This window comes from Labrus bergylta, chromosome 20 (assembly GCF_963930695.1).
Source record: "Labrus bergylta chromosome 20, fLabBer1.1, whole genome shotgun sequence".
In the NCBI taxonomy this organism is placed as follows: Eukaryota; Metazoa; Chordata; class Actinopteri; order Labriformes; family Labridae; genus Labrus; species Labrus bergylta.
Genome location: NC_089214.1, coordinates 18,907,976 through 18,968,923, shown reverse-complemented (window position 1 = coordinate 18,968,923; position 60,948 = coordinate 18,907,976). Strand labels below are relative to the sequence as shown.

Sequence of the window (60,948 nt, the reverse complement as noted above, 5' to 3'; positions counted from 1 at the left end):
ACACACACAGAACATTTCATGGGATAATAAGTTGGCATATTGCTCTTTGCTATTATAACATGGTCTATTTTATGGATCTCAGTGCAGACTTGACATGGTCGTATAGTGAATGTTTTTCTATGCCTGGACATTGGTTCTATTTCTGCATGTCCAGCCCAGGTAAACTGAGAATAAACACAATAAACATAAACATTTATAGCTGTGCGTATGTATGGGCAATGTGTTTTATGGGAATTGTGGCACACATTCCAACACATTCCTCTCTGTTTTTCCCAGCTAAAGGTGCGCTGCTTTACTTTCTCAAATTATAAAGCCCAACTATAAGTATAACGTATAGAGCTGCCACTATGGGCTCCATTTTACTATATGGGACTCTTAACAACACAAATAGTCTGCAGCTGTACTTTTCTCTTTTTATCAATTCACCATCAGAAAAAAACTGTGTCAAAAACAAACAAACTTCAGCTTACTTGCTAATTGTTTACAGTTATAGGTGAACTGAGAATGCAATTTAAACAAATGTCTTTGCAATTTCTTTGGCTGAGCATTTTCCTCTGATACTTTCTAACAAAATGTTGGGTGTTTAAGAAGTCTGGTCATCCAATCCCTTTTCAATCCAAGTCTTTATTTCATGTGAGTTTAAATCAAGTTTAAACCTCAAAAAACAAATGATGTACGTGATCCTTGTTTTAAAATATAATCTTTAATGTACATATATATCAACATCATATTTACAGTACAATCTTTTTGTTATATGATCACAGTCCAGGTAACTTTTTTTTAAGTAGGCGACCTCGTCTTTACAGATAAAGTATATATATTTCAAGTTTTACTCCAAACAGGGGTGATGGGAAAGTAATATGATGAAGCCAGCTGGTATGGGCCGGGCTCTGTGATCTTATCTACGGATTCCTTTCCTCTTTTGGACTTTTTGCATGATGTTGGAGCACAGTTTTGCCCGGGCAACTAAATTTGAAATGTTTATGTTTCTAATAGTTAGTTGAGGGTAAGGGTAGGCTGGATAGCCTAGTGGTTATTTTGCATGTACAGAGGCTATAGCCGTCGAAGCAGGCAGCCTGGGTCCCACTCTGACACTTGGCACTTTGCTGCATGTCATTCTCCACTCTCTCATCATGGTTTTCCTACAATATCCACTGTCCTCCTCTCTAATAAAGTCATAAAAAGCCATCAAAGTTGAGTGATTTTTAAGGTGTACAACTTTTCATTCAAATGTCTACAGAATCCCTGCTTCATACAGAAATGGCTACCTTCTCTCTGATGATGAAAAAAATGCCTTAGGTGTTTAACATTATACATTTGTATAATTATTTAAAAAAACACATTGATTGAAACCAATTTGCAGGACTCATGCACTGAATCATTCCAGGTGGAAGAATCTGCAATCCTATTTCCAGCATTGGTAAGCACAAATTTGTCCAGTTGTGCAAACATGTGTTATCTTGACTTGCTGTCCTTTTCAGACAGCAGCAGGTTGTTGAGTTGGATAACAATGTTAGCAAAATCTGTGAGTTCCACAAAGTCAGAGGTGATGATGTTGACCCCGTCCACCCCCGGCCTCTGAGCCTCCACCCAGGACATGATGGTTGGCAGGTTTCTAGAGCCGAAAGAAAAAGAAAGTATGCATTAGGAGGTTTAAAGTTACACTTATTTTTGTTAAACTGAACAGCCTATCACTGGGATATCATTTCAGCCTCAATCCCTGGCTCGCAAAAATACTTAAAATATCCAAGTGCCAAGTTTCATTCTCTGTATGGTTTCTTGTTATTACAATACTATTGTCAAACTTTAATGAGCTCTTCCTTGGGTGAATGTCTTTCTGGGTTAAAAGGGTTAAGAGGAGCATAGTTTGTGTTTGTCAGCAAAATACTTCTTTTCCACTATTGTGTCATAATCATTGCTTTGCATTCAAACAGTGTCTGTTTTGGTAACTGGCATAGGTGCACACGCCCGCCATGACTCTGTAGCTGTATCACTACTAACACCCTAAAATTCTCCTCTCTGTCTGAGCCACAAGCAGAACAAAACCAGGAAGTCACCCAGCAGAGATAAACAACCCCATTTCCTTGGAAGTGCAAAATTAGGCCACCTCCTGTCTCGCCAGAGCGTCCGCGCAGGAGTTTTACAAACAGAGTCGGCTTCTCTCACATGTAAGGGTTTGGTGTACTGTAGGTCAGGATTTCCACCTTCATTTCCACCTAAGGCTCACAGACTGACTGTTCAAGTTTGTGCAACTAAGTTAGTCATCAATTAGGATATAAGATTCCAAGATAAAATGTGTTTCCCTACGATCCTTTGTCTATAAATCGATTGAGGGAATTTATCCTTAAAAATGAACCAGTAAAGTCATAACTGTGTGTTAATATTTTAATAGAGAAGCTAGGGATAAAGAAGAACTTTTAACTTTTGAAAGGCAGGTTCTCAGAGGCAATGTATGTGATATTCAGTATTTGTCACTGAAATGACTCTATATATCCTACTTAATCTTGCAAGTGCATGGTTGCATGGTGCAGTACTGTAAAGGACTGGGTAAAGTGGAATATAAATCTATTTAGATTAGATTAGATTTATAGATCAATTCTAAGCCAGTCACATCACTGGTCTCACAGCTCCCAAACAGCCAATCCCAGTAGAGCATGACAATAATAATCAACCTAATAGAAAGAGAGACGATGCATGACGATCTATAATAACAAAAATACTGACAAAGCTTTTGAATAATTCCTGTCAAGGACCCATTAAGAGGATAAAGAGAAACATTATGTTTACCTTGTTGGGTTCATTTGTAAGGCTTGTTTAAAAGACCCCTTAAATTTATAAAATACAAAAATCTAATGTACGCCTTTTATTGTTTTGTTGTGGTTGCAAGACAAGGTCTAGTATTTCCTGCGATTTTGTGTATGCTTTATCTGTTTTTGGGGCTCTTATTTTGAAGGCGGGTTTTGCTTGTTACCCGTTTCCTGTTTCCACAGGATATGTTAAAGAGATGCAGGTACAGGTAAGGAAGCATTAACATGAAGTGATTGATTGAAACCCCAGTTGTCCACTTTCCATGCTTTATCAACCTGCTCGAAATGTGCACAAGGTACAAATCATCTTTATACTGTATTTCTAGAATGATTAAAGTTTTTTGTAATATAAAGTGTAGTGTTTTCTGGTTATTTGTGTATATTTATCTGTTTTTGTTTTATGTTTATCTAATTTTGAAGACGGAGTTTGCTTGTTACACCAGATATTAGCAGATGCAGGTAGCGAATCATTCACATGAAATGATTGATTGAAACTACAGTTGTCCATTCTCCAAACTTTACTAGACTGTAAGGCTGGAGCCTGCTGGAAGGTGGTGCACAAGGTATAAATTCTGTAATCTTTGATGTTTTACTGTTACGTTGCGTTGTATTTTCCTGGGCGAGTGTGTTGCGACTGTAATATTTACAGTCTATGGTTGCGACGGTATCTGAGCCCCTGGTTAATTGAGGCCTGTAAGACCTGCTTTAATGTAAAAGAAAAATGTTTGTCCGGTTACTAAACATGAGCCCTTTTATCAGTACCTTACATTGAACAATCCCCCTATGTGATTTAATGGTTATATTTTTGGTTTTTATAGAAAAATGCTTAATTGTTATTACTGGGTAGGTCTAGACTAAAATGTTTGAACCACTGTAAATTCACTTTATGAACTTAATATTTATATATCTGTTGTCTTGTTTATATTGTAATTAATATATTTTAGCTTGAATATGTGATTGGTGTAATGGTTGTCTTTATGTTTGTTCTCTGTGCAGCTCTTACGCTGTGTTTGTGAAAATGAATGGCACTGCATAAAGAAAATAAAGCTTCATTAACCATCAGTCAGAAAAGAGTCATCCATTTCTCCACCCTGGTCTGCTACAAGGCCCACATCAATTTGATGGAACATCAGTTTGAATTCTTAACTATCTCACATCCTAAATGTTCACTTCATAGACTGTGACACAGCAGTGTTGAAGCATATGTAGGCTATATCAAAAACATACATGCTCTGCTTTAATCAGATTTGAACCTTTAATTTTTGTGTGAAAGCATGGACTTGTTGAAGATATATTAAAGGAAATTCCATTGAAGCACTAAACTGTACTTTTGGTTTTGACCCTGAAACGAAATAGGGCAACAACTTCTCATTTTACGTTTTGCAAGTATGGATGAAGATGCAATTAATCATTTCCAACATTTAGTGTACTGCCCTCTGCTGGCCACCATGTAAGGACAAAACATAGAACGTAAGAGTCAATGAATGGGTCGTTTTCCAAAGATGTTTGACATAAAAAATACACACTTACACACAGCTGGACTGCTGCATCTTAAAGGTTTTAAGGCAAGTCAAGGCAATGTTAAGTATATGCATCAAAACCACTACAGAATTTGACATACAAATTCATTTAAATATACACTTTGATAACATCTCACCATTTCTCCCTCAATCACACATTTTCATAAAACACCCAAAATGTAGTCACTGATGGGGCGCAGACTGCCTGGTGGTTAGGATGCACCCCATGTACGGAGGCTATAGTCCTCCAAGCAGACGGCCCTGCGGCTTTCCTGCATGTCATTCCCCACTCTCTCCCGATTCCCTACTCTATCCCCTATCCTATCAAATAAAGGCAAAAGCCCAAATATAAATCTTAAAAGAAAAAACTAATTGAATCACTGACCTCTCGACCAGGTAGTTGCGTAGCCCCCAGACCAGGCCCTTTGCCACTGTGTTGACCCTGGGTGTGAGGATGGCCTGAGACACATGGAAGGAGCCCTGCTTTGCTCTTTCCTTCAGCGTGGTGTCCAGGAACTATACAGTGGAATGCACAAACAACAATTACACCATAAAAGTCTCTACTCTATTGAGAAAATTAAATAGAGTAGATTTGTTGTTGAGTTTAGTACAGAACAAGAGTTGTAAAAGGGAATGAAAGAATGCAGAGAAAAGTATTTGTATGGGATGTTGATAGTAAGCCAATTGTGTAGAAGGCAATAATAGCTGTAGATTGTCTGTAACTATAGAGACCTATGCACACATAGAGGTCAAATGTATTGATGACGCAAAGGATTAAAAGTCAAGACAGTTCAAGAAATTACAAAATTTGTTTTGGCTTGAATCCCTAATCTTGCAGAAGTATTTTGTATTGATTTCCACTAAATGAGATAAAAGAAGCATGCATGCTTGCAGGTCCTTATCAGAGAATGTTGTTTTTCTGACCTGTGTGAGCTTATGTGGTTCAGTGGTGTTGGCCCAGGGAGCAGGGATCTTGTTGCCTGGCCACATGATTGGGATATCCTGAGCTGATTGATGGTGGTAAAATACAATCACCTGCGGAGAGAATCAAAGAAAATTGTAAGTAGATACAGTTCAGAAGTGAACGTGCACTTTCAACTACACAAGAAAGATGAAAAGGCTTTCAGCTGGTAGATGTTTCTGCTTTGGCTTGCTGTCTTTCCTCTTTGCTCTGCCCTATTCACCTACTTACACTGCACTCTCTCCGACTACTACTCCTTTACACTGTGAGCCAGTTACAGATTCACCTGACAGTATTTAAATAATCCGCAGACATACACCTGGAGCAATGTAATTAACGGGTGTGTATGTTTCTTCTTGTGCTCGTGTATTGTTTGTAAAAAGAAGATGAAGATATGTTAAGGTGAGGAAATAAGCATTTCAAGTATATAAACAGGATATAAACAACACTTGAACACTTGTGAGGGAAATGGTGGAACAACTGTTAATGGGATGACGCTCAGAACTAATTCCTGCCCTGAGAAGTCAAAGGCTTCAGGGATTACTTGACCAAAGGGTTAATTGGGCTAACGAGTAAAGACATATTTATATTCAGGTGCATTCAAGCACAAGCAGTGGGGAAAAAAAATCTGTTGTTCCCTGGATGCAGATGATAACCTCCAGATATCTTTTATAAAGATTTTCTAGTTAAAGATTAAACAGATGAGCATAGCGTTCCATGTTCTTTAAAATGACATTTGAATGACCCCCATAGTCCACGTACTAATAGGTCTGGATGTTATAGAATTGTTGTCCAATCACTTCTCACTTCTACGGATGCATTTTGAGCTCACCTGGTATCCTTTCTCCCACAGGTAGTCCAGGGTGATGCCCTCAACTGCACCATTGTTACAAAGCTTGCTGCCAAACACTTCCTGGAGCATGCTGATCAGGTACTTGTGATGCTCTGCGTTCATTGCGTAGTAGTGGTTGAAGTCTAGAAAGACAATCTTAAAAAAATAAAACCAATCAGAATCGGTCAGTTGGATCTCTGGTCATGCTAATGTATCCATGTTTTTTTCTTCTTCTAAATTTACTTCAAATAAACACTTTAACTTGCTTCTCACCTCTTTCCTGTGTCTGCTTAAGTAGTTGTTAATCTCTAACAGGCCATCCCTCACCTTTAGGGGAAATCAGAGGGAAAGGTTAGAGACCATTTACCGCATCAAATCTACAGGTGATGTACAAAGGCCACATGTAGATATGAGAAAAACACAAACACACAAATAATTACAAGTAAATATAAAAGTAAGATCTAATTCTTATGGTGCGTTTAGATGTTGTCATAGCCTTAACATAAACACTCACATCTCATATAACACTACCAGTGGCAAGACGTTGTGTCTTATAGGGGACCAGAATGACCCACTGTAGAAGAGGGATGTTTACAGCTAAACTAACAACTGTTGATCCTTTGTGGCCTCAAAGGCCACAACCTTCCCTTTAATAACATCAGCTGGCCACTAGAACACAATACAAGCTGGACAAAATCACTGTTCAGATTGTTACATGAGACAAAATGAAGTCTGAACGAGTGGCAACATATTTGAAGCAATGTTGAAATAAAAACGTGATCGTTCCAGGACAGGAGACTTTCTTAGGGTCTGGGATCAGGAAAGACACACATATTAAAGGATGATAACAGACTGTGAGATTTAAATAAATACATACCTAAATGAATACTGACTTTGCTGCTCACCTTATGTCCAAACAGGCCGTGGATGAAGTAGATCTCTTTTCCAGGCTCACCTGGTTTGGAGGAGACTCTTAGATCAAAGTAGCGTATTCCTGCATCCAGCTGCTCTTTAAATGTCAGATTCTAGGAAGAATAGACATTATTTATAACAACACACACAACAGCTGACTAAAAAGACAAAAACCTGTGTTTTAAAATGCACTGACTTTGAATATTTAAAAAAAAGTGTTATTAATATTTTGGAAGCTCTTTTGCACCACACATGTTTGGGTTTGTATACTAGTAATCTGAACTTAATACCTGAGTCATGGACCATTTCACCATGACTTTCTTGGCTAAGACGCTGAACATGGTGGCCAGGTACTTTACATATGCCTTCTGATCTGGTCCCACAGGAGCGTGCACATCCACCCAGTAGGTAAAGGAATCGTGAGAACCTGAGAGAGAGAGAGAGAGAGAGAGAGAGAGAGAGAGAGAGAGAGAGAGAGAGAGAGAGCAGATCTTCAAGAAGGAAAACTGAACAAATACATAAAATATACAGGGGTTGTAAGGACAATAATACATTGACAAAGATAAAAGAATATAGTGCCAGTGGGCGAAGAGGTAGCCTAAAACAAGGCAGCATTAACAGAAAATTAAGAACGGGTGACAGATGGAGAGTGATAAAGGTGACGTGTATTTTAGCATCACCATCACTTTTCTTGTAGCTCTGATGTTCTAGTTCAAAAGTTCACATTGGTGTCATAGTTTGCTGGACAGATGAACTGAGTGACCAAAACATCTTTACGCACGACAGGCTCACCAGGCACGGCGAGGTGTTTGAGGGGCATGGCACTGAGCTTGGACGGGAGCGAACCCATCCAGTCGGCGTTGGCATTGCCGATCCCCGCAGGTCGAGTCTTCATGTCAGAACCGCGTTACCTTCTCAACAAACCCCCCTTCAGGAAACCGCTCTCCGGTGCAATCCCGGCGACGGGTTCCCGTGCGCTCCCATCAGGTAGAAACTAACGTCATCTTTTAAAATCAAATGTAATCCATCAGAATCCCCGGATCAGTCGCCTACACCACTCGGCAGGGACAGGATGCATTATCACCAATTTTCTCACACTATGTCCGATATGGCTATTGCATGGAGTGCTGCTAAAATGTGCTCTGGGAACCGGGAATCCATTGAAAAGACCGCAGGCTGGCTAACGACCTAATCCTCTTAGGGAGAGTTCCACTTTGTTGTCCCTCCTTCCCTGCTTCTTAGCTTACCTGCCTAATGTGTGTGTGATTTTGTAGGTAAATATCCTCCTCTTGTCACAAGCACTTGAAGCACATAGAGCCCAAAGACTGTAACCTACACACCGCGATGGGAAAGTCGTCTGAACATGAAGACTAATTTAATGTGTTTAAGAGTCAGCAATAATAACATGCAGACTGGATGACTGTCCATATAGCTTATTTAAAGCATATTGGTGCGCATTGCATTGCATTGTATTCTAAATGCATTCGCTGCTTTTCATTGGTCTGACAGAAACTGTAGAAATTTCACGAAGGCTCGACCTAGTGTAGTTGGGAAAAAGGATAATTGTCTAAAAGCTACGCCTATTTATTTAAAGAATCTGTATTGGGATGGGTAGGCTATGGGTCTTTATTACTTAATTGGCCGACCTGGAAATAAAAAGCCGCAGCGCTACAGCTCCACCTGCTGGTGCAGAACTTTAACCACAGTCTTTGCAGCAGAGATGTGGAGAGCCCTCACTACCGAACCAATCCAGTGACTTGAATGCTTATTGCAAAAGAAAAAAAAAAATAGATAGGCTAAGCATACTATTTAGCCTACATTTTTATTTATTGAATTCAAGCATTTGTCAGAAAGTATAGCAGCATTTACTCAAAGGGTTTTACCTTTTTACCAACAATTCCTTCGAATCTTTAAAAAAAAAGTTGTATTTGAGTTATAAATAAAAGACTAAGCGCTGTATTAGTATGAGCCAAGATTGAACATTTGAAGCTTTAGTTTATTCGGGCTGTGGCTTTTCACTTCCGCAGTAACGCCAAACGCTTGCAAGGACTACAAATCCCACAAAGCATTGCGTCCACTTGTCAACCTAAACAAACGTTGAGTTTGTGTGCGCGTTTCCATGGAGACCAGTAGCACACTCACACACAGAGCGGCTTATCGTACGAGCTAGTTGTGGATACTATGTGGATTGTGTGAGAGGACACTTGGTCTATCAGCAGAGCCAGATAGGATCCAGGAAAGACACTCAACCCCTAAATGGTGAGTTTAAAACCACAGATGAAATAACCTATTTGGCAAAAGAAAGGAATAGGGCCTGAACAAAAATGGTTGTGGGGATGAGTTGTCAAAGCTGACAGCAGCCACTAATGTCACTGTCACTTTTTCTATTCCCCTGTTCATTTTAAGAAGGTGTAGCCTTACTATAGTGAACTGAAGTTGATTCTTCTTAACTTGGGTTAAAAGTGAATGACAACAGGTTACTTTTGTAAACAATACCTTTGTTACCACGTAATCATTTTAAAAGTTAAACGTAATCTGTTTCTTTACAACTGTAAGGTAAATGTCTACATGTTTTCTATAATTGACCTTGAATGGCCTCCTAATGTCATGTGGCTTAAAGACATGCTCAATCCCTTTAAATCCCTCACCAGCAGATTGTCTCGAGCTGAGTGCATGCTAGCCAGATTCTGAACCTGTAACACCTAGGCTACTATTTATTTATTGTCCCTTGAGACTCAGATATCAGGAAGCTATTGCTTAGAGAAATAATGCCTTCCTTTACCGGTAATAAGAAAGAAAGTTGAGAACAGCCTTTCCAATGTTCAAAGATGAGTAGTGAATCTTAAAAGCATTTACATTTAAGACAAAAGTGAAATAATAGGCACATGGTGAGTTATTAATTGAACAGTTATCAGGAGTCCCAAAACTAAATACATTGTAATCTCATTTTGTTTAGCTGCCCTACCTGCAGCAGCATTGACTTTTTAGCCTAAAACACAGCAGGTCATTTACTCACAAGAGACATGCCCTACTTACTTCCCACACTTTGCCCAAAAGAAGCAGTTTTCTTTGCTTTGTACTTGCTGTAGATGTTGTGTTTTGTAGAATTAGGGTACAGTTGTGGCATTGATTCATCTAATTCTTGTGTTATTATAATGAAGTACAACATATCCTTAAAGCTGTAATCCATACATTTTTGTTGAACATCTGGGAAAGCATAAAATACATAATAAGATTTCACCAAAGGCACAGACTTTCACTCGCTTTTGTGCGTGACACTGGATAGTGTGGGACAACCTGACTGAAATCCTTCATGCAAAAGGATAAACTGGCGTCTCTGTTTTTTTCCCCTCAGATATGCAGTGTGTTTGATGTGTGAATAACATACGTGATAAGGATGTTTCACAAAACCTAGAGAAACATTTAGGGCAATGTTACAGCATAGGACAGACCAGTTTACAGCTGCGCTGGAGGTAAATCATCAGGCTATTCTGAGTCTGTTAACTCTTTTTGTTTTGCCTCAAAAATCATTTACCAATAATCAGTTACCCCCCGTGTCGTCAATAACATCCTCTCACCAGGCAGGTGGAAGGGAGTGGATGCAGGTTATCGTTGTGTAATGTCCTATTTACATCCCTCTGGGCCTAATCTGCCTGCTGCTGGATGTGTCATCTCCCTTGAGTTGTCGTGTGGGAGCCTAAATCACCCCACTGAGGGCAAAACAGGCCAGTCATTGCTTGTCTCTGGAATTGCAGGAGACTGTTTTGTATCTGATGCTGATTTCTTTCTTTCTTTATGTCCTGTCTCTTAAGGATTATGAAGACACAGAAGTGACTGTTGGCTGACCGACAACACCGGGATCCTGCCTTTCTATCTAAGGATCAGTTACTGCAAGATGAGAGTTAAACCTCAAGAACTGGTGAGCGTGGTGACAAACTCGCCAAGTGAAGACCTTACCTTCTAGGGAAAGAACTGTTGAGCACTTCTGGAGAAGAGGCCGGTGAAACGAGACATTTGATCAATGAAGGAGTACTGCATGTCCACATCTTGTTTGATGAATAAGGAAAGTTAGCAAGCTGATGACCCCATCTTAAGAGATGATGAATCGCTACACCACCCTGAAGCAGCTGGGTGACGGCACCTATGGTAGTGTGCTGATGGGGAGAAGCAATGAGTCCGGGGAGCTGGTGGCGATAAAGAGGTGAGGAGCTTCTTTTTACCATAAAGGTTAAAACACAGCTTGTCTTTTGTATATTGATATACAATCATTTGGTTACTTAAACATAAAAGAGAGGCAAGTTGTTTTTAAAGTGTTATATAGTCAACATGTTTTAATAATCCAGTTTTAAGGGCAGATTTACATTAAAAAGAAGGTTATGTGGACCAACAGCACAAAAAAAACAACTTAATTTGACTTTAAAAACTCCAGGCTAAGTAAGGGAGAAGGGGAATCAACGGTGGTGGTGTATATATATATATATATATATATATGAAATGAGCAAACTCAGTGTTTTCTCAGTTTACAATAAAAAGAACCCATAATATCATCAAATCACTGAACCCAATAAGTAAAATGTAAATGTCTATGAGTTTCAGTTTCCCATGCAGTGTGATGTAACTCACTTTGTCTGGCACCTGCCTGTTGGCATTGGTTACAAGCATTCACAAATATCACAAAAAAATGAGCGTTCCTTTTGCTAATTTTTGCTTTTGTAGGTCACATAGAAACATCATTATTATTTTGTAATTCATATCCATTTAAAGACTCCTGGCAGCAGCTGCAAATAAAAAGTAATGTTTGAATTTGACATTAATATCAAGCTCAGCTCAGCTTAATGATGGCTCTCTTAAGTTTCCATTTCCACATTAAGATCAATTATCCAGTTTCATCCCAAAGACAACAGGACTTGGTTGGTCTAAAGAAGCATTTTGAATGAACTTACACCAAGTCCAGTTGTCTCCTGAGGATCAAACTTTGCACTACTATGACCTGGATGACTGAGCTGGACCTGGGTGACCCACACAGGCATTTAGTATTTTAGTATTTAGTGTTTTGTCAGTGTCAGTAAAAAAGTATTTTAAATTTGAAATGTAGGTCATTTATGGCGAAAAAACTTTTCTCTTTGAAACTCTATTCAAAAGTTTGACAGACTCTTTGTATTTCTTGAAAAACTTGATTTTTTTTTTCTTGCATGAATTATACACTGCCGTGGATGAAAGCATACTTAAAAGAACCGAAACGAAGTAAAGTGTAGGACTAAGCGCCTCTGGTTTCCGTCTTTCACCAAGACAAACAAACTAGCCAACATGCCTTTGTTTCAGCAGCATGGCAGCGGGGTTCAATAATAGATGAGAAACCGGGGAGATGAGTCCACTGGTTGATCATTTGGTTACCGTGCAAGACAATACAAGTGGTGACGGTGAAAGGGAGTGAAAGTAGAAGGAGTGTGTCAGGTTACTGTCACTGCAGTGGGAGCAACTGAAACAGGCAGGTGCCGAGAGAGGGAAACAAGATATTAGCTCGTTCTGTAACTCTTACATAATTATAGCTGGAGGGAGAGGTAACGCTGGTCAGAGAAGATACACGACCAGAGGTGTGTCCTGTATGTGTGTGGTTTTAATTTATGGAGCAAGGTTTTTACACTTCATTCAAGTTCACAACAATGAACAGTAAAGCCTGTACAGTTTAGAAAACCAATCTATTTTACTTTACAAATGATAGTTTGTTGTGATTGTTGAAATGAATGAGCTGAAAGTAGAGAAACCCCCAAAAACTACAAAAATATTCTTGGTTTCGCACAAAGGAGTCCTTTAAAAAGATAACACCACTGTATGTTGGGTGTAATTTATATTGCCTGCTGAATGTGATGTCTCTTCTTAAGGTGATACATATCTGAGCGCACTTGGTTTGACCTTCCTTTACAGAATGAAGAGGAAGTTTTATTCATGGGAAGAATGTATGAACCTAAGGGAGGTGAAGGTAAGGTTTAACGCAATCATGCATAACAGCTCTTTGAACACTGTTTCCAGTTATAAAGCTTTCTTTGTGTTTCTTAGTAATCACAATATTGCAAATTAACAATGTAACAAAATCACATTATCTCTTTACTGTACACTTTACATTGTGCCATGTTAGAACTTAAAAATGTCCAATCTACCTGAGCACTCTCATTGAACGTTGAACAGTTCTTCAACATGAACTGTTTGACATGATTCCTATTCTCTGGAAATCATTCATTAGTAATTGTGAACATGTCATGTGATATCTCTCCCATGCACCTAATGACACATGTACATGAAACAGTAATAACATTACATGAATTTCATTATTCTTCATTTTCTACAATGGTACGTCTCACCAGTCCCTGAAGAAGCTGAACCATGCCAACGTGGTGAAACTGAAGGAGGTAATCAGAGAGAACGACCACCTCTACTTTGTCTTTGAGTATATGAAGGAGAACCTCTACCAGCTAATGAAGGACAGGTGAGAAAAGAAACACCACACTTAATGTAAGTGCTTGTACATGATCTATAAATCAATGGTCGTTTTTAAAAATATCATAGCTATATTGTAAAGTTACAAAATTTCAGCTTCTTATCAGGATTTTCCTGCTGGATTACAAGCCATACATGGCTAAACATACTCACTTAATGTTTACCTGTGAGTGATCGGCTTGGCCCCAATTGTTTCCATTGGCATATTCTATGTTGGTCTCTCATCAGACAATGATTTTAAATGTTTTGAACTTGACCTGCATCAGCTTTCCGTTACACATTTACAGCTGCCAACAGACTCATATCTCTAGGGGCAGTCTTGTGGGTTTTCCTAGGATGGAAACCCAGAGTGTGCACTGCACCTACACTTTGTTTTGTCCTGCCTATAAATGACAAAGATGCACAGGTCAAAGAAGCCCTGGTGTGTTACACATTTGAATGTCTAACTGTATATTCGTATGTATGCTCTGTTTATCAGCGTATTTGGCCACTGAGTGACTTACAAAGACAATTCTGTTTATGTACCTATACTTGCATTACCAGGCTCATAAGAATCACTTTTATTTTTACAGAACAAAATTGTTCCCTGAATCAGTGATCAGAAACATAAGCTTTCAAATTTTACAAGGCCTGTCCTTTATTCACAAATATGGTAGGTGTACAGTGTTTCCCTTATGCCCTGCTAGTGTGAGGAGGATGGTTGCATACTGCAAGATTCAGAATATGGAATATTTCAAACATGGTTCTGAATTGCCAAATTGGAGATTAAATGATCAGAATCTTGTAGTTTGTGAACTCTCATAACTTGCTTTTCTAACTAACTGTTCTGCTTCTTTTTAATAAATGGATCTGTGGAAGCCTCGTGTAGATTGGCAAGTTTTCAAATCTAAAAAACCCCAACGTGATTGATTTAAACTTGGACATGCCCATGCTTCCGCACATCCAGTAGGCTTTTAAGTTTCAGGATCTCACTTTCTGCTTTTCTTTTCTTTCTCTTTTACCTCTCATTCCTTCCTTTTCCATGGCTTTGCTCTGCTGTCAGAGAGAATAAGATGTTCTCTGAGAATGAAATTAGGAACATCATGTTTCAAGTGCTCTCTGGGATGGTTTTTGTACATAAGCATGGTAAGAGGTCCTCTGCTTTCATTCTTTTACCTGCTCATAAATAGCATGATCTTTCATCTGTTGGGTTAGTGTGTGTTTGTAATAACTCTTATAGTTTAGTATGAACTTCAGAAAGAACAATACATGAAATATGGAATGTCATGTCATGTGTATGTTTCATTCTGTATTCTTACTAGGTGTGTTTATGCTTTGAAACATTAAAAAGACTCAATCCATACAAAACAATATTTTAAAATAGCATTGCCGACCCTATCTCTATTTGGTGCCTGTTTCATCAGCAAGCATGATTTACATCACAACCCCATTAACAAAAAAACATGCAGAAAAGACACAGCCTATTGTTTCCCTTTATGATTCTGCCTTCATGCAGAATATCTGAATGCAGTAATTAAAGGACTGCCAATCAATCAATCAATCTTTATTTGTATAGCGCCAATTCATAACAAATGTTACCTCAAGGCACTTTACAAAAAGCAGGTACATGCATACAAAAAGCAGGTAAAAGACTTTACTCATTGCTATATCACAAAGACCCAATGTTAATCCATCATGAGCGCAACATTTAGCAAAGATGAACAGCGCCAGGTTGGAAAAATGGGATGGGGTAGATGGGATGAGATGCAGGAAGAAGGACAGGGACAAACTGTACATGTAACATTTGAACTCAAATAGCTTGGTTAAGGTTAGACAATCAATGTTGGGGTGTTTAAATAATAACTCTCAGGCCTTGACTAACCAGACCTTCAAATCTGGACCACTAACATCCAAGAGCAAAAAAAAAATAAACAGCCATTCAGCAACTGCTCAGTCTTTCTTCTCTTGTGCTTTCTGAAATCTGCACATTTGCAATGAATATATAAAACGTAGTAGTTAGTAGTAGTAGTTTGGTGATTTTATTTGCCCATTAAAAAGTGACATTACTCTGTAAACTTTGGCTCAGCTCAGTAAAACCTTTCCTTCAGGTTTCTTTCATCGAGACATGAAGCCAGAAAATCTTCTATGCATGGGTCCAGAACTGGTCAAAATAGCAGATTTTGGCCTAGCCAGAGAGATCCGCTCCAAACCTCCCTACACAGACTATGTGTCCACTAGATGGTAAGTACTTCACTGGGTAACAATATCTATTAAAAAAAACAGGAAAAAATCGTGCATACAAGAAGTACATTATATATTTTTTTAGCTGTGGGTTACAGTTGTGGTTTATTTGAGAATGTTCCTTTTTCATGTCCAGGTATCGAGCTCCAGAGGTTCTGCTCAGGTCGTCCACCTACAGCTCGCCCATTGACCTGTGGGCTGTGGGCTGCATCATGGCTGAACTCTACACCCTCAGACCTCTTTTCCCTGGGAACAGTGAAGTGGACGAGGTCTTTAAAATCTGTCAAGTCCTCGGCACTGTCAAAAAGGTAATAAGAAACTGGAGGATAGGTAGAAATTACTGACATTAAATCTGGACTTTTAATCAAACTTTTCATGTTCTGATATCAAATGAAATAAAATCATTTATGATATGATTACATTTATAAAGGGAAAATGTGTTTAAATTAACAGTAAGAAGGGCAGGAGCTGTGTTACTCTCTCTGTGGTGAAAATTAGCTTGTGGTGTAAAGCAGCTTAAGTTCACTTAATGCTGAGCAGGATTTCACCTTCATTTCAAAGGCTTTCCCCAAATCCATCTCTATTGACTCTGACTGCAGAGAACAGTCACAGAACCCATTTCTAGTAAGACTTGGTCAAGACATGAGTCATCCACCTCTCAGTAACAATGTTGTAAACGTTACTATGTTCATATTGTACTATACATTTTTTCAAGTTCAATCCAGATCTAACAAATGGTGCAGAAATCACCCACTATGTTTTCTCTTATGATGACCATGATGTAGTCAGATAGTCTTAGAGCAGGGAGACCCCCAGAGGTTTCAACATAAATCAAATTACATTGAGACAATAGTTGCTTTTGGGGTTGAGGATCTTGTATTTGTATGTTTCAAAAAATACTTTAGTGAAGTAGCCATTTTTGTTAAAAGTTGTGAATTGCCAAACAAAGTTCTCACATAATCTGAGAAAAAAATCCAATTAATGAATATTATATTATAATAAATGATCCAACGATTGTCTCTTCCCTTAGGCGGATTGGCCGGAGGGCTACCAGCTAGCTTCTGCTATGAACTTTCGGTTTCCTCAATGTGTGCCGACCCACCTGAAGACCCTCATCCCCAATGCCAGCAATGAGGCTATCGTCCTGATGAAGGACCTGCTGCAGTGGGACCCAAAAAAGAGGCCAACTGCTGTACAGGTACGGAAGGCAAGACCAAGCCTCAAGGCTGACTGTTAAGTTGTAGTTTACATAATGGTCTAGACTGCTCAGGACTCCAGTTTAAACTGAGAACTACTACCTTCTTTAGATCAACAACGCCTATTTCAGTACAGCACATGCTGCTACAGTACATGCAGATTAACAGTTGCATCAGCATCCTAATCCTTCATTTTAAGTAGTGCTTAAGCTTTACTTCACTCCCTCTGCCAGTGCTTAATGTTCCACCTGTGCTGCTGTGCTGTGTTTAATACCTACAACAGTGGTTATGACGTACAGTGTTTCCCCTAGGTTTACAGCTTTTGGGGGGGAGACGGACGCCCACACAAATACTTGAAGGAATCTTAGTGTCCATGCGTTACTTTTAATGACAGCTGTCCTGTTCTATCGGGCAGGTATCCTTAAATGACTTATTTCCCTGATTTCCGACTCTATCCACTATCCTATCTCTACACTAAAGGCACAAAAAGACCAAAAATAAATCTAAAATAAATAAATATCTATATCTATATCTATATAGATATATATATATTATTTTTTTGATCTTCAAGGGGAGGCGGGAGGGGCCGTTGGGGGGGTAGGCCGCCCCCCCCTTATATAATGGTAGGGGAAACACTCATGTAGTTAGACATAATTTAAACTCAAGTGAGAAGCTTGAATTGCTCTGTGGGCCCTGAGTAGGCAACACCTTTTCCATCCTCTGCTTGCTCAGCTCCCAGGTGAATGATGCACATCTGTTTTCAGTTCATCCTAAGAGAACAATTTGGTTTCACTTGAGATTTAGTCAGCAAAAATAGTCATCTGAATGGAACTTATTTTACAATTCATGCTACCATGCCTTTGATGAAAACAATTGTCCTTGTTTGGTGTCATTACAGCTCAATTCCTCTCATGTTTTATAATGCAAGTTACACAGTCGACTGGTTCATACATTTGTATATGCAGGGTTAATCATTTTTGAATTGTTTGGAAATCTTGACTGTGCTGTAAAAGGATTCTTGCTGAATATTCACAATAATGATTTGCGTTCCTTTCCCCCTTGTCCAGGCCCTGCGATATCCATATTTCCAGATCGGACAAATTTTAGGACCTCGTCCTCAGAGCCAGAATGTGAAGGTGCAGGGAAGGGTGCAAGGCCAGAGGCAAGTATCAGAGTCCAAGACCGATCCCCAACAGTCTTCCTCTGAGTCCAAAGCCTCCACATCCTCCTCCAGAAACCAGCAGCAGCAGCAGCAGCAGCAGCATCATCAGCCTCTTCAGCAGATCCCTCTTCCCCAGACTGAGTGTAAACCAGGTCTCAGCAATGCAGTGAGTGTCTTGATTTCATTTTCAATAAAATGTAAGAATAATTTTTGCACAAGAAAAGTGTTTTAAAATGCTACTTTTACACAAACGAGTCCTTCTGGTCACTGATTTTGTAATGTGACTACTATCACAGATGTTAAGTTGGTCAAATAGATTTAGAAAATTGGTTGTTTGTGTTGACTTTGAGTTTAATATCTTCTGCAGAAAGCTGCATCGCTGGGCAGTGAGAACAGTGTCGGTGGTGGTGGTGGTGGGGCTGGGGTGCTGAAAAGTGGCCGTCGTCGCTGGGGACAGACGGTGACCAAGACCTCAGACAGTTGGGAGGAATCCGACCCCTCAGAAATGTCCGCCTCCATCTCCAAGAAACCCAGCCTGGGGAACACAGAGGAGGAGAGGGCCCCTATGGAGCAGCGCCCACAGTAAGTGATGTCATATCTTAACTGGTCTGGTGTCATTCACCATGTTTTATCTGAGTTGATAAAAGGTAACATGACTTCAGATTGTCGTATCAATAAATATACATGCATTAGCTTCAGCCCCGTCTGTTATAACTATTAAATATATTTTGAAATGCACAACAAACACAGAATAAGAGCTCACAATAGAGACTTCACAAAGTGCACTCTGAGACGCTTTTCAGGGCATGGACCTTGAAGAGACTGATTTCTGTTGCAGGCCTAAGGAGCCGAAACCTCTGTATTCCTACAGCTCAGTGACTAAGCTACCCAACAATATTAAGGCGGGCCATATGGACTCCAATCTTCCAGGATCCGCGGCTCGGCAGCACTATCTGAGCCAGTCACGATACTTGCCAGGTAAGACTGCATGACACCAAATTGGGTCGTCTTCATCATTGGGAAAAGTCACCATGATGTAGCATTGAGCAAGAAATAGTCTCCTAATGGTCTTGCATCACTTAACCTCTTCTCCCCTTAAACTTATTTATGAGGATTGTTTTCTGTATGTCAGGTTATTTTTTTATCAAGTTTGTAATTACCTTTAAAAAGAAAAAAAGCCTCTGTAACAGATTGAGGAATTAAATGTGATCCGCAGCTCGATGCAATGAATCCTTCATCATTCTTATAACAATAAAAACAATAAAGCATATTTCCATTTATATTTAGCAACCTGATCTGCCAGTTTTATTTTAAAAAAATGCAACATGCTCATTTTAGTCTTTGCATTAGATTTTTTACAACACAACTCCTGTTGCCTTTAAGGGTTGATCAGCAAGAATCAGACTTCTGCAGATAAGGAGATGGGTAGTATGACGCTACGGGACCTGTGGGAGAACTCCTCAAGCACCATCAATAAACCACTCGCTCCAATTGGAGCCAGAGTCAATGCAGGTGAGGACTGATGACTTATGTAGATGTGTTAAGAGGGCCGATCGCAGTGTGCAGTGGATAGGACTCAGGTTCCCAGATTTCACTAACGTGCTAAGGAAGGAGGACAAATTAACAGAACAATTATGTAATCTGTCAACTAGTTTTACAGCCCCCATTTGTAGAAAATAAACTGACCAATCGGTGTTCCAGAATATTAGTGAAAAAGAAGAATTTCATGTGGGATCAAAAACCAATTTAGAAAATTGAAGGCCATAAAATGCAAGCATTCTGTGACTCAACATATATTTAACTTATTTTCTGTGATTATTTCAGCCCTCACACGATAAAAAAGTGTTTAAAATAACACACTATACGTCTGCTGAGGAGTTACATTTGAAATCCAGAGCAATGAATAATGATTACACCATGACCGTCCTTAATCGCCTCATTTTACCAGGCAGTGGAAACCTGGCGACAGTCAGTGTCAGTTACTGTTACATAATAGGACACTGCACTCTTTGTGATTAGCTCTAAATGCTAATGATGCAGCTAATGTCTCCTGATCAGTATTTATGGGGCCATTGACAGAGCAGTGTTCGCAGTGAGCCAGAGTGTCTGTGACTTTAGAGATCGTAGACCTCCATAAATCATTTGTCATGTATACAGACACACAACATGAGCCCCCGCTGTGCTCCCCTCCTTCCCTCTCTTCTTCTGCCTCTCTTTCACCTCTCCTCCTCTCTTTCTAATTCATGACGGCCAGTGTTAGATCTAGTGTTCCCTAAATGGCCCTTAACTGTAACCCCCTGCTCATTTGTCCAACCTCCACGCACTCCCTCAGACACACACAAACACTCTGTTTGTTTTGATTCTACTCACCTATTACTCAGGATTATAAATTGTTGTTCAGGTTAAGACAACATTTTTGTTCTTTCTCTGTTGCCTTAACCAACACTGCATGATGTTTTTCTTTGAATTTTCTCCAATCATTTCTATTTTTTCCCCCTTTTCTTCTTTCCCTCTGATGCATTCATGTCTTACTTCTCTACTTTTTTTTCCTGGGACTCTAGAAGAAACTGCCTCTAAATCTATGGATAGCCCTCAAGAGAAAGCTATTGTAAAAGAAAGAATACTTGAGAAAATCGATCTCTCCAAAGGTATTTCATTGAGTTTACATTTAGTGAACTGTTAATCTAGCTATCTCTGACTCTGTGACTGTAAGTTTTTGTTGTCATGCTAAAGCTCCTCTGTGTATCAACATAGTAGTTAGAATGCCGGCTGATGCACCGAGCTTTTAGGTATTCAGCTGACGACTTAACATGTGAAAGAAACAAACTGCTAAAAGCTCTGCGGGAGACAAGAGTACAAATACACAGTTTAACCCGAGAACTAAGAACTCCAGGTGTGAATTAGGTGGTAAATTGCACTACAACCACAACATCTTCATAAAGGGACAATGAGGCTCTTCTCTAATTATAGTGATTACCATCTGTGGCTGCTGGTGAAGCAGACCGATGGTGTCGCTGGAATGGCTTCAATCACTTCAACTTAGTCATTGGTTTGCATATGCGGTACCTACATCTCACAACCTAACATGAGACATTAACAGAAGTGAGGTCATATTTGAGAACTTTTAAAAATGATTTTCTCCACTAAAATGTTCTTTCTTTGCGTTTTTTTTTTTAAGTTTACACAAGTCTTACTGGAGAGCATTACAATGAGTGTTTGGAATACCCATGAATTGTGTCTTTTCTTCACTTTTAGGGACTTTTGTAAGCACCAAATACAACCTCTCGGGTGGTTATATCCCGTCATTCCAAAAGAAAGAGGTGGGCTCAGTGGGACAGAGAATCCAGCTTGCCCCTTTGGCTGGTCAGCACACAAGTATGGTTTTATCTTATCTATGAAACACATGATGATTCCTGGTATTTTACTCTGTGTGATCAGCTACTCTCTTCCTAACTGTTCCTCCTCATTTTTCTATAAAGTTTCCAATCACTGACTTGCAGTATTTCCACTCCTAACTTTTACTGTTTCTCCTTTCTTCACTCTTTCAGTAAATCTTTCCTCATCTCCTGACAATAAAAAAGACAAACCAAAATCTGCATTGTCCAAGCCTATTTCTAACTCCTCTTTGAGTGAGACTAATGAAGGTATTTCTATTCTCTAGTTGTTGCTGTTTTCTCCATGCTTGAGTCATCGTTTTCTATTGATTGAATACTAATAGAGCACACATTTTATCTTTACATTTGGCTTGGATTGTACCTAACTGTATAGCTTTACAGTTTACAGTTACATGTTGGTGTAATCGTTCTGAGTAAAGAGACTGTCTCTGCACCCAGGACACTGAAGTGACATATGTAGCTGGGTAGAGAGATGGTCTCAGTATCATAGAGAACAACGACTCACATGCATGTTGTTCCAGATTTCGAGGGCTGGAGGAGGAGGGCAGACAGGACTCAGATGAAGGGGAGCAGCTACGCAGCCCTTGGGAAAAACTCTGGGAACATCCTGACTAGAGCTCCAGCCGTGCAGCCCGTCCATGGCAGAGTGGACTGGACATCCAAATACGGTGGAAATCGGTAGTTCACAAAAATGGAAGAACTTAAGTTTTAACTATGTTCATACTTAAACATGGAAGAACTTGTAAATGAGGAAATCTACATGTTCCTTGAAACAAATTACATTTTCAAAAAAAAAAAAAAATTAGGTAGAGGGTAGGAAGAAAAGTGACAAAAGTTGGAACACAAGAAATCCCACATTCTTTTAAGAGACTATTGTTATGCCACTGTAGCAAATCCTTGTTTCTAGAGAACCTGAGACATGTATGATCTAACTGTTAGGGTGTATGGAGTCTGTGATTTGGAGATCACAGTTGCCATGATGAACAAAGCCTGATACTGTCTATAATAATAACCCCACTGTATTCCTGAAAGATCCAGGATGCGCCAATTCTACTGTTAGTGTTGGGATATTTCTGAGTAGGAGTTAAACACAGCAAAGCTTTTCCTTCTTTTTTTTTTTACCCTAGTAGCAATGGTCAAGTATTGTTTTATTACTGATGACAAAACCTAAGCGATAATTTATCAATACATTCTGAAATGTTTATTTTCCTCTTCTTCTATTGACCAGGTGACTAAATACTTTTAATTGCAATGGTAGTCAAAGCTATAACTTTCTCTCTTTGTATTAAGCAATGAATTATCTGAACATTTTGTAAAAGTTTTTTTTTTTTTACAAATAAAAACAAAAAGGTGCATAATGCATTCATTGGAAAAGAAATGACAAGACAGCCATTATTATTATATAAACATGGTATTGTATTTCATCTTCAAATAAACACTACTGCATCATTTGCAAAATAATATTCAATATTCAACAGTAAATGACAAACGCTGACAGGCCACTCCTCAGACATTGGGCTGGAGAACACGTTCGATTCTTCCCTCCATCAGGACTCCTGGGGCTTCTGGAGCAATGCGAGACTTAGCTTTCCCACCATCAGAAGACTGAAACAAGACAAGAACTTTAAGACTCCAGACTGTACTTGAGGTTGTACGCTTACCAAATGAAAAAAAAGAAAGACATTGTGCTGAACAGACACATCTGTATTTGCTAGAGTTACTATCACTGTCATATTTATTGGTAGTTCTCATTTCTACATCTGACTATACAATGAGCACATCTGCCCTCATAGAGGTAACAACAACATCCTGTTACACTCATCAAATCTAATTAATTCACCTCGATTGTTATTAGTGTTTAGATGAATAAAGGAGATTGATATACGGTACCTTGCTCCAGCCATCAAGCCAGCTGGCATGAACTTCCTGGATCCATAGAACCTCTTTCCCATGACTCCAGTCAGAGCTCCAGATGTCGCTGGAAGCCAACATGAGGTGTAAAATATGAATTGGGTGATGGTGAAAATTACCATAGTTACAACAAAATAAGACTGTTCACAATCATTCTACCTTTACCTCAATACAACACCAAATACAGATTTTTTTTTCTGAGGGTACTAACCCAGGGACACCCAAATGTTTTTGGGGTCATTGGAGATTTGGTAGGCACCTAAACCAGCGAGACCACCAAAGAGAAGACCAGCAGCAAGGGACGGGACACTGCCTGAAAGAGAGGTCACACAGAAGGTCAACAACTGCGCCTTACAGCAACACGACTGAAGTATGGATGGATAGGTACGTTATGGTTGTTTGTTCTTCGCATGATCACTGATATTTAACAAGGTGAGGACATGAAATCATCTTGTTAATTCTGCCAGATGGAGATTTAGAAAAGGGTCTAATGTAAACACCACATTGAGAAATAGTTATGATACAAACCATGCAAACAAATAAGCAAACACCAGAGCCTAAAAACTTGATATTACTTTTACATCATAACACTCACCTGCTTTCACATAACCAATGGCTCCTCCAGAAGCGATGAGAGCTGCGTATCCATAACCTACCCAATCCACAGTCATGTTGGACACCTGTCAGGACCACAGCACCAGTTAGTGTACGAACTCAAAGTAGGCCTACAAGGTAACTTATTCAATTAAGAGGACTTTCTGTTTCAACTTAATATCACTCACAGGTGCAGAAATGTTCAAGGAGCTGTCTGAGTCCTGAAGCACAGAGCTATAGCATAAAACTAGCTGAGGCAACAGAAGAAATAAAAACATTGGAGCATACGATAACTCTTCTCTTCGCCGTTACACCGCAATGCTCGTCTGTTTGACAAATCGTTACACTGTGCCCCCCCCCCCTCTCCCTGAAGGGTGTGTGTGTGTCTGGTTTATTAGATAAGATGTATGATGTTCCAAAACCAAATAGCCTAAGCCTTAGCACAAACTAGCACCACTGTTGTTACACACTTATACAATATGTTACAAGAAAGCTTTTTAAATACACTGAATGCATCGTCACTCTCAGTTCATGACATAAACGCCATTGTATTTAAAAGTTATACAACAGTGACGTCTCAGAATATTAAGTATGACAATTTGAGACTCAAATGTAGCATACAACCTTGCTTCTTCAATTTGTCCTCTGTCACTACCGACGGCAGGCTCTGTTCCCCACCGAACACTAATTATTGGCACACAAAAACACGGTAGAGTGGCTGATGGGAAGTGTAGTCCCTGGTGCTTTAAAACAGATTGCGGCTTCAAGATAACATTGAAATAAGAAATTATTACTAAAAAATGCGTAATATTTAAGATACAAAATATATATAGTGAAAATAAATAAAAAATAAGATATATAATATTTTTTGTACATGTGGATAACTGGGTAGATTCTGTTTGGTCTGAATCATTTTCATTTTTGAAAATAGCCAACTGAATTACCTATGACATGTTTTTTTTTTCTTCACTTTTAATCATCGATGATATCTCACTCTAGCTTCTGCAACAGCTTGATATATCGTGCAAATTTAATCACAGAGGAGTTTATATGTCTTCCTTGTTTTCATACAATTAAAATTAATTTACTTACGGTGCTTGAACATTCAAACAAGGCTATAACACAAAAAATATTCATGTTACATGTTGTATAATATAGCCTAGATACTAACGTCAATATTTTAGGGGGGGAGGGGGTAAGAGTCATGACGTATTAAGATATTGGATCATTCACATAATGTTTAGTTGTAAACTAGAAGCAATGTAAAACTTTATCAGACAAGAAAGGTCCTAAGTGTACGAGTATTATTTATTTATTTAATTAATTCGGAGAAAATAGCCTACATCACTGCATTTGTTTTTAGTATCCTATAATTTGGCTCTGTCGCCCCAAAACAAAGATGATTTGGCCTTAAACAAAGCTTCCCTATGTTAACCCACCGATGGAGATTGGACCACTAACTCTTACTGTACATGATTTTAAAAATATTATGCATGAGGATTTTCGTTGATAAATATGACTTCAAAATATATTTACACACTTACGCACCGTTTCTATAAAAAGTAATCCTCATCATCTCATCAGCTGACTAAACAAACACGACCTACCTAAGGCAAATAAACGACACTGTAAATGTCTTAATTTATGAAGCTCAACATGCATTACTGTTGATGCCCTCCTTTGACTTTATATTTTACGACCACAAGATGGCACCACAGGATAAGATTGTGTTACGTTTTTAGACAGCGCTTATTTTGTCAGACTTCAACAGGACTACTTCGCCATATGCAATTTCAGATGTATGTTCGTGTTTTTAATACAAAAATGTAAAAAGTCATATTCAGAATAAGACACTATAAGCTTTGGGTTTTGTGATTCAGTATTGGTGCCCTTTTCGGATATCATTATAAAAATGGGCCCATTACTCTAAAAGTTGAGAATGAAAGCATAAAGATGAAAATGTGGATATTTGTCAAATAGATTTATTTACATTTATGGCCCAGGCCAACTTCCTTTTGACTGACATCGGTTTGGCTACTTCACGAACTGGAATAGCCCACTGACTGCTCACACATTCTCATTTGGTTTCAATTACTTGCAATGTTGTCTTAAATCCACTGGCGGCGCTTGCTCGCTCCTCTGTCAAAGCAAGGTGGCGCTGGAACACCATTTATCTTCCGCGGAGAGCAGCAATTTATACAATGGGCCTGAAACCTTCCGACTTAGCAGATACTGAATCCATAAATTAAACAAAGCTACATGGGGCTTCTATACCTTAACAGCTGGCGACAGGATGGTTGATGTCTTCAGCGTTCATACGTACGCCAAATTAGGCTGACTTTGCAGGTTAAAACCATTATATCAAAACAATTAGAGATGATTTTCCAACTTTTCCATAACTTTTGGGCCAAGTGTGGGTCCAATCACGTCCCATGTTACTTCACAATATGGGAGTAAAGGCATACGTCAGGGACCCTTCCCAGACTATTTAACAATACGTTTTGGTGACAAGACCAGTGCGTAAATACGCAAACTCAGCAATTAACTCTTTCTGAAAAAAAAATTATCCGATCAACTCGAAGCTTTTCCTACATATAACTTAGATCCAAAAAATAAACGTACAAACAGTACCACCAAAACCCCCTGTATAATTATGATACAATTATTATTATTATTATTATTAATAATAATAATAATAATAATAATAATAATTTAAAGTATAATAAGGTTTCATTTTTCTTACTATAAAGGGGTGTACTAAGCGCCGGAGGGGCAGCCGTTGCCTGTGCCTGTTAAACCCAGCTCACAGTTTTAAGGAGCTGTACGTTGCCGGAGGCCCGGTGCTCCGGTGGAAGTGGTTGAAACCAAGTACTAGACAAACAGGCTGGATATTCAAACGGGACCCCGCTCTTTAACCCACTCACAGACAGCTCTGCTTTAAAAACGTACTCCTCCCTTAGTGCGCAGAGCCCCAAACAATATTTCTGACCCCCCCCCCCCACCACCACCCTCTCTTTTGTCCAGTCCTGCAAAGGTTTATATAGCTGCAGGTATTGTGTGTGCAGTTAAAATGTGTTCGTCTTTGAAGTCAAACATGAAGGCGTGTTTTAAATATTAACACCACAAAGACATCTATAGATTTTCTGAGGAATTATGAAATCAAAAAAAAAAGAAAAAACAAAGCCAGTTATGAAGATCTATTTGAGAAACTGCACAACGAATACTATTTTTTTTTGTTGTGAGGAAATTGTCATATATTCTAATACATGCAAATATTGTATAATGTAAATGTTTGATGTGAGAAAACATCATTGCAGCTGTCTGCCAGCGAGGTTCACCGCACTGTGCGTCCCATCTGATCCGGCATGTGTGTGCCCCGTCAGAAACTTGAAAGAGGAGAAAGGGGGTTTTGGACTTAAGCTTCACCATTATCACCTATGTGAGCGAACGTGTTGCTCTCCTCTGTGTGTGTGTGTGTGTGTGTGTGTGTGTGTGTGTGTGTGTGTGTGTGTGTGTGTGTGTGTGTGTGTGTGCGTGTGTGTGTGTGCGCGCGTGTGAAAGACAGACAGAGGGAGAGCTCATTCGCTCATGGCCGGAGGGGTCTACATAAGTATGTATTAGAAATAAACAGTGGATAAATAAATAATGAGCCTCACAATGGCAGGGTAGCTTTCTGTGTAGAAGTAATGATGTTGGCAGTTAACCTTCAAGTTTTTAACTCGACTCAGTTTCATTTGCGCTGAGAATTCATGTTTTTTGTTTTTTGTGCAAAACCAAATCACTGTAGATAGAAAGGAGAAAGTGTGTCCTTTTTACTTTAACGTCATTCAAAGACAAACATAATTTATTACAATTTCAGATCTCCCCTATCCAAATAATTAGCTTTAAATTTGAACATATGCACTTTTAAATAATCTCTCCTAACACAGTTTATCTGGAATATGGGTTTAATAAACCTTAGTTACCTGTCATTCAATACAGATGAAGCATGGTCTTTTTTTTTTTTTTTTTAATTCAAATGTACCTGATGTGTTAACGTTTTGTTTGGTTTTAAACGAGCATTTTTATTTTCATAACTGAAGTTACTGGCTGATAGAATATCAGCGATTTCTCGAAGTGCTTTCATATTCGTCATTTGTATCTCAAGTAGGCTCATTAAATCTGGCAAAGATGCCAAAGTATGACAGTCCTACACAGCATCAGACAAAAAGGCTGATTCATTTTTCAAGGTAGTTTCTCCTTTCTCGCCCACACCCGGAGCAGTGCGCATGCGTCACCAGGTGGCCCCGCACCGTTTTTATGGCCAGGTGAGTCGATCCGGACCAGGTAAAAAAAAAAGTAAAGGTTTACTCTGAGACCGAGGGCTTAATGAAATAGACACGGCACCGGATCGACTGAAAAGGCTCCAAAGGCAACAGAAGACAAAGAATGTCAATTATGGGCAAAATGGGGGAATGGCAGGTATGTGGTGCTTACTTTAAGACAAAGAGACGGCTGTGGAAGAGCAGTGAAAACTGTCAAAGTGTCGACCCATGTAGAAGGAGGGTGCACAGGCAGCGTTAAATCTTCTGTAAAAGGTGGTGGCGTGGAGCTCTTGTGTTATTTTATCTGTCAGGAGATCATACCACGAAGTTAAAGATGTTTTATTTGGGTAAACTCTGTCTGCGGTGATGAAGCCTAACATGTCAAACTGCTCATCTCTTTGTTTTGCCATGAAAACTCGAGGACGATGATCGCATGTTGTTATAGGTTGCATGGACGCATTTTATATCCACAGAAAAGTCTGATCACAAATTAGAATTGTATGGAAACAGACACGACATGACGTAGTTCTACCAAAAAAGAGCTCTAACGAAGCTCGACCATTACTCTAAATTGTGTCTTGCGTTTTGAAAATAAAATTTAACTTTTAATCAATGTAATTCCCTTATAGTATTCGTTGATCAAAATTGGATAGCACATTTTTAAGTTATGTACAAAGCATCCCATAATGTTCTTTCCACAGAGCTTTACTTGGCTTTACTAACACCCTGGCCTTGTTTTCTGAAACGACCTGAGATCTTTGCAGAAACATAAACACTTTACTCTCACTCGTTAAAAGCCTTTCACCACAACAGACAACTGACCAGCAGAGAGACACTCCTGCATAGCTGTCATTGTCAGCCAGTTTCGTCTACCCTCATTAATAACAACTGCTTTTCAAAAAAAGGGAACTCCACCAAAAATGGTAATCCAGGTTTTAAAGCAGAGGGGCCAACGCCTTGCAGAGCTGGCGACCTGTCTGCTGACCCACGACCTGCTGAGGTGAAGGCTCGGCCGGCGACAGGGCAGAGCCAGGCTCTCCCTGCAGCTCATTCAAATGAAACAAGGCCATGTTGTTGTGTTAATTATTTACACTCGCCCCCAAAGCCTGCGCCCTTACAGGTAGTCAGTGGACCTGTAGAGCCACTCCGAATGGCTCACCTTTTTAACATAACACTAAAAGAAAAGCATCTCAAGGTCTCCGCTCTCAATGGGATTAAAATAACAGCTTGGGAGTTAAAAAAATCAAGGCTGGCAACAAAGTATGTGACAGGGTTGTATTTGCATAGACATGGTGTGTTCGCGTCAGAGCCTGAAAAACGAAAGACTTGGTCTAAAAAGAAAGTATTACACTTGTGCCCAAAAGATAACTGTAATAAAAAAATAATTGTAGTCAAACACACATTGGAATTATAGCATTTCAGGAGTCTGATTTGGTTTTTCCTAAACCCCGGAAAGAGAAACAGTCCCAGGTGCTTGCAGGTCCCAATGCATGACTACCCCCCCCCCCCCCCACACACACACTTACCAAACACACACCTGACTGAACAGTAGAAATAATAAGCGTGTGTGGCGTCTTGCTGCTTTAGATTTACCTGTGCGCTGTCCATTGGTGTTGTGTGAGTGTGTAGATGGGGGGGGGGGGGGGGGAATCAAACGGCTGTTGATATGCTAATGAGGCCCTGTGCCAGTGTTATTACAGAGCTGCTCCAGCCTTTCACTTCCACCATTAGAGGGAGACCTCAGAGCGCAAGACAGACAGCAGCCCACAGCTTCAATAAAAGTAGTTTTTCTGAGCGGGGAGCACAATTCACTGAGTGAAAACAAGACTATAAGGCGATACCTAAACTCAATATCCACCTCAGCAACCCATGAAAATGCTTTGGAAATTAACTGATAACATTAAATATGAAGATTGCGAGGTAAGGGGCTCCTCTTTGATTTCTTTAATTTTTATGTGAAGATTTTGCAGTGAACCAGGATATTTATTTTAGGGATGTGATGTGTTTTGATCCAAATATGTCATTATTTTGACAACTGTCACTGAACACAATTAATTCAATAGTAAGATGATTAGACCAGTGTTTTTTTTTTATTTATTTTAATATGAGACTTTTTTATTTGTGTATTTTTGGAGATGATTTTTGAGTTGATCATTTTTACTTTTATATAGATTATATCAATTACAGAATATGAAATATTATTTTTTACATTGCATTATACGTGAGAGTTGAATTTATATAGTTATCTACATCATTTTATTTAAATATAGTTGCATGAGTGAAATCACACGTGTGATTTATTTGATATTTTTTACGTCTTCTATTTAAACTCACATAAAATATAATAGTTAATGGCACGTGGAATTAATAAAAAAGAAAAGAAAAAGCTTAACATTCATTAAATTAAATTAAATATTGCGAGTAAATGACAGTTGGAAGCTCTTTAGGAGTCTGCTTTATTCACTGCTTGAATTACATGGACTGCTACCCTTCACTTTTAATATCGCTGCAACTTGAGCCGTTAGATTTCGCGTGTGTGCATATATGTGTGAAGTGCATACACTGAGTGATTGTTGTTATGGGCATAGACAAAGTTTGGCAGTAATATCAGGGGCTTGTTCAGGAGTGGAGGAGCCTGTCGGACGTGTTTTCGCCCGTGTCCTGGGAGGATAGGGACGGCTGAGAGCAGGAAAACAAAAGCTGGCCACCTTTGCGCTCATGTTGTTCTCATTGTTTTAATTTACAGGCAAATGTTTACTCGGTAGTAGCGATGGAAAAATGAAATTAGCCTTTGAAGCCGGGCCAGATCGTATTGTTTTCTTAATTTAAAATTGCGCGACAGGAAGAGGTGAAGAGCTCTTTATAGCCGCGCGTAAAAGTTGGTTTGAGCGCCGGATCCGCGCGGCCCTTCTTAGGCTGTGGGGATTTATTTTTCTCCGTCTATTCTGTTCGGAGTTTAAAGTTAGCCAGTGTGACTGGGTTTGGGAGTCGAAGAGGAGACGGTGGCTTAATTCGGCGGAGAAAGAGAAGAGGAAGGAGCCCCATGGAGGACAGCTCGCTGTCGGAGTCTGAGGTGGAAAACAAAGGGACGAGAGGTAGAAATGAGTCGCTCGTAGTGCCCATAGCGTCGTCTGCTGGATTTTCACCCAGTTCAGAGGTGCACATTGTTTCCTTCCATGGCTTCCTCCTCTGCTGTCTTTGGTCCACCTCCCTTCATTCCTATGTCTTTCTTTCACTTTTGCGCTTTGGCCCTGGGACCCTTTTAAAATGCCCCCCCTCCTCCCTCTCTCTCTGATTCGTCAGACGGGAGTGAATGTCCCTCTTTTTGTCTCTCTCTCTCTCCACTCCCTCAACAGTCTCTCACTCCCTCCTTCTCTCTCTCACTCCCTCTCTCTCCCCATCTCTGATTAGATATACTGATTCCTCCTTTCAATGGACGTCATTTAAGCGCAGACTCCTGCCTTGAGTTGCGTCCTCCGCTTCACGCCCGATTTCCGACCATTCTTTCCTTATTATTAAGTATTCCTGTAATATTAATAGTCATGAATGCGTTCTATTAGGAGTCCAAGAGGGAGACGAAGAAGCGGCTCTTTCTCTAATATGAGCTCAGGCGAAGGGACGGCAGCACTGTGATAGAAGCCAGGAGAGCAGGGAGAAAAAGAAGGTTTTACCGAGAGAAACTTTTCGACCCGAATCTACCAGCACCGCCGAATATCTGCATTTTTAGCCCCAGATGAAGGGCAGCGGGGATCTAACCATTTGTTTCTGATGGATTATCGTCCTGCTGCTGTGGCACATATCTGAGCGTCGGGGCCAGCGTGATCTTACAGGAGAAAAGAAGAGGCTTTTTCTGGGGGCTTATTTTTTGGTTTTGCTGGTTAATCCCTTTGCTCGCCCCTCAAACACTCAAAGTGTTTTTTTGAACTGTTTGTTTTCTTCTTAAGTCGCACCAAAAATCCTTTCAGATGTTAGTGCACAGTTTTTCCGCGATGGTAAGTTGCTGGAGCCTTAGCGTGTCAGATAATTCGAATTTGTTTGTGTTTCAGATTTTTTTTTGATATTTGTTTTTGTCGCTGAATAATGTTTTGTAAAGCTTGCAGGCATACAAACTGTGGGAAAAGCTGAGATAATTCAATGCTTGTTTATTTATTTAAGCTTATTTCCATAACAGCGTTTAATTCTATTATTTAGTTTTTAGTTTTTTTATTTAACTTTGTCCACATACAGGTAGTGTGTTTAAATGGTAACTTTGCTGTTTAAAATCAACCAGCAGGAATTATTTGAATGAAAGATTCCAGACTTGTTCTATTTGTGGCATACTCAGGCCATATTTGATAATGGCCGCAGAGCATCGAGTAGTTAAAACAAAGAGTAAATCACACACATTTAAGTCTGTGTCTTTAGTCTAAAACACTCTTCTCTGTGTGCTTCGCTGCAGGACCGTCACGACGGCACCAGCAATGGGACAGCCAGGCTACCTCAGCTGGGCGGCGTGGGCCAGAGTCCCTACACGAGCGCCCCTCCGCTCTCTCACACGCCAAACTCGGACTTCCAGCCCCCGTACTTCCCTCCACCATACCAGCCCATCTACCCGCAGTCTCAGGACCCTTACTCACACGTCAACGACCCGTACTCCCTCAACTCTCTGCACGCCCAGCCGCAGCCGCAGCACCCGGGCTGGCCGGGCCAGAGGCAAAGTCAGGAGAGCGGCCTGCTGCACCAGCACCGCAGCCTGCCCCACCAGCTGTGCCGGGAGTACCGCAGGGAAGTGCTGCTACCGTCCGGCCACGGCATCGACACGGGACTGTCAGACTCTATCCCTATCCATGGAATACCTCACTCTTTAGAAGACGTGCAGGTGAGGAAGCGTTTACCTGCCTTTGATTTTGTGAGTGGGTTTACTTAATTAGAAAATAAAACGGTTAAAAATGTAATTATTTGATTTATAGGCACTGATTGTTTGTCTCGTACAAAAGCTAATTTAAAATGATAAAACTGGTTTATTATTAATGATAATAATAACAACAATATTTTATTTTATTTTAATAATAGCCATATCAAAAAAGCCCTGCCATTCTATCGGCTTTATTAGAGTTAGAGCTTTTTGTGTGTGCAATCTTTCAAATAAATGTCAGCACTATGAATTAATCCCTTGATCTCCATGAGAAACATGTTGCCCATAGTCTATATTTTTTAATTAAAAAGCTCGATTTATAATGTATTTTTCCATGTATTTTCATAATGCTTTTACTTGCCGTATTGCATGTGGATGCTTAATGTCTGCCTGTATATTATTTAAACAGATAAAACAAAACAAGGCGCCTGTATTTCCACAAGCGTCCTGACATGTCATCTGACTTTATTACATTTTTCATTTTCCATAAAGATAAAGCTTTCCAAACAATAACCCTACACTATATTGCATGCACCCTAACAGGGGAATTGAATTTGTTGGATTTGCTTCAGATAATATAAAGATTCATGGTAAAAAAAGCGCTACAATTGTCAATAACTCCTATCCTTATTTTGAGTATTCTCTGCAGTTTTTAATCAGAAACAAACACCAATAATCCTCTAATTAGTTCATAGGCCTTTAATAGGCTGCGCTGCCGTAATTACTATCCAATCTAGATTAGAAGTTTCCTTGTGAGTGGAGCCAATCTGAGGGCAAAATTAGGTCAGGATTATGGGGCGACACAGCTTCGTTATTTAAGTCTGTGTTTTTGATCTGGTGTAATGCGTCCATGAACGCAACCCGCTGGACAATAATAACAGGTATGGGCCTAGTGAGCCTCAGTGTTCTCTGATTATGGCTAATTGTGTCGGGCTTTTGTTCGTGCACAACATCCAGAGTTGCGTTCACGTACACAGAACTGAGGCTGGTATGTTTGTGCTGAAATTGTCCATTTTGTGCATTTGTGTCACAGCCTGTTGATGATCAAGGAATCCACATTCCAGACCAGACTGTAATTAAAAAAGGTAAGCAATTTCCTCCGAGATATCATGCATGTTTCTGCAAGCTGCAGTGCACACCGCCACGCACACACTCACATAGGCCTACACACACCATTCACCATTCTGCTCGAGAGAACTCGATGCAATGCGGTAATGCCTGACTGATCCTAATACGCAGTAGCCTATTTTTCATTACATGCTTTCCAAGTGCATCAAACTGACTGCACCTTTTTTCTCGCTGATGGAATTTACTGTCAGCGTTTCAGAGCAGCGGGGAGATGAGTGGAGCTGCTGGGCTTTGAAGGCCCCGTGGTATTGATGGTCAAAGATATAGACCTATAGCTATAGACGATCCCGTGGTGGAGAAAGCTAATAGCTGCAATCACACTGCATGGTCAAATTTAAAATGGAAGTTGGAAGCGCAGGATGGAGCAGAGTCTGTCATAAGGAGAGGGAATTCTCGGCTTTGAAAAAAAAAATCACTTACTGATTTGTTGAAGGCTGTTGGATTACATAGCTTTAATATGTTTTTATGCTATGAAAAATATGTCTGGGTGAAATTGCTGTTTAAAGGGGAGGCCTTGTGATGGTCAGGTTTTAAAGAGTTTGTCAGGCTGACTAAGATATGTCGCCATTTTCTTCCTTTTTTCTGCTTCTAATCTTGTCTTTTTCCATTCTTTCCTTTTGAGTCTGTCTATCTGCGTATCAACATGATAATTGGCTTCTTATATTAGTAATCTCAAGAGTTCGTTTAACTCCTATTGTCTCTATTAGGCTCCCCTGAGCCATTAATGTCACAAGTGATCTATCCAAAGGCGCACAGTCCCCTTTGTCTCCGGTTACTGCACACCAAAACCGTGGAAAGCCCAGTGGTGCTCAGTCCCCCCCTCCTCCCTCTCCACTCGGTGTGAAATCACACACGGGTAACGGTGTTTTGCTTGATACAAGGATATGTCAGACTAGGTAGACTTTACCAAATCTTTCGGTTGGTGTGGTTGCTTTGTGCCGAGCGCGTAAATGGGCTGCATGAGCGCGCAGATACTGGAGATTCTCTCTGTCTGCTGCTGCATGTATGGCCTATGTTTACCGGTGCTTTTTAGATTAAGAACTGATAAGTGGAAATATTGCTGATTTTTTTTTTTTGACACTGAGACTGATCTTTCCTTAGATTCGTGATTGAATCAGCACCAACAAACATATTTTTTAATTATTGGTGTTATTTCCATGTATAGGCCTACATTTGTCTCTTTTTTGCATGTCCTTGTTGCTGAAAGTATACACATGTGGTGCTTAACTCTAAATCCGGGGCCTAAATCCCCCCTTCTCATTTAGTTAAGGCTCTGCATTGCATGAAATTCACTGAGCACGGTCTCTCTCTCTCTCCCTCTCTCTCATTGCTTCCCCCATCCCTCTCTTTCTCCCTGGCTATAGGTCCAGTGTCTTTATCCAAGCACAACAACATCTCCTCCATCCCCGTGAATAAGGACGGTCTTTTTGGAGGGGTGGTAAACCCCAACGAGGTTTTCTGCTCTGTTCCGGGTCGCCTGTCCCTCCTCAGCTCAACATCCAAGTACAAGGTCACTGTTGCAGAGGTGCAGAGACGCCTCTCGCCGCCCGAGTGCCTCAACGCCTCTCTGCTAGGCGGGGTGCTGAGGAGGTGAGTTAGAAAACATACTGTGTATATCTACCTGTTAAGAGTGCGTGTGTATGAACTCCCTCACTCCCCTCCAATCCAGTCTCTCTGTGCGCATGCATCTCTCTCTCTCTCTCTCTCCCTCTCTCTCGCTCCTCTGTACCAAGAATAATTAAAATCGACCAACCATGACACCTAGCTCCTGCATTTAAAGCAGGAGAGGTCTGTTAAATTCCATATTAACTTCTCTCTCTCTCTCTCTCTCTCTCTCTCTGTGTCTCGCTCTCCCTCAAATTAATGTAGGCCTAGTCTGTTTCAACCCCAGCTCTATAGGCCCAGTGAAGGCATTACACATGAAAACATTGGTCTCTAGTGAACTGTCTACTGAAGTGCTGCTGCAGACACGCAGCCAGTAACAGTGCTGCCTATTAAGTAGGGCTTTATTTATTCATTTTGTACAGTATTTGTCTGCATGTGGAAAAGACTGGGATGTTTCAGTAGGATTTATTTTTTCAAGCTAGTTCAAGGTAAAGCCAAAACAAAATAAATTCGGTCTAATTAAGTAAAATAAATGAAAAATAGGTGAACAAGGCTGACATATCTTCATTTAAATTAGGTTAAAGGTCATAATAATTAAACATGTTTGAGGAGAGTGTTGTTAGTGGATTTCTAAATGCATATCTACTTTATACACATTTCTAGCATTTATATGGATATTTTTTTTAAATGTTACTTTTGTTTTTTTCTTTCCCAGGGCCAAATCCAAAAACGGAGGAAGATCCTTAAGAGAGAAGCTAGATAAAATCGGTTTGAATCTACCTGCGGGAAGACGCAAGGCAGCCAACGTCACCTTGCTGACGTCACTAGTCGAAGGTAAGTCGGCCGCCGTAAATCACGTTCTCACTCTTGTTGCTCCCGCGATATCAGGTGCTAGAAAAGTGGGAGTTTTTTTCTCCCCTCTCTCTCTCTCGCTCTCTCTCTCTCTCTCTCTCTCTCCCTTTCTTTCTCTGTGTTGGAAATCAGCATATGCGCTCATCCGTGTAATGTGGACCGACTTTGCCTCGCAAGTAATAAAGCATGAAGGATGTGTGTGTGTGTGTGTGTGTGTGTGTGTGTGTGTGTGTGTGTGTGTGTGTGTGTGTGTGTGTGTGTGTGGAGAGAGAGAGAGAGTGCTGGTGATTCTCGTGGCGTTGCAGCGTTATTGGCCCTCGCTTTCAGGAGCGCACTTGCAGGTCCACGGCTGGCCTAGTTTACGCACTGGATGAATTTGTGTTGAAGTCCAGTTAATTATTGAGTGCTGCTTGTTTATTGGGCTCCGCTGAGCTATATCACCCCATGGATGAGAAGTCGATTGATTTATTAACCCTCATGCATTGTTTCTAGCATTAATACAGACTGGCTATGGCAGCATGGGCCTGGTTTTTAATTCATTCGTTAATAACTTCTCATGCTTTGGCTTTGGTGAACATTTTTGTTGCATGCAAATGACATGGAGCTGACCTATTGGGAGCGATATGTTTTTGGTCTATTAAAGAATAAATTAGACAAAATATGGTGCGCTTTTGAGCGACTGTATAAATCCATTTTGCTCGCAGAGTTGGACCTTATTATTCAGTGCAGTGGTATTTGGTGCGCAGTGGCTTTCCAAAGGTGAAACCCTGCGATGGTTCATTGGTCCCTGTTAATCATTACTGCGGGAGAGAGTCGAATCCAACGTGCTTGGTAGAGATCCTGTGCTGTATTGTAATGAGCCTGGAGAAGTGTATGATTCCGGGTAATAAGGAGGTGGTGGCACGTGGGGGGTAGGATGGGTGAAGGCAGACGGTTATTTAGTGAAGGGACACTGCGTTTTCTGAAGTGCTGTCATTGTTTATGATCCGCTCCATTTTATGGAAACGAGTTTACTGGACATGAGCTTTGATGCTAATTGGCGCATGCGTTCTTCCGGAGCAGAAGCTTATGGGCAGGAAGCCCCGCAGTAAAAACTCAACTGCTTCAGGAAATTAAAACCAAAGACTTAGGGGGGGAAAGAAAAGTCCAGAAACAGAGGAGAGGGGCGAGTTTGGACTCGGACGGAATGAAACCTGAAATTCTCAGAGCTGAAGTGTAGAAATAGAACGAGATTTAGGTATAGCCCTTTAAAATTGCTTCCCCATGCCTGTGTGATCTGCTGGACTTTCAATAATGTGCAGGCATTGGTAATCAATGACATGGTGTTAAGCATGACGCCCCGTCTATATTTCATATCCACTTATTGTTCCTGCTCCATATTTAAGCGTTCTCACGGTCTGAAGCTGAGAGCCTGACGTGTATTGACAGCTCACAGGCGTTCTTTCTTATCATAACGAGCACTTTATTTTTGTTGTCATCATCATTAATGTTGTTGAGGCACAGGTGTTGTAACCCTGCTGTGTGCACGCGCTGCTCAGATCAGATTAATCACGTGTTAGTCCAAGCAGGAAGTGTGAACTGCTCTCAATTTTGATGTGACCATATTTAATAAAGAAAAAACACTCAACCTGTTTTTTTTTTTTCCTTTTCTTTTTATTTCTCAGGCGAAGCAGTCCATCTTGCCAGAGATTTCGGTTATGTATGTGAGACCGAGTTTCCAGCCAAGGCAGTAGCTGAATATGTAAACCGTCAGCACTCCGACCCGAACGAACAAGTCCAAAGAAAAAACATGCTATTGGCCACAAAGTAAGTGCTATTATCACATTTCACAGAATGCATCTCCCAGTCTGTCTGTGCCACACACACACACACACACACACACACACACACACACACACTTACGCACACACACACACGCGCGCGCACACACACACACACACACACACACACACACACACACACACACACACCCACACACACACACACACACACACACACACACACACACACACACAAACAAATATTTACTTCTCTATCACTTTTTTTTGGTTTCTTTCTCAGGGGTCAGGGAGTTTCAGTTGTCTTCAAACTAATTAAATAAGTGAATACTTATCAGATGTTTGACTATAAAACTGTATGTTGTCATCCTTTTTAATTTCATCAGTCTTAAAACACAGCTATTAAAGATAATAATAATTATTCGAATAAATGAATAAATGTATTTTTACGCACAAATGTGTCACACATCACTTTGCATGTCTGCTAATTATCCGGACACTTCATTTGGACTTCTATTATCTAGTATAAAGACAATAGTGCAGAGCAGTTGTAAGTAGGCTGCTGTTGTTGGTTGTGTTGCCTGGGCCCTCCTCTCATCCACACGCACATCGCTGTTGTGTTTGCCTTGTGATTTCAGTGACATTGACACATAGCTGGGTCTCATCCACCGCTGCCATTGCTGTTGGTTATTTTTACTCTGCGTTTACTGCAACATGGGCATGGCTTATAAAAATGGAGAGCGAGGCAGAAGCCTGCATTTAATATTGATGATGGACCGCTATAATCAAACAGCTGTCAGCTATAACCGCTTATTACAGCCTGTTTGCCTGTTATTAAAATACCAATAGCATGAAATGGAGAGTGGGTCGCGCAATCTCATCTTTTAATGGACGATTCCAGTTTTCTATACGTTATGGAATATTTTACATATATTTACAATGTACTGTAAATAAGTGACATGTAAATGGAGCTGAAATGAATAACGTTATTAATTCGTGTTTTGGTTGTTTTTGCTATTTATTTAAAGAGAGTAAAGTTGAAACTTTACATGCACATATTTTTCGTTTTACAATCACAAGTCATTTGGATTCATTTTCTCTCTCAAAAAGTATTCTTTTATGATAAGGAAAAAAATATCTGACCCCGAGCCCTGGAATTCATTCCCACCTGTTAGTAGCTTCGGGACATTTTCTCTGGGTATTCTTGAAAGAGAAAAGATCAACAACATTTCAGTTTTATATAAGCCTTAAATAAGTTCATCTGTCGAGAGAAAAGAAGGACTTTTTGCTCTGTTTGCTTGCTTTCAGCAAATCTGACTTGTTTCAACTGTAGCCTATATTTTTTTGTCGTATTGAAAGTTTAAATGATATTCATCATGGCATACAGGGGTCTGTGATATTGTCCTGGTTGTTTACACCCATTTTTTTTTCTGTTTCAGGCAAGTGTGCAAAGAGTTCACAGACCTCCTTTCCCAGGACCGCTCGCCGCTGGGAAACTCACGGCCGCAGCCCATCCTCGAACCGGGAATCCAGAGCTGTTTGACCCACTTCAGTCTAATCTCGCACGGCTTCGGGACCCCGGCACTGTGCGCGGCCGTCACGGCCCTTCAGAACTATCTGACCGAGGCTATCAAAGCCATGGACAAAATGTACCTCAACAACAACCCCAACAGTCACTCAGATAACGGCACTAAAGGCGGAGACAAAGACGAGAAGCACAGAAAGTGATGTTTCCATCCCATCTTCACCGAAGGGCCAAACGAACCCCGGGGCCCCCTTCTTCTACACCGACCCACCCCTTTGCCATGGCCCCACACATCCAATATAAATATTATAAATACCTTATAAATACTATTGATAAAGTTAAACATGCCACTTCCTGATCTTGCGCGGTTTTACATGTTTTCTTTTTACATCCCACTTCTGGATTGATTGGAAAACGACGCAAGAATCTTCTTCTTCTTCCAACAGCTGAAGCATATGAAATGTTATTTAAAAAAAGAAAAGAAAAAAAGATGCAGAGGAACAGCTCCAGGGGGAGGAAAAAGGTGTATTTGCCTCAGCCAGAGGACTTTTTATGTACTCCCCGTGTTTTTTTATGAGCTGCAACGAATGGACTGAAATCCAGCGAAGCCCTCTATATCTCAATTTTACGATTGTGACAAAAACGAAGCTAAAAGAGGATGAATTCTTATCAGTATTGTGAATAATAAACTTGAAAAACAAAGAGAAATTCCACAGAACTCCATGTCATGACTTCAGTTGTAGACTCTCTCTCTCTCCACGCGACCAACTTGAACTTTTTGAATTTCAACACGATTCACGGTTATATAAGGGAATCAGTGTTCATGTATGTATATATTTATTTATGTGTAATTTAATGGGAATTGTAAATATGGTGCGTCTGTTGAAACTTCTTTTTTTATTTATCTGGTGCCTCCTGTTTTAGTGGGTTTGAATATTCGGTTAGTTCTTCATGTGATTTTATGGTTCTTAGAAAAACAGAAGTTTGGGGTATTTTTTATTTCTCTGGGATATTTCAATTCAGCCCTCTTGTAGCATGTTGAGGCGACATTGAAGCAAGTGAACAAATTGAATAGAAATAAAACTTCCATTTCTCTCTATATATATCATCCTTATTCAGTTTGTTTTGATTTCAGACAGAGCATACGTGAGACCCTGAGGAGAACTTTTTTTTGTGTTTCTATTTTCGTTTTTATACAAGCTTTTATGTGTTGTGCCAATCAGAATACGTTTCACCTCTTGTTCTCTCCTTGAAGCACCATAAAAGCAATAAATGGAATATTGTCTTTTTTTCAATGTTGGAAGACATTCAAAAAACATTTTTTGGGACCACCTGATATCTTGTTCTGTCCGATAATGTCCAAAATTGGAGGCGGTTTTAGCTGTATTGTATAGACATGTGCTGGCAATAGTTCCCATGCCTGTCAATGTATTATAGTCCTTTGTTGCCCAGAAAAAAAATAAATATTTGATACGCTTCATCTCGATTATTATTCATATCTTTTAATTTTTTATTCACTGCTTGACACGCAGGGGTGTTTTTTTTTCTTTCTTTCTGTATTTTTTCCTATTCTGAACGGCTACAGTAATTGAGTTTAAGTCTCCCCTGACGATTGCTCCTTGCAATAAGCAGCTGAACTCATTGTTTCCCTCAAGTATAATAAAAAAAAATCTTACTTTAAACTCCCTGGTTCAGAGCACAGGATCTTATGCAGGCCAAATGGCTCACAACAATGGATGGATGCGCGTTTGAAGTGCGCAGCGCCACCCCTCCAGCTAAAACCCTCTGAGATGTATACAGGCCTGGTGTGCAATGTTTGGTTGTTATAGGCTATATTTGGCTCCCCCACCCCACCACCCCAGTTTATTCTTTGCTGCATTCAAAGACATGTACCAAATATGTGTTGTGTTTTTTTTTTTGCCTCTCAGTGTAATCAACGAACAATCAGCGCTCACCATGCTGGCTTTTTATGCACATTTTAATTATAATACTTTCATAAGCAATCTCCTGTTCTGGCTGGTATTTAGTCTGCTTTCGTTGTGTTTGGCTGACTGGGACTATATATATATGTGGCTATCACGCTGGCTGTAAAAGCAAATCTGACGCTGGCCTTTGCTTTATTTCGCGTGCAGGGCTGCAGAGAACAGGCCCGTTGCATAACATTTGAGTTGAGTTTGATTGTATATTGATGGCTTGGCACCTATAGCTCGAAATCAATCTCGTGTGGAGCATGAATCAGAGTGGTGATATATGCATCTTGGTATTGTTTCTTGCGTTCCCCATTTCACTCTCTGGTAACCATGCAGTTTAAAATATTGTACTGCCTCTCTTCCTCCCACCCCCCTGCTCCTCCTCCCTCCAATCTCTGCAGCCATATTTATTATCAGCATGCTTTTCGGGCCGTGGTTGCTTTAATTCTGAGGCAGTTGTTGTTTTGCAGGAGGGTGAATGAAGCCTAACTGTACATGTCCTTGGCATAATTGCGATGCACAGTGCTGGAGCAGGTGAAGCGAGGCATTGTCTGTCAGGCCCCTGTTTTTGTTGGCTCAGGCTTCAGATTGTGTGTGTGGGATCCTGTCCTCAGGCACAATAGCTCACTCATAAAGGGGAGAGACTACCCGGCTGCTCCTGCTATGGTTGGATGTGAGGAGGGAATAGCATAAATAGTCACTTTAAGGGGGAAAACAATCGTATTAAACCAGCATTCAAAAGGAAGCCCCTCACGTGTGTCATTAATGCTAATGTTATATAATAAATTTATCGGGGTTTGCTTGAATGAAAACAGGGTTTTGAAGGGTAGAACGAACGCATTAGAAATAGTGCTATATCTGTGACAATGGTGGATATTTGTGCGTATTATTAGTGTGAGATGAGGAGGATCGCGGCCTGTAATTGTGCCTGTCTGCGTAATGGAATTGGAAGTGTTAAAAGAAACTCAAAATCCCATTGTGTGTCGTTTGTTTACACTGATACTAGCCTATAATTTGCATCCCATTTTAATACCATATTGTAATTTTACCCTAATTTGATCTTAAACAGGTAGAGCTAGTTTCTCATAATGCCTCAGAGCGAAAGCCATTTATGCAACACACAAAAAAAAAAATACAAGACGGTCTGAAATTTGAGGAGCCAGTCAGCAATACCCTGCTGAATTTAACTAATTCAATCCTTAACTGCTGCTTGTCTCAACTTAACCAATTACAGCTGATTCCCGTTTAGTAATTAATAAGTGTGAGGCCTGTTGTTATCAAATATTGTGGAGAATATGCGGAATAAAATAGGGGTTAAAGTACATTTTGTGTGATTAAGCGTCTTCTGCAGGGAAACAGTGAAGCCCATAGTGTGTACTATTTTGTTATTTATTTCTCACAGTATTTATCTAGTAGAAAGGGTTCACTGGGTTGTCGCTGTGTTGATATTTATAGTTTGTTGCAGAGACGTAATGAAGGACAGGCTGCCTGTAAATGGAGTGTGCGCTGTCATGTGACACAAAACTCACTTGAAATTTAAAGATTTAGATTTAGAGATTTTATGATCTGGTTCCAGGATTCGTATCAAATCTGAATGAATGCATATGTGCTTATACTTCCAATTGATTTTTCATGTAAATTGCCTTCGACTGTTGCGCATCAGACGCAACTTTTCATCCACCACCAGCTGCACTGCTGCACCCACATGTATGCCTTGGACTTTTTTCATGCTAGCAGCCATGTTTGTGGTCAGAAAGAATGTAGCTGAAGCTGCTGAGCTCAATGCTTGGTGAAAGGAGTGTCTGCATGGCCTAATTACCCCGCAGCACCATCACTACAACAGTCTGCACTGTAACGCTCGCAGGCAAAGCTTTGGAGCTACTTTGCCCGCTCGGGAAGATTGAGAGCAAAAGCCTACAAGGGCCAGATTTGTTCACTCATTGTGCTTCCAAAAATGTTACATTGGTATGATTGGAATTTGATTTTAGACCACATGTCCTGCTGACATTAAAGCAGAGGGTGGTGGAGGTTAGGGGGAGCGTTAAAAGAGTTATTACGCATCAATTAAAAATGTTTTTTTGCAAAAGATAAGTGTGCACACAAAGATGGAAACTTTCCCCTCATTGATAAAACAGATGCTCCGTTTATTGATCGACATTCTGCTGCCAATTAGAGCTGCTTGTATCACATTTTTACCCACGGTGCATTTCAAACTGCCGGCCTGATAAGTGGCTTGGGCAAGAGGGTTCCTCTAAATGACATTTGATACGGTTATTGGTGGAATCGAATTATGGGACTCTAAAGTTTGCAATGAAGCGCAAAATAGCTAATTGTCCTCAACTCTGAGATCAGCCGTCAGTTTGGGGTCATTTTGCCTCCCACCCCCCGCCTGGCTGCTGACCCCCCCTATGGGCCTCCATTGCCCACTCTGAGAGTCAGAGCTCAGAAGCCAAGAGAGGTCAACGACTCCACCAAATCAGCCCTGATTACTTGAGACATTAGGTAATCGATTAGAAAACATTAAATGACTTTGAATAAACAGCGCGACTCCTGGAGCACTGCAAGGAGCTCGATTATTCCGCTCACACACTCATTCACAAAAAGGGAGAGAGGGTTTTGATTACTCTTTAGTTCTGCAACATCTGCACACGGACACATTCACACCAGACATTTAAAGTTATTTTTTATTTAACAATATGGTTTCTTAAAGGCATTATTAACATAAACAAAGGGTTTTGCACTGTGACATCACTTATCAGTCATCATTGTTGTCACATATCAAACACTGATTTCTTCCAATTTCATGGACTTGTGTTTCCTGAAATGCACGAAAAAGGGCGGATTAAAATAGTGTTAATGTTTCCCCACTTGGTTAATGCACTCTATATTCTAGTTTTTGTCACTCTCTCTCCCTCTTTCTCTCCCTGCATCCTCTGCAGTCAGCCAGGGGGGGAGTGTCGCCCCGGGCCAAACATATGCTTCTTTCCATTGCACTAATCCAAATGCAGCGTGGAGGAATAATTGCTCGAGTGGCCGTGGCTTCGCAGGGGCTTTGTCCCTCACTGGCTCCCGTCAGCCAGGCACACGCCATTTCAATCAACTCTCTCTCTCTCTCTCTCTCTCTCTCTCTCTGTATCAAACCTCAGACCTTTTATCAAAGCAGACCCTCACGCTTCATAAGCACACAGCCACATCCTTTAAAAACGTTTGTTGTTATGTTGTAGTTACTGTCAGGTCATCATATTTGGAGCTCCATATTCATTAATATTGACAGTGCAGCACGTTGGCAGGCTGTATTGGCAAAACGGTCGCATGAGCAATGACTGCAAATGAAAATGACTTTTTGGTGATTTTTTATTTATTTATTTATTTATTTATTTTTTACAGCGCCTCAGACTATTTTGAAGATTTCTCACAGATTCTGAGCACCAAACATTATTCAGTCAGGAGGGGAAAATCAACTCGCTCACCCAAGCAGAGAGTTGACTGAGCTGATTATGAGTTGCTTGGATTTGTGCAGAGCAGTGGCTGTAATATGTTGTTAGGAAAAGACAAAAATGAAGTGACAAATGACATGAGATAGAGTTTCCCAGATGGTTCTTAAAGCTCCAAGCAATTTCAGTAAATCAAAAAAGACTAGGGCCAATAAAAAGTCAGATTTACTCTACAACTTATAATATGACCTCCAGGATAACGTAAAAATACAGTAATAGTACTTCTACTCAAAACTACAAATAATAATACAAAAATAAATTAACACAAATAATATTATATAAAATATAATAATAATAATAATAATAACAATATGAATAATATATAAAATGTAAAAATACTAATAATAATATTAATGATAATAGACCCTTTTTTCCAGCATTTTGGAAAAGTATTATTATTTTTTTAAATTTGTAAGAATACTTTTTTGAAAATCTATATTCTCAAAATAACACTTCCAAGAAATGAAGTAAAAGTGTGTCAAACCGTAAATGTAAACACATTTGAAGTGGAACTTTTGGGGGGAAATAGAATAAATTGTGGCGCAAACAGCAGGTGTTTAATCGACAGTATACCAGTTTTTATTTGGCTTCAATGTTGACATTTTTTGTCATTACAAAAGCTGTTTCGATAAAGGAACAATAGTATATATATTTCTATGATGGGTTAACAAACATACACAGTTTATTTTCTGCAACTTTAGAAAGTCCAAACATCCATTATGGGCCTGTGTTGTGTACTGTGCGCATAAACACGCGATGTTTTTAACCCCCAATGTTAGCCTTTATCTTTTTTTTCTGCGAATCAACATTGAAAAATCACTCTAGTAAAATGCAGCATTTGCTAGGAAATCACACATTTCCACGGATAAGAGCTGGAATAAGACAGAGAGAGACGCGGGGGTAAAGAGGGGGAGCAGCGAAGAGCCGTGGATGTCTGACTGAATTAATAGACATGATAATTTCACACTATTTCATAGGGAGCTATCTGTTCCATCACAGCAAAATAAAAGGGTCACTGCGCAGCTGTGGCGAACCCCAAGCGTTATTATGAAGTTTGATGATAGACACCCCCTCCCCTTGCTTTTTTCTCCCTCTCTCTCTCTTTTTCTGCTCTCTGGTACTTCGCTTCAGGCCAGCTATAGCTCGGGGCCACGCCGGTGCCTCCCCATGATAAAGGACTTAGACTGTGTCTGCGCGCAAAGAAAGCCGCAGCAGCTCCTCTCTCTCCCGAACCTAATCAACTCGCTGGCTGGGCCCTCTAACGATTGGTATACAACCCCCCCCCCCCGCCCCCCCGCACACACACACACACACACACACACTCCCCCTTCTCCGTCTCTCTCTCTTTATTTCTCTCTCTCTTTCTCTGAAAGTTTGGCTTGTTATTTATCCTTTTGACCCAACACATAACAATAATAATAACAACAATAATAATAACAACAACAACAATAATAATAATAATAATAATAATAATAATAATAATAATAATAATAATAATAATAATAATAATGATAATAATATAAAATGATAATAATACATTTGTCTAAATATATAAAAGAACAGACAGAAGTCGAAATAAATATCTTACAAACAATAATTCTTATAGCACAACAAAAAAGTATTCATCTTTCCAGAGAAAACTTAGGGAAAAGAAAAAAAATAAATTTGGAGGAGAAACAAACACCATAACTTAAGGCCACTTTAAACACACCAGCACATACTTTTAATTTGTGAAAGTTGCTTACTTTTGAATCATGAACACATAAAGATGCCCCCTAAATAATATGTTTTTTAAGGATAAAGCTTGACTTCGAAATTCTCTGGAGTTGTGAGAATCTGAGGTTAAGAGAAGTACATTTTTATTTCCTGAAAAACTGTCAGTTTGTTTTCCAGGACAACAAAAAAATAATCAATGTATGAAGAAACATAGGACACATAGGCCTCTCCCCCTGAAGCTTGAGTTTGATAGGGACCTAAAAGTCTCATCCCAGGTGATGGGGCTCATTCTGTCCATATGGGTTTGCTGCTGCCTTCAGGTCAGACACTTTTAACTCCATCCAGCAGGAAAAAATAAACACTTATGCAGTGACAACAGTATTTATTTCCATATCTTAAGGGATGGTGGACTGATGTTCAGTGCTTTATTTCTACAAATGCCACTATTTAGTTTTTGGAATGTTTTTGCTTTTGGTTATTTGGGTTCAGCTATTTTGTGTGTGTGGAGACAGAGGAACAAACAATGTCTAGTTAGCTCTAAATAGAGAATAAAGTGAGTCCAACTTTAAAGGATTCTCCACGAGACCGATTGTGAAGATACACTGAATTAATTCACAAATATAGGAATTAATAATAATAAAAAAAAGTGGTCTCATATTTTTCCGCCCCCTTAAATGAACTCTGTAAAGATTTTAATGTGGTCACATATGGATTGTCATATCTGTTTTAAACAATGCAGAGTCAGGGTGAAAGATGGAGAAGAAGAAGTGGGTTTGCTGCTACTGTTATGGAAGGTCATGAGCCAGTTTTTAGCCCACACCCCTGAGACCACATGATGTCTGAACCTCAGGAGCTAATAGTAGGAGGTGGAGGATCATCTCTATTATTTATTTGTGTGACAGAAAAATGGTAAGAACATATTATTACCACAAATAAAATATGGAAGAAAGGTTGGTACCATATAGCTACATTTACCTTGACGTCACTTTGCCATTTGGGCTTATAATATATTTTGAATTATTCATTGATGCATCTTATATCTAATTTCTGTCATTCTCAAGAATCACAATGTTTTATTTTTTTTAATTTTTTTAATTTTTTTTTACCAGAATCCTGCATAACAAATACTGTCCAACAACAGGAAAACTATTGTAAAAAGTTAGCGTTTCTATCCAGATCAAACTGATGGAAATGTTTGAGGGGAAGTTTAGCAGCACCCTAAGGCACAATGACCTCTGTGGACTTCAGAGTTACAGTAAACTTGTATTTACTTTTAAAAATCAGTATTTGGATATTGAAATAAATGAACAAAACAAGATACAATTATATGTGATTGTTGGTGCAAGACTAATTCTGTTTCTTTTTATACAGACGGTCTTCTCTGTATTTATTTTAAAATGCTACTCTTATGTATTTTAAAAATGAGTTGAAATGTGTTTGGTCACATTTTGAGCAATAGGAAACCATTTATTAATATGTTAGGAATGGATATGTGATCATTTTATCTTCATTTTTAAGTCTCTTTTCACTTTGGCTTTCTGATCGTTCAATGTACTGTTGAGCTTTTCTCAGCTTACAATCAAACTCAGGAGGGATTTAAAAACACTTGATACAGCTCTGCAATTTCTTGTAAATACTAGAAAACTGAAACATGACTCATCATAAGAGGTTATTTTGTTCCCACTAATGAAAAAAATAAGCTCTCTAACTTCCTTTGAGTGATAGCCAAACAGTCAGACAGTCAAAAATGAAATGCCCTCTCTTATAGGAGCCAATTAGAACCAATGGGGCCTCAGGGGTTAACTCTGCACCATGTTCATTCAACATATTCAGATTTTCTGTATCTTCGTCATTGATGGTTCTGCGCTGAGACAGCACATGTTTAAAACAATGCACCTATAAAGTTTTTTATATTTCATGACAATGCAGAATTACAATAAAGTTTTTGTTCATCTTGGGCCAATCCTGCGTTCAGCTGATAATAATGTAATAACTTTGTGATAAGCGGTCACATTATAAGCTTAAAGGAGAGCCTTGTATGATACAGAGAGTTAGAGAGCTTGCTCTGGCCTCTTGGAGCCTGTGAAGAAATGGTTTTGATCTTACCACAGGCTAAACACTGCCAACAGGACTTGACATTGCAGAACAATTTCCCAATTACCTTTTGACATGCATATTGACACAAACGCGCAAAACTGTAATTTTCTCTCTGAATTTGTTAGCTTGAGGGGCTCACTTTCATGCCAGTGGATTGTCAGATGTGCTTCTCTCCCTCTCTCTCTCTCTCTCTCCCAGTATGCTTCTATGTGAGTGTCCAGAAAAAGGATTCCCTCCTGACAGCTGGAACATGGAAAAGACCACTTTCAAAATGGAGGAAAAGAGTGTGAAGTTACACGAGTAATGCATTTTCTGCCAATATTTAAATCTAGGCTAAGTTTGCATTTAAGCCGTCTTGTGTGTTTACTTACTTTGTTATATAATTGAAATAATATACCTGAAGAAAATCAATGCATTTCCACTCATGCGTCATGGTTTTTTGGAAGCGTCTGGGTTGTAAATGTGATCTGATAGTCTGCCTCCACAAACAAGTTTCATCTGATACCGCTGAACACTCGTGTGCCAAAAACCTCAACCTTTCCCAATAAACTTTGCAGAGCTCACAAACATGTTGTCTCTTCATTGTCAATCTCAAGATTCTGGCCAAACTCAACATGCCAGTTGACACTGAAATGCCATAATCACTGGGATGTTTTCCTGCGTTTGAGATGTCCAGGCAGCGACGAGAGGCGAGAGGACGATGGCTGTGTCATCATGAGCTTGTCATCATGTTCGCTGTGATTGGCACATGCTCGGCCGGATTACAGGGGCTGGTGTTGATGGAGGGTTACCCTGAACATCCCAGCCGTCTGCTTACAGGAACCCTGTGGAAAAACTGGGTCAGTCTCTGGTTTGGCTCTGCCCCAAAGCTCCCTTTGCCCCTGTGTTAGTCCCAATGCTAGAGCTGGTGGAAGGGGAGGATCAGGCCTCAGGCCCAGGGTGAAGGCCAAAGCCCAACCCAGTAACTCAACCTTCTCATGATTCCAAAATCAGACTCTGTTATAATTACAGCCTTAACAGTATTTATCTCTGTTAGGGTTATGTATATTTGATGACACATTTGGCCAATCATTCCTCTCTATAATAAAAAACAATGTTTATGTTTTTAATGGTTGAATATTTTTCTGCATTAAAATGATACAAAGCAGGGCAGATGAGAAAAACTCTTACGGAAAGCCAGTGTGCAGCAATGGCCTTTCAAAATAAAAGTACATTTTCCTGATTGTGTATAATTAATGTGAATGACTGTAACAGAGGATGTTAATTTGCTTTAAACTCACCGTGTGCAAAGTAAATAGCAAGCCTGGAAACATTTTGAGCCCTCATGAACCAGTTCATGACCTATAGTGCAGTGTTTTTGAAACACATGTTCAAAGCAAATAGGAAAGAAAAATTCATTTTTGACACTGTAGGGTAAACAAATGGGTCAAATGTAGGATAGAGGCGAGTGTGTTTGGGTAAAATAAAGATTACTAATCACATAAAGTTCTCCCTGAATTGATTGGAAACCACACTAAGAGCTGGAGTTTGACGTTAGAGTGACGTTCAACCAAACATGACGTACAGTGTGGCTTCATTGCTGTGGCTTGAAAGTTTAAAATTTGGAAATAGTTATACAACAATTTGAAGTACTTTGAAGAGAGACGAGAAATACTGTTGGAAATAAAAGGAAAACTGTAAATGAAAGAGTACTTCTACGATGCAACCCAAGAAGCTGAGTGATGTTTTAACGCTGGTCCTGAAGAAGTTAGCCGATGCAAAGGACAAAATGTAAAAGCAAAAAGTGTGCATCCTCTTTCTCTGCCTCCTTGGCCCCACTACACACTTCCAAAGTGCATAACCCCAAATGAGCTGGGCCTTCTTTCACTCGTCACCTAAATGAAAGCAGCCACAACTAAGGGGCCGGGGCTGAACGCCAAAGCTTTGCAGTGGCAGCACCGTGTTTAACACAAGTTCCATTAAACAGAGCCCATTACTACCACTGAAGGAAACGGTGCCCGGGGCCTCTCTAAAGTGTTGCGAAAAAACCTCATTGATAATTAAATGTTGGTTACCCCCGGTATGCATCGCTCCCGCACTTTGCTTACCAATCAAACCTCCGCCCACCACGGCTGCTGCCATTCGCTCTCTCTCTCTCTCTCTCTCTCTCTCTCTCTCTCTACTGTGTTTATCAAGGAATCATGCGGCCCCTCTAATAGGTGCCAATTAGAACCAATGGGGGCTTAGGGGTTAATTATTCCCAACACATTATTTGATTGAGCGTATTTAGAGAGATACAGTGCTTAGGAAAAATGGTGACAGAGGCAGCAGTAGATAACGCTTTAGTCTTTGTTGATGTACACTTGCAGACAGTGTCAGACACATGCATGCTAATGTGTACAAACACACACTTCCAAATGTATTCCCAACTTAGATAACTTTCTAAACTTTCTCTAATTGGTTGTTTGATTCTGTGTTGCACTAAGAGTTGTGTAAAACAGAGGAAAGGGTTCTTATACCGTATACTTATAAAACCCCTGTCGACGGGTTCCATTAGGATCCTCACATCCTAGCTTTGCATCTTTGCTCATAACAACCCATATGGATCTCTTAAGGTAGCGTGAGAACACACAGAGTGAGATAAAAGAACCAACTTGTTAATAATTTGTATTGTTGAATAATCGCCCTCACACAAAATAAGAAATGCCCCAAATGTATTTTACTGCTAAAGCAAACAAACATAAACAACAACCAGTGGAAAAAAAAAAAAAAAAAATCGTTACGCAGGTTCTTTCAAGTGCAACATAGACCGTATCAGCATCAATAATACAATAATAATATGTGAAGAGGGAGAAACAAACGTGGACTCAAGCTGCTCTCCTTGAACAGTAAACACTGGCAAGAGAAGAAAGAGATACACAAAATAATTGTATACACAATGAGTGGTAGGTATCTGATTTATGCTGGGTAAATAGATAATAATCATTATGCCCAAATAGTGACTCTGCTCAGTCACACAGCGGAGTAGCAGAGACATAAAAGTAAGTTGAGAATAAAGCTTTTGACAGGTTGCTAATGGATCGCTGTAGGCCCATCTGTTTCACTGCAAATAGAGAAATGGTGGGGTTTTGATTTGGGTGTTGAAACTGTTACCACTGTCACTGTAAACAATAATTGTCAAACATATTTACCTCACAATCGCTTTAGCAGATGTTCCGCTTTTTGTTTCAAGACGCTTTTTTGTGTGTTGTATCTCCCCTCTGCAGACACACCACATGAACCCCCCACCCCCACCACCACCATCACTGCTGCACCCCCAACTGGAATATTGAGCAGGTATTTGCGAAAGGTGCTCCAGGGCACAGAGTGCGAGGGATTGGGTGGGGTGGTTGCATGGCGAGGGGGTGGGGGAGAGAGGGGAGGAGAAGTGAGAGGGGAGGAGGGGAAGGGAGAGAGAGAGAGGGAGGGAGAGAAAGAAGGAGATTATCTGGGCCCTTCATCAGAGGTTCATCCCCCCACCTCCACCTCCACCTCCTCCTCCTCCTCCTTCTGCTCCTGCCCATCATGGAGCCCTGAGGGCCCGGGGAGGCGGCCCTGTGCCTCGCAGCCATGCAACCTCTTTATCACTCTAATCTGTTAATTGTAGGCGCTCAATTGGCACATGGTGGCTTTTTATTAGAGCCTCCCAACATTAACTAGACAGAGAAGGTAGCAAAGCTGTGGCCCCTGTCGTTTCTATTTTATTACGAAAAGAAAAAGAAGAAACACATTCTCTTATTAGTATCCTTCATTCACTCAGTCACAGTAGTCACATGTCCTCCACACTTTACCTTCATATATCCTATCTTCGATTGATAATTTTAAAATGAACAAAACTTAACAGAAATGGAAAGATTACTCATCAACAACTTGACTTTTTTTTTTTTTTACAGTTTAATCCTCAAAAAGTCTTAAACCATCGTGAGAAAGAATATATAATCAGCAATAAGGAATTAAAAAAAGAAAAAAAAGACACATTTTTATTTTTATTTTTAACCCTCAATGTTTCCCTCACAGTGGCGCTTGGCTCTTCAAAGGCAGAATGAATGCAGGGACGAGTCTTTACTGCAGGCAAGTGATCATCGGATCTGATCTCAGGTGTTCAGCTCTCCTCCTTCTGCTCCTCCCGCTGTCTTTGTGCAGCTTGTTACAGTGAGCTGATCCCCTCATCCCGTGCAGACTCTGAGGGATGACTGTTGGAAGGCCAGAGGTCTCCCTCCTGTCCCGTCTGGGCTTGTCTGTGGCGACTGCTCTTTTTAACCCTCCTCTGCAATCTCTCGGCCTCCTCCTTTGTTTGTCAGACTTGTGGTTTGTATCAATGAGGCGGCTGAGACGTCCACAAAATAAAAGGGGTGGGGGATTTACCCAGTTTGTCCAGGTGATACAGACATGAAGGCACTATTCTCACACTCTCTCACACACCTTCAATGCTTTCTGTAGCCCCAAACAGCTTGTGTTTGTTGTCAAAAGACTGATTAGGGAAAAGACCCCTCTCTGCTGGCACTCCGGAGCTTTCACAAAAGGTCAACAGCAGCTAAAGTCTGATAAATCAGTTGTTTTCTGCAGACGCATTATTCTCTATATCAGCAATCCCCCAAAAAGCTTGTTTAAATGGCTGTGACTAATTTAAATTATGGTCAGATTGTGTGCCACAAAAGGAGACAACACATTTATGAAATGCTTAATGTGAAGAGAACAAAATTACTTGCAAGAAGTTAATAATCAAAAAGCGATTTGCACGTTCAGAAGTTTGTTTTCCCATTTCAAAAGTGGTGATTGATACTTACAAATGTTTGATGTGAAAGTAGCAAAGACTGGGTGGGGTGTGTGTGTGTGTGGGGGGGGGGGAGGGGGGGGAGGGGGGGGTGTTATACTTTTCAACAAAGTTTTACCCCACAGAGAAATGCAGGCCTGCAACTTGATGACAGAACAATGGAGGGAGCGATTTATGGCCGGCTATTAACAACTCCTGCTTTCAGGCCCCCATACTGCAAACAGGTGTTTTACGAGTCCGCCCGCTGTTTATTTCCACCAACTTTCAGAGTTTCCATTTCTACTGCAGACCAAAGGTTAAAAAAATGAAACAGCGCTGTGTATGACAGTTCCAAATCACATGGTTTATACTTATTTCCTGTTTGGCTTCACTGAGTGAGAAACGAAAAGCCCTGAGAAGAAACACTGGTCCTTTTGCGTCTGAGTGATGAATATCGGCCTTGTTATGACTGATCATGGACTAAGCCTTTTTTATTGGTTCATCACCACAGAGGCAGAAGAATTTTCACTTTCAGAACATCAAAACTGCCATGAAGGAGATAAAAAGCATGACAGAGCAAGAGCACATAATGAATGAACTGTAAACATGTCAGGGTTAGAATCATCATCACACCATGTCATGACACAAAAAGAACCACCTGATTTCTGCTGCTTCTATTTTTCTTGTGTCATCACTCCCATCAGATATCAGGCCACCTTTTGTTGCAAAAACAAGGAACAAATACCTACATAATGACAACAAATCAGATTAGGACAGGCAGAGATCCAATTTGTTTGTGTTAAAGTGTTAAAGTTTTTGTAGCAGGAGAAACTTTGGGTTTCTGGTTCAATGGTGTCTTTGTGCACTTAGAATGCTAATTTTTGGAAGGATAGATTTGTCACAAAACACATGTTAGCATTAGTGTTAGCATGGAGTGGACGTTTATTTATCTGTCTTTGAATGGGGGCTTCAATTTGCTTTCAACACATCTGTTTGAATTTGTGTTTCCTGGGGCGGAACGATTTGTGTGTTTGAGCGAGAAAAACTCATTAAGAACTTGTATTAGGACAAAACCTTCATCTTGATTCTGTGGCCTGGTCACAAGGACTCCATGTGGCAGAAAACAGTAGATACGATACAGAACTTAACACGCCATGAAACTGTCTATTTTGGGCCAATGGTGGAACAGAGTGCTGCTGCAGAAACTTTCTTGGGCCTTGAACTCTCCCCATTCACATCTGCTCACACTCTGCACAGTTCCTATTGTCATTAATTTTGTGATTGGTTTCAACAGTCAAGGTACATTTATATTCAGTCACGAAGCTACGCTTGAGAAAGTCTAATGAGTGATTGATGCTGAGTTGGCACCAAAGTGTACAACTGATTTCAATCACAGGGTAATGATGAGAACAACGTGTAAAATGTTACCTTTAGAGACAATGTTTAATCAAAAGTTGAGTGTCATTAATATGTCTATGTGGGTTTAAAAGGAGCAAAATGTAACTCTGACACGTAGCTTTTAAAAATGTTTTCTGCAGTTCAAATTCTAAACATTGGAGAGGGCTGTCTCCTCCCGCCCCTTCCTCCCTAGAGCCGATGTGCACGCCCAGTTTCCATTTATTGGACACTGAAGCTTCAGTGTTTAGCCAGCTCCGCATCAGTCTTGAAACTTTTCTGAGCTCTAACCTCTCTCCGTTTTTCAAAAGCATCTCCGATATTCATCGAAGTTTTACCACATTTCTGGAAGTTCAGCTTATTAGAAAAATGCCGAGGCTTTTTAGGTCAGGTAGAATCAGTCATGACTGAACCAGTTTGCTTGCACGCTTTCACTCCTGCAACACCTGTTGGTTTGCCATTAGCCTTGCAAACCGAGGGGTGCCATGTGTGGGGTGCCTTTAAACCATCTATACCTTCTCTGGTCAAAACAAAAAAACAGACCATTCAGACCCGATATCTAAACTTAGAAGGAGTTCATACTGGCTGCTGCACTGTTGTCAGAAAAGCCAGCACATAAACATAGCATGTTTCCTTAATGTCTGATAATATTACAAAGTACATTTTTTGGTTCAATTCCATAAATATCTTACATATTGCTCCTTTAACATAAAGGTTTTATTGAGAATGTTTTTTTTCTACAACGGAGGAGAAATCTGTGGGAAAGGAGAGGCAGGATTTAAAGCGTTTCCTGAATGGATACTTTTTCAAGTTAGGGCAGAAGACAGGGAGTAACTCTGCCATCCTGCACGGAGTGAAACTAATCTAATTCACTTTGAGGAATGTAAGTGGGCCAATGCATACAAGGTGTGAGGCAACGGCCTGTAAACACAACTCTTGCAGGGTGTAATTAGAAACGGACGCACAAGGAAAATATCTTATAAAATCTCAATATTACCCAAAACTGCTTTACTTTGGCTACTTTAGAATATTCTTTAGGCTGTGCAGTTGTTTGTAGATGAAGACAGTTCTTAAAAATATAATATATCCTAACATGTCTATCAAGTCTTGTTGACTGATTAAGAGAGATGTTTTGCTGTAAGTTTAATTGCATGTAAACTGTGTATGCTTGCTCTCATAGTAATTACCTCTACAGTATAAAACGAGCAGAACAAGAGAACTGACTCGAGACCAGCAGCCCACATCATAGTAATGATTCTTTTCTATCAGCGACTCTATGCACAGTGAAAGAAACCTGAAAGTTCTCCATCTTCACATTGCTTTCGTGGGGTTTTCTACTTAGTGCCTCTTGGTAGAGAAGAAACAGCACTCCAGCATTACAGCGAGAATAAAGTGGGACTTGTCTATATGTGTAAGTGGCAGACTCAAACTAATTGTCGGTGTTGTGAAGCATTAGCCGTTTCCTGTTCTGTTGACAGCTTTGTCATTGGCGGTCAAACTTTGCAGCGGACTGAACATGCCACGCTGCACACCGCAGTCCAGTTAAATAGCTTTTATTGGGTGACTTTTCGCCAGGCTAAATGGGGATACATTTTATTCGCAGTGTTTGGGGAGAGCCCGAGGTGTGTACGGCCGACATAAGTGGAAAGGCTTTGCAACTTAAAGGAGCCCTTACCTTCCGGCACTGTTTTATTACAACTACTGTTTACATCTCCCAATACATCCTAAGTATTTCCATTATTAAGTTTGGACAAATCATTTGCCTGGGGTTCAGGGTAGTATGCCATTGAAACATGATCCTACTGTTGATCTTATTACTGCCAAAGCAAACAAGCAGAAATCAATTTCAGCAGGAAAGGTAAAGGAAGAAGAAAAAAAAAAGAGGAAATTAGATCAAAACGATCGGGGGTGGCAGTTGCAGCTGTGGGTGCAGGAGAGAGAGAGGTGGGGCTGGGAGGTATATGTATGCTACGAGTGTTTGTTCACTGTCCAAACAAGTCGACAAATAGTAGGCTGCAATTTTCCAAGGCATTAAAATATTGTACCTCTCCGCAGAGCTGCTCACCCCCACCCTGAGCTGCCCTGGAGGTGAAATCAGACACCTTGGATTATGTTTTTTTTCAGATTCATCACATACTGTGCTTGTTTTTAAAGACTCAGTCCACACTGTGAGAAAGTATGTTCCAGCTGCTTTGGTACTAACGATGCCTCAAGTCTGATTGTTTGACAGTTTAAAGGCTTTTATCCGCCAGCTTTTCCTTTCATAGATTGACTTAATAGAGTGTTAATGAAAATACAGATGCTGTGCCTGTAGACTATGCATCTTGTATTTATTATTTATTAATGCTAAGAACGCACATATACATGTTCTGAGTTAATTAATCATGAAAATGATGTTTCATTACCAAATACTGTTGATCAAACTAAAAGATGTCCACTTCATTCTTTAGAGCTTTACGTTTAAACTATATCTATTATCAAATCAGCCTCAAAGCACAAACTGGATACTGCACTAGGCTATCCCAAAGAGAACTTGCATCCCTGGAGAAGAATATGTGAGAAAAGGATGTGATAAATTAGCCCTGGGAGGAAATGCATAGCAGCGGTTCTGGCGGCCGGCCACTTGGAACCCCTATAAAACAACAACATGCATGGTCTCTGCGCTGTACTCCTCTCATTTGGGTGGCAGTGGAGAGAGGAGAGGACATGTTAACACTGTTAATACCAGATGAGTGATGTCATGGAAAAGTTAGCCATGTTTCACTGCTTCTTCCAGCACCTCCTCCCCCTCTTTGTTTGTCCATGCAGGGGATGACAGTTCACATACACACCTACTGATTGCATGCAGTATATGTTTGTGTGCAAATATATACATTGCACACCAATGCAAACAGGCATGTGTGCTTAAATGCATAAGCACACAAATACACATATGCATACAAACCATAAATATTTCTATGTATTTAAGTCATTTATTTTTTAAGTCTTTATGAAGAGAATGGGCAGTGGATAAAGTCAGAAATCAGGGCGTAAGAGAGAGTAGGGAATGACATGTGGGAAAGGAGCCACAGGACAGATCTGAACCCAGGTCGCCTGCTTGGAGGACTACAGCCTCTGTACATGATGCATGCACTAACCTAGGCTCCTGGCGCTCCATTTTTAAAATCAGGACAGAACAAAGCCTAGATATACAGTCTAACATGTAGAAGAAAGACTATATTCATGCCATCTTTCTATAGCTTTATGATCTTTCTATAGCCTACCTCTGTGGTCTCACCATTGTCAGATGTCTCACAATTTTCCCAACAAGAGTTCCAGTTAAAAATCATACCCTATCATATTTACCATTATGTCTATATGATGACTGAAAAGATGATCCTGTCTTTCTTGTAGTTCTACTGATGAGAGATGATCTACTAGTTGGCCTTGTTTGAAATAAGATATTTCAGTAGAACTGTTGACATAGTTTGCTTGTGAAGTACTTCATACACCTATCTGTATAAACTCTAAGGATCATAGCCAGAGTAATGATACCATATGAAATCTGAGAAGTTACTGATGAAGTGCACTTTATTATAAAGGTCTTCCTTTGATAAAAGCAGCTGGTTGGAGATTCATATTGTCATTTTCACACTGCAAAGAAGGAAAGGAGAGATGGAAGGAGATCGTGTTTTAATTTTCAACCCAACTCCACAGACACCCCCTCAGGTTTTAAAGTCATTATTCAGTACTTTAAGTACATTTTAAACAATTCTTTTATTTTTATTTTACATGAGTAGATTTATAGACCAGGAATTGAATTTATACTTAAGTAAAATATAATCCAAGTTACCATACTTTTACTTGAGAACAATATTCTTGTACTCTTGCCCTGGCCATTTGCATTCTGCTTTCACATACTTAAACCCAGGGTACATAGCCTGCTACTAACATGTGGCATATTCCTTAAAGATCATACATATTTCAAATATGTTAATATGGCACAGAATATATTCAGTGTGAGGTTACAAAACGCACATTAGAAAGCCATGAATTAATCTCATGAAAAATGCAAACCTGTCTAATTATTCTTTGGGACAATCATCAATTGCAAAACAGTTTCTCGCATTCAGGAAGAGAGTACAAATAGCTGAGGTGGGATTTGCTTTCTTCTTCTTTTTACATCAGTGTTCTTGTGTTAAGCAATGCCGTGTTTCCAGAACAGGTCAGCCATACAGGCTGATCGAAACCAACCAGAATTTCCAGGGACTTTCATGTAGCAGAGACAGTAATAAGTGAAGAAGCTCTTTCTCTCTGTATGCAAATCTTTGGGAATGTGCAAGGGGCCCTTAATGTTACACACAGTTGATTTTCCTGCTTTGCTGCTTTAAATAGCTTTGTGAGTAGGGCAAGGATCACTTGCATGCTCCTGAACATGCACACAAACACATACAGAATTGTGAACAGTTACACAAAAAGAGATTTTTGAGATCCATGGTTTGTGGCCAGCATGTCTCTTTCTGCTTGATCAGCTAAAAATGTTTGCGTGTATGATAATAAATCATATGCTGCTCCAGCTATACACATCAAACAATACAGAACTGATGCTGAAATTAATTGTGTCAATCAAATGCAAGTACTGAAGAGCAAAGCTGTACGGCAGTGGCAGCTCTAATTGCCTGTTATCTTTGCAGAAGGCTGAGGTGTGGCTTTGATTACATACTCTCTTCTATATGTGCTCTTGTGTTGAATTGACAAGGCAGTCAACCTGTCTGTTTGAATCTGTCACTCACAGCGGTCAGCAAAGACGATGGCATGTCAACGTGTGCTCCACCAACACAACAAAACACTTTTTGTGTTCACACCAAACAACATCGTAAAGCAGTAGGGGAACCTTGAATTGTCTCTTTTACACATTTAGGCCTAATGCTGTTTGTTACACCAACTGCTAAATAAAACATAGCGCCGACTTGTCAAGCAAATGCATCTCTCTACACTCAAGTCAAAACATATTTATCTAAAAACTTTAAAGAACAGCTACATTTCATCAAACAGGAGCTTGGCCTTAAGAACAGCGACTTACCATTCCTTTACCGCTCACAAATCTAAGAGAAGACAACGTGTCTTTGATGCCAGACAACCTAAACAGCACACATAATACTGTCTGCAAAGTGTGAATATTTGTATCTTTTTTTTCTTCCTCTACTCTTTTTTTTTCTGCCTGCCCTGCTGTCTGCCTGTGTTGTTTTGAAGCGTTGAATAGATTTAAAAGATGCAGGATGACAAGACAAAGAGCCGGAGAATAGCCCCCGGGCGCTTGTGCTTTAAGTCATGCCATTTCCTTGCATGGCAGGCAGCCCTAAATAAGTTACTTATAAGCATTTATTGATGCACAAGTGTGGCATCTGTTCCTAGGCTGCGGTTCTGGATGTAAT

At 40.1% G+C, this 60,948-nt stretch overlaps 4 protein-coding genes across 20 annotated transcripts; 2 read left to right on the top strand and 2 right to left on the bottom strand.

The window, feature by feature from the left end:
* Nucleotides 1-683: 683 nt before the first annotated feature.
* plcxd2 (phosphatidylinositol-specific phospholipase C, X domain containing 2) lies at nucleotides 684-8,571 on the bottom strand. Of its 2 annotated transcripts, none has more exons than XM_065949033.1 (8): nucleotides 7,814-8,571; nucleotides 7,323-7,459; nucleotides 7,026-7,145; nucleotides 6,394-6,447; nucleotides 6,121-6,276; nucleotides 5,252-5,362; nucleotides 4,713-4,843; nucleotides 684-1,615 (listed from the first exon to the last, which is right to left on the bottom strand). In XM_065949033.1, the coding sequence occupies exons 2-8, from the start codon at nucleotides 7,371-7,373 to the stop codon at nucleotides 1,456-1,458; spliced, it is 783 nt and encodes a 260-aa protein (XP_065805105.1). In that variant the 5' UTR covers nucleotides 7,374-7,459; nucleotides 7,814-8,571; the 3' UTR covers nucleotides 684-1,455. The 2 variants fall into 2 exon arrangements, with proteins under 2 accessions (XP_065805105.1, XP_020497289.1); XM_020641633.3 differs by having other exon boundaries at nucleotides 7,825-7,964.
* On the top strand, nucleotides 7,892-22,878 carry mak (male germ cell-associated kinase). Of its 9 annotated transcripts, none has more exons than XM_065949025.1 (16): nucleotides 7,892-8,019; nucleotides 10,845-11,233; nucleotides 12,958-13,012; nucleotides 13,395-13,516; nucleotides 14,570-14,652; nucleotides 15,615-15,747; nucleotides 15,884-16,055; nucleotides 16,778-16,945; nucleotides 18,011-18,271; nucleotides 18,473-18,687; nucleotides 18,944-19,083; nucleotides 19,489-19,617; nucleotides 20,667-20,753; nucleotides 21,361-21,480; nucleotides 21,654-21,749; nucleotides 22,022-22,878. In XM_065949025.1, exons 2-16 carry the CDS (start codon nucleotides 11,130-11,132, stop codon nucleotides 22,180-22,182), a joined length of 2,046 nt encoding a protein of 681 aa, XP_065805097.1. In that variant the 5' UTR covers nucleotides 7,892-8,019; nucleotides 10,845-11,129; the 3' UTR covers nucleotides 22,183-22,878. The 9 variants fall into 9 exon arrangements, with proteins under 9 accessions (XP_065805097.1, XP_065805099.1, XP_029134673.2 ...); XM_065949027.1 differs by lacking the exon at nucleotides 7,892-8,019 and adding an exon at nucleotides 9,134-9,291 and having other exon boundaries at nucleotides 20,670-20,753; XM_029278840.2 differs by lacking the exon at nucleotides 7,892-8,019 and adding an exon at nucleotides 9,134-9,291.
* Nucleotides 22,879-22,892: 14 nt separating this feature from the next.
* tmem14ca (transmembrane protein 14Ca) lies at nucleotides 22,893-24,703 on the bottom strand. Of its 3 annotated transcripts, XM_020641666.3 has the most exons (6): nucleotides 24,630-24,644; nucleotides 24,194-24,256; nucleotides 24,007-24,091; nucleotides 23,623-23,724; nucleotides 23,391-23,478; nucleotides 22,893-23,105 (listed from the first exon to the last, which is right to left on the bottom strand). In XM_020641666.3, the coding sequence occupies exons 3-6, from the start codon at nucleotides 24,080-24,082 to the stop codon at nucleotides 23,048-23,050; spliced, it is 324 nt and encodes a 107-aa protein (XP_020497322.1). In that variant the 5' UTR covers nucleotides 24,083-24,091; nucleotides 24,194-24,256; nucleotides 24,630-24,644; the 3' UTR covers nucleotides 22,893-23,047. The 3 variants fall into 3 exon arrangements, with proteins under 3 accessions (XP_020497322.1, XP_020497320.1, XP_020497319.1); XM_020641664.3 differs by lacking the exon at nucleotides 24,194-24,256 and having other exon boundaries at nucleotides 24,630-24,703; XM_020641663.3 differs by lacking the exon at nucleotides 24,630-24,644 and having other exon boundaries at nucleotides 24,194-24,350.
* A 3,620-nt stretch (nucleotides 24,704-28,323) lies between these two features.
* tfap2a (transcription factor AP-2 alpha) lies at nucleotides 28,324-41,569 on the top strand. Of its 6 annotated transcripts, none has more exons than XM_065948958.1 (7): nucleotides 28,324-28,466; nucleotides 32,748-33,197; nucleotides 34,237-34,288; nucleotides 35,696-35,921; nucleotides 36,652-36,770; nucleotides 38,453-38,594; nucleotides 40,006-41,569. In XM_065948958.1, exons 1-7 carry the CDS (start codon nucleotides 28,434-28,436, stop codon nucleotides 40,292-40,294), a joined length of 1,311 nt encoding a protein of 436 aa, XP_065805030.1. In that variant the 5' UTR covers nucleotides 28,324-28,433; the 3' UTR covers nucleotides 40,295-41,569. The 6 variants fall into 6 exon arrangements, with proteins under 6 accessions (XP_065805030.1, XP_065805031.1, XP_020497299.1 ...); XM_065948959.1 differs by having other exon boundaries at nucleotides 28,325-28,466; nucleotides 32,748-33,167; XM_020641643.2 differs by lacking the exon at nucleotides 28,324-28,466 and adding an exon at nucleotides 30,050-30,229.
* The last annotated feature ends 19,379 nt before the right edge of the window (nucleotides 41,570-60,948 follow it).

What these genes read in the sequence shown, in the direction of transcription:
- plcxd2 (XM_020641633.3), bottom strand. Translation starts at nt 7,927, where the DNA reads ATGAAGACTCGACCTGCGGGGATCGGCAATGCCAACGCCGACTGGATG. An exon ending in AACCACATAAGCTCACACAG is followed by an intron (nt 4,844 to 5,251) that starts GTCAGAAAAACA and finishes TCCACTGTATAG; the next exon opens with TTCCTGGACACCACGCTGAA. An exon ending in CGCAACTACCTGGTCGAGAG is followed by an intron (nt 1,616 to 4,712) that starts GTCAGTGATTCA and finishes TTTCGGCTCTAG; the next exon opens with AAACCTGCCAACCATCATGT.
- mak (XM_065949025.1), top strand. Translation starts at nt 11,130, where the DNA reads ATGATGAATCGCTACACCACCCTGAAGCAGCTGGGTGACGGCACCTAT. An exon ending in TACCAGCTAATGAAGGACAG is followed by an intron (nt 13,517 to 14,569) that starts GTGAGAAAAGAA and finishes CTCTGCTGTCAG; the next exon opens with AGAGAATAAGATGTTCTCTG. An exon ending in CCAGTCACGATACTTGCCAG is followed by an intron (nt 19,084 to 19,488) that starts GTAAGACTGCAT and finishes GTTGCCTTTAAG; the next exon opens with GGTTGATCAGCAAGAATCAG.
- tmem14ca (XM_020641663.3), bottom strand. Translation starts at nt 24,283, where the DNA reads ATGTTTTTATTTCTTCTGTTGCCTCAGCTAGTTTTATGCTATAGCTCT. An exon ending in CCTTGAACATTTCTGCACCT is followed by an intron (nt 24,092 to 24,193) that starts GTGAGTGATATT and finishes TGGTCCTGACAG; the next exon opens with GTGTCCAACATGACTGTGGA. An exon ending in CATTGGTTATGTGAAAGCAG is followed by an intron (nt 23,725 to 24,006) that starts GTGAGTGTTATG and finishes CCTCTCTTTCAG; the next exon opens with GCAGTGTCCCGTCCCTTGCT.
- tfap2a (XM_020641643.2), top strand. Translation starts at nt 30,179, where the DNA reads ATGAAAATGCTTTGGAAATTAACTGATAACATTAAATATGAAGATTGC. An exon ending in GTTTACCTGCCTTTGATTTT is followed by an intron (nt 33,198 to 34,236) that starts GTGAGTGGGTTT and finishes TTTGTGTCACAG; the next exon opens with CCTGTTGATGATCAAGGAAT. An exon ending in AACATGCTATTGGCCACAAA is followed by an intron (nt 38,595 to 40,005) that starts GTAAGTGCTATT and finishes TTTCTGTTTCAG; the next exon opens with GCAAGTGTGCAAAGAGTTCA.